The 63668-nt window shown below is 38.0% G+C and overlaps 1 long non-coding RNA gene across 2 annotated transcripts; it reads left to right on the plus strand.

Annotated features, from left to right (window-relative positions):
- The first annotated feature begins 13592 nt into the window (after window positions 1–13592).
- LOC105376179 (uncharacterized) lies at window positions 13593–60541 on the plus strand. 2 transcript variants are annotated; one of them, XR_001746575.1, is made up of 5 exons: window positions 13593–13681; window positions 14634–14714; window positions 25124–25204; window positions 59130–59243; window positions 60470–60541. It is a non-coding gene; the product is annotated as an uncharacterized LOC105376179 (long non-coding RNA). The 2 variants fall into 2 exon arrangements; XR_930178.2 differs by having other exon boundaries at window positions 59140–59243.
- The last annotated feature ends 3127 nt before the right edge of the window (window positions 60542–63668 follow it).

Consider the following 63668-nt stretch of genomic DNA (forward strand, 5'->3'; position numbering starts at 1 on the left):
ATAAAATAAAAACCAGTCTTAACTTTATAACCCTAAAATAACACTTTGATATATGTATGTCTATGCGTATTCTTCTATTACAGCTTCTTTGAGGTATAATTAAATATGATAAACTGTACATAAAGTGTATAATTTATAAGTTTTGATACATATACACACAAATGATACGTATATCACTGCAAGTAAGCATGTCTTTCACTTCTAAAACTTTCCTTTTGCCCCTTTATAATTCCTTCCTCCCATCCTAACATTGAGAAGCAGCCAGTGATTTCTGTCATGATAGATTGGCTTGAATTTTCTAGAATTTTATACAAAAGAAATTATATGTGCACTCTTTTTTGTCTGGCTTATTTCAATCAGCATAATTATTTTGAAATTCACCCATGTTGTGGCCTGTATCAATTTCATTGTATAGATTTATCACTTGTTTATCTATCTACTTGTTAATGGACATTTGGACGATTTGAGGTCTTTGGATGTTACAGATAAAGTTGCTATCGACATTTGTGTACATGTACTTTCATTTTCTTGGGTAAATATCTAGGAATGTAGTGGCTGGATCATATAGTAGGTGTATGTTTAACTTTTTAAAAAATTGACAAAATATCTTCCAAAGTGGTTATACCATTTTATATTCCTACCAGTGATTTGTCAGTTCCAATTCCTCCACATGCTTGCCAAAAGTTGATATGGTCAGTCTTTTAAATTTTAGTCCCTCTGAAAGGTGTGTAGTATCTATATTGTCATGGTTTTAATTTGCATTTCTTTAATGACTGCTGATGTTGAACATCTTTTAACATGTTTATTTACCATCAGTCTATCTTTTTTGGAGATGTGTTTGCTCAAATCTTTTGCCCATTTATTGTTATTAATTTCTTATTATTGAGTTTTGACAGCCCTTTGTGTGTTCTGGAAACAAGTTCTTTATCAGATATGTTATTTGCAAATATTTTCTGCCATTCTGCAGGATATCCTTGCATTCTCTTAACAATGCCTTTCGAAGTCAAGGCCTTAATTTTGAGGAAGCCCAATTTATTAATTCTTTCTTAAGTGGACCATGCTTATGATGTTGTATCATAGTTACTTTCACCCAACCCAAAGATTTTCCCATACAAATTTTACAGTGTTAGGTTTTACATTTATATCCATTTCAAGTTATTTTTTGCATGTGATTTGAGTTTTGAATTGATGCTGATTTTTTTTTTTTTTTAAATAGAGTCTTGCAATGTCACCCAGGCTGAGTGCAGTGGCAAAATGACGGCTCCCTGCAGCCTTGAACTCCCAGGCTCAAGCGATCCTCAGCATCAACCTTCCAAGTAGCTGGGACTACAGGCATGTGTCACCAAGCCTGGCTATTTTGTTTAAATTTTTGTAGGGGTAGAGTCTTGCTTGCTTTGTTGCCCAGGTTAGTCTCAAACTTCTGGGCTCAAGCGATCCTCCCACCTCAGGCTTTCAAAATGCTGGGATTACAGGCATGAGCAACTACAGCCAGTTGAAGTTGATTTTTTAAATATGGATTTCAAATTGTTCCAGCACCATTTGTTGAAAAGTCTGTGCTTTCTTTACTGGATTGTCTTTGTATCTTTGTCAAAAATCAACTGATGATGTACGTGTGGATTTATTACTGGACTCTTTATTCCGTTTCACCTATTTGTTGATCCTGATGCCCCACCACAGTGTCTTGACTACTGTAGGTTTGTACTAAGTTTTAAAGTCAGGCTATGTAAGTCCTTTAACTATGTTCTTCTTAAAAGCTTGTTTTGGTTATTCTAGGCCATTTGCACTTCCTTACAAATTACATAATTGGCTTGTCAAATTCTATAAGGATGTCTCCTGGAATTTTGATTGGGTTTGCGTTGAATCTATACATCAATTTGAAAAGAATTAACATCTTAATATTAAGTCTTCGGATCCATGAACACAGTATATCTTTCTATTGATTTACGTCTCTTTTTTAGTTTCTCTTAGCAATGTTTTTGTAGTTTTCAGCATGCAAGTCTTGCATATCTTTTATCAGATGTTTTAAGTGTTTCACACATTTTGCTGCTGTCGTAATGGAAATTAAAAAATTTCCATTTCTAATTATTTGTTGCTAGTATATACAAATGCAGTTGGGTGCTGAATATTGAACTTGATAAATTTACTTAGTAGTAGTCCCCTTCCCTTTCCCTCCTCTCCCCTCCCCTCCTCCTCTCCTCTCCTTTTTTCTCCTCTCTTCTTCCCATATTGGGATTTTCTACATAAACAATCATGTTGTCTTGGGATAAAGACAGTTTTACTTCTTCAGTTAGAACATCTTGTACCATGTTAATAGGCATGGTAAGAGTAGACATTCTAAGTTTATTCCTGATTTTAGGGGAAAAACTGTTATATTTTTCTTCGTTATAATTTACAAAAGTTGCTTATTCCTGGAAGTAACAATTAGGTCATGTTTTCAGCAATCAATATATGTGTTTAATATAATTTAGCTTTGAAACCAATTTTACCGTAATTAATAAGAGAGATGCTGGAATTTGTTCTCTTTCAGGATGTAGCAGAATGCATGTAAATATTTAAGGATAGGGAGGCAAGATAGTAACTACTTTCTGATAATAAACATGTCTTTTTTATTAAAAATGTAAATTATGTTTGAAGGGGCTAGCAGTAATATATTAATAAAGTAGTATTTGTAGTAGCTGAGGATCAGTTGAAATTGGGCAGAAGTACTGATTCTCATGGGATTAGCAAAAATTTTTGCTCCATAACATTCACATTCTACTGGACAAAAGACAATAAGACTGTCCAAATCTACAAAGCTGCTCTTTTCTAGGCTGCATACTTCAAATGCTGACCATGGTAGCAGACCCTGATTTGAGCCTAAGAAATCTTTGTCATGAGCCCGGATGGGGAAAACCTACTTCATAACATTTCTTTGTCCTTGGAGTTTTGCTGTCAGACCCAGCAGAGTTCAAACATTTACTGAAGAGTAAAACGATATTTTCTTCGTATGGTTTTCTCATCCTTGGTAACCATGGGGTTTGTCATCTATCAACAAGGATCGCTTGCACTGTCCTTGAAAGGCACTTTGGCCCAGAGGATAAAAAGCTCTTAAAAACACTGCCTAGAATTCATCATATATAATTGAAACTTCTGGTAGTTCCAAGAGGATTATTTAAAGCGCTGTCAGAGATCTCCAAGAAGCTAAAAAACACTGCATGTGACACAATGTCTGCACCAGCTAAAAAGGCTCAACTATTGGAAGGTCTCCTCTTGATTATGAGAATATTAACTGAGGGTGTGGCTATCTTGTATGCAAGAAATGAGTAAAATGAGTCAAGCTCTCCTCTCCCTATCGTCACCTTATACTTTGTCTTTCAACTCTTGGTCATCCTTCAGGTCTGTCTGCAACTCCTTCCTCAACAAGGGTTGGAAGATCCTCCTTTCTATTATATTAGCAACTAGTGCTTCCCTTAACACACAATTGCTGTCTGTATTAAAATTGCCTCTCCACTTGTTTGATTATCCCACTAAGCTAAAAAGTATTTGAGGTTCCTTACTCTATCCAACTGATTCATCATTCTGCCACTAGCAACCAGCCACTGTGCCTAGCCTATAGTTGGCACAGAATAGACACTTGTTGGATGAATGAAGCAGCAACAGTGCCTAGCCTATAATTGGCACAGAATAGACACTTGCTGGATAACATATGAATGGATAAGTGCATAGAGCAGTCCCTGAGTGGGTAGCAGTATTTTAATTCTCAAATAAAAGAAATAAGACAAAGTTCTCCTTGCTTATGGATTGATTTCATTGATGAAGGATGAGCGTTTGAAAAGTAAGTAAAGGAATAACTCCAGAGTTTAGAAAGACAGGAAGACAACCGTTGCTAAAGATCAGAAGAGGCTATCCTAGGAATTATGAAGGTTTGCAGTGAGGTGACCTATTTGTGACTGGGGGTCCAGAACATGACTTAAGCATGGCTTCTGTAATCTCAAGTATAGATATAGTTGTGATCTAATCAGCAGGTTGATGCATGGATGTGGGACACTATGCTAACGATGCCATCTGTTACAAAACTTTAGAATGTTCTGACAAAAAAGGGAAGGGAATGCTGCTTGTTCCCATTTGTAAGTAACCATTTATTCATACAATAGTGGTCACCTTGAAATGTTTCTTACCTTTCTCAACCATGCCATTGTAGTTTGGGGCATTATAAGTTAGAGAGCTGGTGCTCTTTTGGTATCTTTAAGTTTCCTGAAATGTTCTGTTCATGTGTCCAAATTACTTTTACCCTCATTTTTCTTTGGATTTTCTCAATTGGGTGGGCCCCAGTGTTAGACCTCAGCTAGAACTCAGCAACATGTACCCAAGGGTTGGGAAGAAAATAGTTACAACTGGCATATAGCAAATCTATCATTTGAAGTATTTATTTATTTATATTTTTGAAATAGCTGTATTACTCAACTCTCTTATTTTAGTATTTCAGTTGATGGTCTTAGATTTTTTTCAGATAGATATTTTTAATTATATGCAAGTAAGGATAAAGTCTCTCCTGTTTCTTAATATTATGATTTTTTGTTTTTTATTTCTAGTGGTCTCATTTAACTGTCTAAAACTACCAGAAGGATATTAAAATATTAGTTGTGATGCTGGCCATTTTTATCTCCTTCTTTATATTAATCAAAATATTCTTAGTGTTTTATATTTAAGTATTGTATTTCTGATTAATTTGGTTATAGATATTCCATATCAAATTAAAGTATATCTTTCTATTTCTAGGACATATACTTAAAATTTTATCAATTGCTTTAAAAAAATCTATTGAGGCAATCAGATGGCTTTCTCCTTTGACCCACTAATGTGATGAATTATAGATTTCCTAATATTGAGCCACAATTGCATTTATTCCTGGAATGAAGCCTATTTTATCATGGCGTATTAGTCCTTTAATATCCTGGCAGACTTGATTTTCTTATATTTTATTAATGATATATTTATAGTTATGATTGCCTAGGAGACTGAGAGTTGACCTCACAGCTGGTATGCCATGGCCATCTCTTTCTTCTGACCACTGAAGCTCAGGGCTGGGCTGGGGAGGCTGTTTGTCAATTTTTCCTTGGATTCTGGCCACTTTCTTCCGACAGATTGTGTTCCATTTTTGCTTTATTTTATTCTCATCTACTGTCAATGTAGCAGAATTTTCTTGAAACTTCACTCCCGGTTTCTTCTAATTCAGATTGCTCTTTTGTTTCCTTTCTTTTCTATTTTCCTTTAGATTTTACTCATCAGAAATTGGGAAAGGGTGGGGTAGGTAAAACCCATTTTATTAATCTAAAAGCCCCTGATCTTATTCATCAAGTCCAGGAGTGACAAGCCAAAAAAAAACATAGTATTTTCATTAAATTCACATTTAAGACTGTAGCATTTCTAAAATCAGGTATTAGCTTTCAAAATTTTCTTGATGGTATCCTCTGCCAGGGAGAAACAAGTATCACTGAACTTTTTCCCTAGGAGGTGAGAATAGCTCAATGGTTGGCCTAACATTGCAGCTGAGGAAGCTGGCATGGCTCTTGAGTGCTAAGTCTTGTGCCTGGAGTAGTGTTTTCTTTGGAGATGGGGTGTTGCTGTGTTGCTCAGGCTGGTCTTGAATTACTGGGCTCAAGCAATTCTCCTGCCACAGCCTCCCAAGTAGCTGGGATTATAGGTACATGCCATTGTGCCCAGCTTTGGAGTAGTATTTTTAATTTTAAGACTTGTTTGTGGGCTGGGGGCAATGGCTTATGCCTGTACTCACAGCACTTTGGGAGGCCAAGGCAGGTGGATCACCTGAAGTCAGGAGTTCGAGACCAGGCAGGCCCAACGTGGTGAAACCCCATCTCTACTAAAAAATATTAAAAAATTAGCCGGGTGTGGTGGTGGGTGCCTGTAATCCCAGCTACTCACAAGGCTGAGGCAGAAGAATTGCTTGAACCCGGGAGGCGGAGGTTGCAGTGAGCCGAGATCACGCCAGTGCACTCCAGCCTGGGCAAAAAGAGTAAGACTCTGTCTCAAAAAAAAAAAAAAAAAAAAAAAAAAAAGACTTTTTTGTAAGTGCAATAGAAGCCTTTTGTAACTCTGGTAATTGGAATAAGGCTCACATTTTTGTTTAAGATAAAGAGAATATACATTCTTCTCAGCACCACACCACACTTACTCCAAAACTGACCACATAGTTGGAAGTAAAGCACTCCTCAGCAAATGTAAAAGAACAGAAATTACAACAAACTGTCTCTCAGACCACAGTGCAATCAAACTAGAACTCAGGATTAAGAAACTCACTGAAAACTGCTCAACTACATGGAAACTGAACAACCTGCTCCTGAATGACTACTGGGTACATAATGAAATGAAGGCAGAAATAAAGACGTTCTTTGAAACCAACGACAACAAAGACACAACATACCAGAATCTCTGGGACACATTTAAAGCAGTGTGTAGAGGGAAATTTATAGCACTAAATGCCCACAAGAGAAAGCAGGAAAGATCTAAAATTGACACCCTAACATCACAATTAAAAGAACTAGAGAAGTAAGAGCAAACACATTCAAAAGCTAGCAGAAGACAAGAAATAACTAAGATCAGAGCAGAACTGAAGGAGATAGAGACACAAAAATCTCTTCAAAAAATCAATGAATCCAGGAGCTGGTTTTTTTGAAAAGATCAACAAAATTGATAGACCACTAGCAAGACTAATAAAGAAGAAAAGAGAGAAGAATCAAATAGACACAATAAAAAATGATAAAGGGGATATCACCACCGATCCCACAGAAATACAAACTACCATCAGAAAATACTATAAACACCTCTACGCAAATAAACTAGAAAATCTAGAAGAAATGGGTAAATTCCTCGATGCATACACCCTCCCAAGACTAAACCAGGAAGAAGTTGAATCTCTGAATAGACCAATAACAGGCTCTGAAATTGAGGTAATAATTAATAGCTTACCAACCAAAAAAAGTCCAGGACCAGACAGATTCACAGCCGAATTCTACCAGAGGTACAAGGAGGAACTGGTACCATTCCTTCTGAAACTATTCCAATCAATAGAAAAAGAGGGAATCCTCCCTAACTCATTTTATGAGGCCAGCATCATCCTGATACCAAAGCCTGGCACAGACACAACAAAAAAAGAGAATTTTAGACCAATATCCCTGATGAACATCAACACAAAAATCCTCAATAAAATACTGGCAAACTGAATCCAGCAGCACATCAAAAAGCTTATCCACCATGATCAAGTGGGCTTCATCCCTGGGATGCAAGGCTGGTTCAACATACGCAAATCAATAAAAGTAATCCCTCATATGAACAGAACCAAAGACAAAAACCACATGATTATCTCAATAGATGCAGAAAAGGCTTTCAACAAAATTCAACAGCCCTTCATGCTAAAAACTCTCAATAAACTAGGTATTGACGGGACGTGTCTCAAAATAATAAGAGCTATTTATGACAAACCCACAGCCAATATCATACTGAATGGGCAAAAACTGAAAGCATTCCCTTTGAAAACTGGCACAAGACAGGGATGCCCTCTCTCACCACTCCCATTCAACATAGTGTTGGAAGTTCTGGCCAGGGCAATCAGGCAGGAGAAGGAAATAAAGGGTATTCAATTAGGAAAAGAGGAAGTCAAGTTATCCCTGTTTGCAGATGACATGACTGTATATCTAGAAAACCCCATCGTCTCCGCCCAAAATCTCCTTAAGCTGATAAGCAACTTCAGCAAAGTCTCAGGATACAAAATCAATGTACAAAAATCACAAGCATTCTTATACACCAATAACAGACAAACAGAGAGCCAAATCATGAGTGAACTCCCATTCACAATTGTTTCAAAGAGAATAAAATAGCTAGGAATCCAACTTACAAGGGATGTGAAGGACCTCTTCAAGTAGAACTACAAACCACTGCTCAACAAAATAAAAGAGGATACAAACAAGTGGAAGAACATTCCATGCTCATGGATAGGAAGAATCAATATCGTGAAAATGGCCAAACTGCCCAAGGTAATTTATAGATTCAATGCCATCCCCATCAAGCTACCAGTGACTTTCTTCACAGAATTGGAAAAAGCTACTTTAAAGTTCATATGGAACCAAAAAAGAGCCCACATTGCCAAGTCAATCCTAAGCCAAAAGAACAAAGCTGGAGGCATCACACTACCTGACTTCAAACTATACTACAAGGCTACAGTAACCAAAACAGCATGGTACTGGTACCAAAACAGAGATATAGACCAATGGAACAGAACAGAGCCCTCAGAAATAATACCACACATCTACAACTATCTGATCTTTGACAAACCTGACAAAAACAAGAAATGGGGAAAGGATTCCCTATTTAACAAATGGTGCTGGGAAAACTGGCTAGCCATATGTAGAAAGCTGAAACTGAATCCCTTCCTTACACCTTATACAAAAATTAATTCAAGATGGATTAAAGACTTAAATATTAGACCTAAAACCATAGAAACCCTAGAAGAAAACCTAGACAATACCATTCAGGACATAGGCATGGGCAAGGACTTCATGTCTAAAACACCAAAAGCAATGGCAACAAAAGCCAAAATTGACAAATGGGATCTAATTAAACTAAAGAGCTTCTGCACAGCAAAAGAAAATACCATCAGAGTGGACAGGCAACCTACAGAATGAGAGAAATTTTTTGCAATCTTCCCATGTGACTAACATGCAGAATCTACAAAGAACTCAAACAGATGTACAAGAAAAAAACAAACAACCCCATCAACAAGTGGGCGAAGGATATGAACAGACACTTCTCAAAAGAAGACATTTATGCAGCCAACAGACACATGAAAAAATGTTCATCATCACTGGCCATCAGAGAAATGCAAATCAAAACTACAGTGAGATACCATCTCACACCAGTTAGAATGGCGATCATTAAAAAGTTAGGAAACCACAGGTGCTGGAGAGGATGTGGAGAAATAGGAACACTTTTACACTGTTGGTGGGACTGTAAACTAGTTCAACCACTGTGGAAGACAGTGTGGCGATTCATCAGGGATCTAGAACTAGAAATACCATTTGACCCAGCCATCCCATTACTGGGTATATACCCAAAGGATTATAAATCATGCTGTCATAAAGACACATGCACACGTATGTTTATTGCAGCACTATTCACAATAGCAAAGACCTGGAACTAACCCAAATGTCCAACAATGATAGGCTGGATTAAGAAAATGTGGCACATATACACCATGGAATACTATGCAGCCATAAAAAAGGATGAGTTTATGTCCTTTGTAGGGACATGGATGAAGCTGGAAACCATCATTCTCAGCAAACTATCGCAAGGACAAAAAACCAAACACTGCATGTTCTCACTCATAGGTGGGAATTGAACAATTAGAACGCTTGGACACAGGAAGGGGGACATCACACACCAGGGCCTGTTGTGAGGTGGGGGGCGGGGGGAGGGATAGCATTAGGAGATATACCTAATGTAAATGATGAGTTAATGGGTGCAACACACCAACATGGCACGTGTATACACATGTAAAAAACCTGCACGTTGTGCACATGTACCCTAGAACTTAAAGGATAATAAAATAAAAAAAAATAGAGTTCTATCTGGTTTTATATGCTGTAGTATTGTGCTTTACACAATACTTTCCGAACCCTGAGTAAACTTGCTATTAAGCCTTGAAATATCTGGAAGAGCATAAAAATACAATACTCATCAAGAACACAATTATACCAGTAGTCAGCTATAATCACCAAGGGTGTTCAACGCTATTGCTAAATAACACTTTACCATCTGCATGGTTCACCTGGGAAATGGCCCATACAGAGTCCACTTTGGACATCCCACATGTGGGGTCTGCACACTTCTCTGCAGGATCTCCCTTCTTTTTCCTTTTCTCTCTCCTAGCCTTCTGGCTCCTGCTTTCTTCAATTGGTGCTTCTTGTAGTCAAGGCCAGAGAGGCAAATCCTAGCATCCCTCCTGGGAATGGTATTGGGGACCTTTCTGGCCACGGCTTTGGGGTTCTTTAGGATAGATCATCAATTTGACAAATAAAGCTTTCTCTGCTTTCAATAATGTAAATGTACTGTTTATCAAAAGAAAGGTTTCTGTACCAGGAGTGAGTATCTGGAGGGATGAAGGATATAGAGACCCTTCCTGTCACATATTTCCGGATATGTGGGTCATTTTGACAGGGAACTTTACAGAGCATAGCAAGTCTGAATGGATAGATGTTTCACCCATGGGTCTCTGGAACCAGGGTGTTGAATTTGTTTCCCCATAGCCATTGGGTAACAGTCTAGACAGTAGTTTGAGGGCTTTTGTTTTTGTTGGTCCCTCTGTCCCTGGATGACCTTGGGCAAATGCATTTGCTTCTCCACCTGTAAAAGGAAGGTAATTGTGCTGTCTGCTCCATTCCAGAGCTGTTGGCAAGACGGATGTGAATGTGTCCATTAAGAGCTCTGAGCATCTTTGAGAAGGGTGGTTTGTAATTACAAGGTGTTACTATCACTGCTGCTGTTAGGTGCATGGAGATTGTGATAGCTGGAACTAAATCAGCTGCAGCTGCTTGTCTCTTACCTTCAGCCTTAATGCTTCCTATCTCTCACACAGCCTATAAGCAAATAAATACATATTTTTTCCCAAGTCACCCTGCCTTCAAATGAATCAGGGCTGACTCCTGCCTTACACCCTTGAACCTGGTTTCTTCGGTTGGGTGTGTAGTGCAGTGGATTGTTTTCATGGCCAGACAACCCCAGGCTTCACTGCTTTCCAGCAGAGTGACCTTGGACCTGTTACTTAACCTCTCTAAGGCTCAGTATCTTCACCGGTAATTTTGGGTTACTTACATCTATTGTATGAATTAAATGATATTAACTGTCCAAAACACTTGGCAAACAGAAGGTGCTCAATAAATGTTAGCATTTTGAAATTTCATTTTCTTTTATTCTCTCACTTTTTGGTCCTAGCACTAATGTGACATGTGCATTTCTATCTCAGCAACTTGCAGAGAGAAGATGGCATTGATGTTTTTTGTGCTTAGAATATATGGTATTATTTTGGAAAATTTTATTGTGAATTATTAAGTCTGCATTCTCAATGTCCTCAAAGTAATTTAAACAAAGCAAATGTATAAAAGTGTATTAGACAGGGTTCTCTAGAAGCACAGAACTAATAGGATAGATGTATATATGAAAGGGAGTTTATTAAGGAGAATTGACTCACACAATCACAAGGGAAAGTTTCACGATAGGCTGTCTGTAGGTTCAGGAGCAGGAAAGCCAGTAGTGGATCAGTCTGAGTCCCAAAACCTCAAAAACAGGGAGGCCAATGGTGCAGCCTTTGGTTTGTGGCCAAAGACCCGAGAGCCCTGGCAAACCACTGGTGTAAGTCCATGAGTTCAAAAGCTGAAGAATTTGGAGTCTGGTGTTCGAAGGCAGGAAGCATCCAGTGTGGTAGAAAGATGAAGGCTGGAAGACCCAGCAAGTCTAGTCCTTCCACGTTCTTCCTCTCTGCTTTATCCTAGCCATGCTGGCAGCTGATTAGATGGTGCCCACCCAGATTGAGGGTGGGTCTGCCTCCACTGACTCAAATGTTAACCTCCTTTGGCAACACCCCCACAGATATACCCAGGAACAATACTTTGCATCCTTCAATCCAATCAAGTTGACACTCAGTGTTAACCATCACAGCAAATACTCTGTGGCATTTATTTTCAATAGCTTGAGTGCCCTCACATGCTCTTAATAGAAAGCAAAAGCTGCGGAAGCTGGCCTGGCTGTTAGGAGGTGCTATTTAAAGCCTCAGTGGGACAAAAATGACAATTTTAAAATTGATTGTGGAGTGTGATGATGCCAAGTAGTAGCAGAAGCCCAGGAAACCTGTCACATGGCAAATGTGTTACCAAAAGCCTTGAGTCTACAGAGGTTTTAGAAGAGTTTTATTCACAGGGAGCTTTTGCCATATTAATCTCCAGATTTCACTTGTGCTGTGGATGGAACGTGCCACTGCAGAGGAATCTCAGGCTGCAAGCTGGGGATCTGGATAGGCGGGGTTTCCCCTGTGTAGAAATCTTTGCCAGGCTTCCAGCTGAGCTTAGCTACATGGCAGGTTTATGCCTGGGAATAAATGATTTCCTTGAGAAGTGGCTGTTTTTGCTGCACACAGTTGTTTTACAGCAGTTTGGAAGCCTGCTCTGCCTCTGACTAGCTTGTAGGGTAACATAGTCCCTGAATCTCAGTTTCACTGTAAAATGGGGATAGTGATACTGATCGTGTGGTACTTTAAAAAAAATTTGTGGCAAGGTATGTAAAGTTCCTACATTGGTGTTTGACCTATGGAAGGTATATGGATACATTTCTGCTGTTATCATTTTTGGTAAGATTAATACAAAAATAATCATTGTGGTAGGCAGAATAATGGCCCTCCAAAGATGTCAACATCCTAATCCCTGGAAACTGTGAATATGTTACTTTTCATGGCAAGAGGAACTTGGCGAATATCATTAAATTAAGAACATTTAAATTGGGAGATTATCCTGGATTATCTGGGTGGCCACAATCTTATCACAGGCCCCCTTAAAAGTGGAGAAACTTTTCCTGCTGTGGCCAGGGGAAAAGATGTGAGGACAGAGTAGAGTCAGAGACATGCTATATTGCTGGATTTGAAGATGGAAGGAGGGGGCCTAGAAGCCAAGGAATGTGGGTGGTCTCTAAAGGCTAGAAAAGGCAAGGAGATGATTCTCTCCTAGAGACTGTAGAAGGAACCAGCTCTACCAACCCCTTGATTTTAGTCCAGGGAGATCCATGTCAGACTTCTGAGACATAGAACTATAAGGGAATATATTTGTGTTGTTTTAAGCCACTAAGTTTGTGGTGATTTGTTATAGCAGCAATAGAAAACTAATACAGAATTAGAGACTGTCAAGAGTTTGTGCCATTGTAGAAAGGATGAGGCTCACAGTGCTCTGTATCTGGACAAGCTAGTAGGGTCTGTGCTCAATTCTAGTCCCTTTGAGCTCAGTAAGAGTCTTTGAAACCCTACCAGTTTCTCTTCTGGGCAAGAGATGTGGTTTGCTTCGTAAGAGCTGAAATGCTTTATTAGACTCAAAAGAATTTGAATCTAGTCTGAAAAAGTCACGTTACTGATATTTGAAAGTTTGGAATTACCATAATCACACAAATCTCTTGTTTCCACTGTGAATAAATAGCAATAGAGTTTTGCCTCATTTTAGGTTATCATTCTGTGGATTGAAAACAAAAAAACAGCCTAAAATTTGGAGTCAGTAGATGTGGCTCTGAGTCTCACTGTTCTGGAAAAATAAATCATATAATCTCCAATCTCGATTGTAGCATGGGGATGATAGCACCTGATTTATCTATCTGTTGTGTGAGTCAAAGGTAATGTGAGTGAAGATGCACTGAGAACTGGCCCTCTACACAAACGTCAGGTGTAATAATTATTATATTTATTATTAGTAGTATTATGTTGTCATAGAACCATGGAATGTTAGATCAAGGAAGGTCATTAGATGTCATTTAACCCACAAGCCTTGGTGAGGTTAAATAACTTAAAAATGTTCTCTTGGCTCTATAGTGTCCACTTTGAGACATGGCTTGAATAATCTTTGGGAAGGGGCCAGGCTGGGAGCTTGATCTCACTTAAATGGTACAGGCTGGGAGTGGGAAGGGATACAGTTGTAAGAATTAAGAGGCCAAAAGATCTGGTCATAGAATTGGCAATGAGTTGGGAGGGATTGGCAATGGGAAAGGATGGCCAGGTGGGGCTCAGTCATTTGGGGAAGTAAAGAGTAGAGTGGAATGAAGTGGCACCAGTTATGGAGAGGAGCCATTTGCTGAGTGGGTAATCAAAAATGGCCTTGTAGTTAGTGAAACTAGGAACATAACTTCGTGCTTCTGACTCAAGTCTTGTGTTCTGCTCAGTATATACAGCTGAATATTATCTTAAATTCAGTGCAAATTCCGTTTATATCTGAATATTAGTGCAAAGTTATTTAATTATCACTTGAAACTGCTTTATATGTGGCTTCTAATGATTCTTCACCTGGCTTTTTGAAGGGATAAAAGATGGACTTATTCTGAATTTTGTTCAAAGATTAAAGTATTGTGATCAGATTCCAATGAATGGCCTGCTTCATCAGGTCATTTATATGTGATAATTTCAAGTTCCCAGCACTTGAATCTGTAATCTATGGTCCTGAACAGTTCTGTCTTAATGTCCAGATATACCACAGATAGTAAGGCAAAAAACCCCCCATACAAACAAAAGTTCTTTACAGGGCAGTAGGAATTCTATATCATTTCTGGCTCTCACGGTCTCCTTAATGTACACATACTCACATAAATACATACACGCCTCACAGACCACATATGCACACACACACCATGTGTGTACACATTCGCATTTGCACACATATCACACATGCACACACTGTTGAAGAGAATTATGATATCACCGGTTTTGGGACCCTTCGTATATTTTGTTTTCAGGATAATACACTGAAGTTCAGTGTATTACTCTGAATTTTATCCCAATGTATAAATTTTATCACAATGTATGCTATATAGAAATGTGACCCATATGCAATTTGTTTTCCTAGATTGTATGAAATGGCCATTTGCAAAAGAATATAGTGCAAGATGGAAGAATGAAGTGACCACCTCTAGATTCTATTCTAACGGTAACAGTTCTTTGTAATTTTATAAGGATGTAGAATCCAGAGAGCTTTTATTTTCACTAACTCATTGTATCCCCAACAGTCCTGTATAAATGACACTCAAAAAGATGAAGGGAATTGACCAAGGTGTCAGAGTTCAGTCTAAAAGAAAGGACAGCTGGCTTCTTTTTTATAATCATGAAGCTGCTTTCCTCAGCTAGTTGCTGAAGAACCCAGCAATAAAGACAATTTAAGTGAGGCTTAACATTAATGTTTACATATAGATTATGTTAGGGTTTCCTAATCCTAGGTATTAAACATGTTTGCTATATAACAATGTAAAAAATAGGGAAAATAGGAGGAAATTACCATTAGAGATGATGATTATCAACATTTTTATGTATTTATTTGAAAATGTTTTCTTTTTTTTTTTTTTTAAAAGATATCATTATCAATTTTATTAACGGAGAGGGAGGGCAGTAGGGGAGAGAGGATGGAGGGGAGAGAAAAGAGAAGGAGGAGACAGAATGAAAGAGAATGAAGAGAAAGAAGAGGAGGAAACGACAAAGAGGAAGAGAGGCAGCAAGGCACAGGGAAATGAATGTGGAGTTTTGTGTTTTAATTAACTTCAAGAACACTGGATTGGGAATACTCATAATAATTTATTAATATCCATCATTTGGAAACTAGAAAGGAAAATGTTTTCTATGCATAGAATTTCTTTGTCATTTTGTTTATTTATTAGGTAACACTGAAGAATAACTTTTCTTATATTTTCAAAAACATTTTGTCATACATTTCCAATGTTAAATTATCTTTAACATCATATTTAATAGTTGTAAAATATTCCACCAAGTGGTTGTACCATAATTCACTTAGCAATCCTTGTTTTATTATTTAGATTGCTTCCAGTTTTTTGCATATCCACATTTCGATTCAGTTTTTCAGGATAGATGTCAAGAATTCGGATTATTCTTGGCTAATTGCAAATTGAGTATTTTTAACCAAATTGCTTGTTAAAGTGTTATACCAATCTATTTTTCATATTGTAGAAATGAAGCAAATTTAAAATGGAATATTGTTCTTAAAATACCTGTGGCACAGGAAATTTCTAACTGGTCACCTTTTCCCTACAGGACCCAATGTCTTGTTCAGCTCCCTTCTGCCTACTACAAATTCCATCTCTAACCTTAGACTGCTCATCCCACCCACAAATTTCCATTAATTTCTAGGGCATAAGAGTTGGTTTTACTTTACTATAAGCCCTTAAGACCTCATCTTTGTCAATCAAAATAGGTTATCAAGTATTTTTATAAAAAAAGTTAGTTCCCTCCTTAAGAGGGAGCCAGCTATTAAGATTAATTTTTTTCAACACCCTGTATCACTCACAAATGCCTTGAAAACATTTATTTATTTGTTTGTTTAGGCTGATGGATTTCAGGATCTTAATATGGATAAAATTTCTAGTTACAAAAGGTATTCTAAGACCAGGCATGGTGGTACATGCCTGTAATCCCAGAACTTTGGGAGGCTGAGGCAGGCAGATCACTTGAATTCAGGAGTTCAAGACCAGCCTAAGCAACATGGCAAAACCTCATGTTTCTATGGGGGTTGTAGAAACCCCATCTCTACAAAAACTACAAAAATTACCCAAGTGTGGTGGTGTGCACCTGCAGTCCTAGCTACTCAGGGAGGCTGAGGTGGGAAGATTGCTTGAACTTGGGAGGTTGAGGCAGTAGTGAGCTGTGGTCTTGCCACTGCATTCCTGCCTGGGCATCAGAGCAAGACCCTGCCTCAAAACAAATAAAAAACAACAACCCAAATTAGATATTCTAAGGAGAGAATCACCTGCAGGAAGTGGTGAGTTTTGTGCTACTGGAAATATCCAAGCAGAGGCTGGAGATCACTTGTCAGGACAATTGTAAATGGAATTCAAGCAACAGCTGACCATTGGCTAGAATAGATGACCTTGCAGATCCCTATGATATTGAGAGTCCATGAATTCATAATTTTATATCTTCTCTAAATATTAAATCACTTATTTATTGGTGTCCCTTTAATTACAGGCAGGTATAAATTGTTGGACTAATAGGTTGGATCTCATGTCATGTTGTTGCTTCACCTGCAGTTCCATGTGATCAGCTCTCTCTGGCAAGGTTCCTCTTGATGGAGTTCTTTCAGGTCATTTTTATGCCTCTGAGACATTTCAGCCCTTTTACTATTTTAGGAACACATTTCTAAATTATACAAGTCTTTCCTGACACAAGGGCTGTAACACCTTGCCAAGAGGAATTCTCCATGAATGGAATAAATGAAGAGAGATAGCCTGAGAAATACGTGTCAGTGCAGCTGTTCTGAGTTCCCTGAATTTATCTCAGTTTGAAGCTAAGGATTCCTGACGCTCAGGCCACATGATGCTTTTTGTTTTTGGAGTTAGTTATATCGGAAGAACACTGGCACTTCAAACAGCATGGGGTTGGAGAGGAGCTGGCATGATAGCCAGCCCACATCCATCACCAAATCACCTTCACTGGATGTTCACATCACCCACAACTTGGAATTCAGCATCACATTTCTGTTCAGAGTAGCTGAGGAACACAGTATCCTGATTTGATTATGTTATCAGGTTGATGCAAAAGTAATTGCGGTTTCTGCCATTACTTTTTTTTTTCCTTTTCTTCTTTTCTTTCTTTTAATTCTTATTTTTTTTTTAAGTTCTGGGGTACTTGTGCAGCATGTGCAGATTTTTTACATAGGTAAATGTGTGTCATGCTTGTTTGCTGCACCTATCAACCCATCACCTAGGTATTAAGCCCCGCATGCATTAACTCTTTTCCCTAATGCTCTGCCCGCCCCCCTGCCCTCCCCTGACAGACCCCAGTGAGTGTTGCTCCCCTCCCTGTGTCCATGGGTTCTCATTGTTCAGTTCCCACTTATAAATGAGAACATGTGGTGTTTGGTTTTCTGTTTCTGCATTACTTTGCTGAAGATAATGGCTTCCAGCTTCATCTAGGTCCCTGAATAGGACATTACATTTGAATGGCAAAAACTGCAGTTACTTTTGCACCAGCTTAATACTTTGCTCATAGGCAGTCGCCTATGGCTCTTTCATACAAGCCAAGAATAAAATATCACAAAGAACTCTGGGTGACAGAAATCCTGGGACCTAAAGTGTATCAAAATACTTCAAAATAAATATACCTTTTATCCTGACAATTTTTCTTCTAGGACTGTATCCTAAGGAAATAATGAGACAGATGTTCAAGCATGCCCAATTGTAATATTTCTCAATATCTCAAATCTGCAACTTTCTTCAATATCCTCAAATAAACTGTTTATGCGAAATGAGGTACATCCAGCCCATTAAGGATCATGTTGTAGAAAAAGATTTAGAGGCATAGAGGTATTTATGATACATTTCTCAGTAAAACAACCAGGCTACCAAGTAATTAATAATATTTTTTGTTAAAAACACATATGTATTTTTAAAGAGTGTATTTGATGTAGAAATAATAGTAATAGTTAATGTACATTGAGTGAATACTGTGTGTCAGGCACTACCCAAGTTGCTTTAAGTGTATTAAATAATTTAATTCTTTACAAAACTTGTGAGGTACTATTATTGCCCCTATTTTACAGATGAGGAAACAGGCACAGAAACCTTAGATAACTTGCTCAGGGTCACTAGGCAAAACAGTGATTCAATTGGGAAAAACTTGGCTCCAAAGTCTGAGCTGTTAACCACAACTACCACTGCTTAGACAGACTAAAAAGACAACCTCTGAAGCTGAATGTGATTTCCTATATGTATTGTTTACTATAAATTATATATACATATGTACACATATATTATCCACATATATGATACATATATGTAAATATTGATTATAGAAATGTGATTATATATGTGTTGTTAAGATTACAGGTAATATTTTTTCCTTTGAGCATTTATAAACAGGATAACCACACTTACAAAATAACATTACACAAAATACAGAATCTTGGAACCACAAGTAGTGGCTCTCAAATTTGGCTAACTAATTTGTCTGTACAAACAACATTAATTTAACTAGAAAAATAAATACAACATAGTTTTGCTGTGTGGATCCATCACTATTTGATATTCATGACTTAGCTTTGAGCCCATCAGCCCTCTGCTCCACAGAGAGAGCAGGAGAGCAGAACCAAAGCTTCTCATTTTCACTGTAGGTTTGGCCCTTAATTGGTCTCAGACCAGTGTTGACCTAGGCTGTTTGTATTGAGCAGTTGTCCTCCTTTCTTGTGTTGAAGGTCTCAGAATTGCAGAATGTTGAGGCCTGGAGCAGTATTTCTCAATTGAGGGTGACTTTGTTCCCCAGTGAACACTTGGTAATGTCTGGAGACATTTTTAGTTGTAACAAATGGGGCAGAGGTGCTCCTACTGGCATCGCGTGAGAGGCCAAGAATGCTGATCAACATCCTACAAGGCTCAGAACAAGGGGTTATCTGGCCCCAGTGTCTTAGTGTTGAGATTGAGAAGCCCTGCCCTATAGGGATGTCAGAGGTCATCTACTCCCATCACCTGTTTGGGAGGCGCTAAGATGACTCCCAGATGCTTTGACTTCCCCAAACTCACGGCTCTCTTCTTTCTGGCAGAATTCAGGAAGATGTATCTCTACACACACACATTCTGAGTTTTATGAGATGTGTGTAATGAAAAGGCCATGGGCACTGGGGTCAGACAGATCAGATAGCCCTATGCTAGGAACCTGGCCTGACCAATTACTACTCTGTGTGATGGTGGCAAATTATTTAACCTTTCCAAACTTCAATTCTCTCATCTGGAAGCTGGGGACAAGAATACTAACTTCCCAGGAGTTTGGTGAAGATTTTATGAAATGCTGTTTGTGAATATCTTGCAGAGTACCATTATGTAATGGGTGCTCCAAAATGTTTATTTCCTTTCCACTTTATCCTGAGGAAGAACATTTGTGATCAGGTTAAATAGTCACAATATAAAGAAAACATGAAGTGAGCCACTGGGCACAAATTAGGCTCTTACAAGTTGATATTGTGCAACATCAACTTTTACAGGTCTGGCTAATGCGGAATCAGTGCCTGGAAAATGACCAGCTTGCTGTGCAACTCATTGTTGGAGCGGGCATGGAAGTTGGCCTCACCTGCTTTTTCTAAGAGCAAATTCAGCACTGACTGTAGCAACTTGTTTTGGAATTACATTTGCCTCCTGCTTCCGCTCCTTCCACATCTCTATTAGCTAACTGGCTTAGACAAAACAGAACTGTGTGATTATTATAGTTACAATATTCATTAATACTTATGTGATGTTTTCTATGTGGCAGTTATTGTTCTAAATACTTTAAATATGCGAACATCTCATCTTTTAAAAAATACCATCTTTATTGAGGTATAATTGGTATACAGAAAACTGTACACATTTAAAGTGTACAATTTGATGAGGACATTATGCTAAGTGAAATAAACCGGTCACAAAGGACAAATACTAGGTGATTCCACTTATATGAGGTATCTAAAGTTGTCAACTCATAAAAGCAGAGAGTAGAATAGTGGTATCCAGGGGCTGAGCGAAGAGGGAAATGGGGAATTGATGTTCATTGGATGTAAAGTTTCACTTATACAAGATGAATAAGTTCTAGAGGTCTGCTGTACAACATTGTGCTCATAATTGTCTTATCTTTACATTAACCCTATGAAAGAGGCAGTAGTAGGCTGAATAATGGCCGCCAATGGTGTGCACATCTTAATCCCTGTAACTTGTTAAGAATATGTGATTTTATATGGCAAAAGGGACTTTGCAGAGATGATCAGATGGAGGACCTTGAGATGGAGAGATCATCCTAGATTACCTGGGTGAGCTCAATGTAAGCACATGGGTCCTTCCAAGCATAGGGCCTTTCCCTGCTGTGGTCACAGATATGCGAAGATAGAAGAGAGTCAGAAACATGCTCTACTGGCTTCAAAGATGAAGGGAGGCGGGCCATGAGCCAAGGAGTGCAAGTAGCCTCTAGAAGCTGAAAAAGGCAAGGGAACAGATTCACCCTTGGAGTCTTTAGAAGGATCTAACTCCAACTACATCTTGATTTTAGCCCAGTGAGACCAATTTTGGACTTTTGACCTCCAAAACTGTAATATAATAAATTTTAATAATAGAAAATCGAGGCTTGGTGAGATGAAGAAGCTTGGCAAGGTTTGCATGGTTAGAGCAGGTCTGAACTCACAGTGTGGAAGTGAGAATGGAGAGAAAGGGGTGGAAATGAAGAATCTCTTAGAAATAAAAGCAAATAAAAGGGCATTTGTGAATGATTGGAGACAGCATTGAAGGAAATATTTTTCATTTCATGTCATTAATTTATCTGAAAGACTATTCTAAATATAGCCTATTTAGTGTCCACACGGTTTTGATTTTTGTTCAGTCATTCAATGAGCATTTATTGAGTAGCTGCATTAAAAAATTCACTGTTGTAAGCATGGCAGGACTGTGTATATTACACGTACATTATATATTACTTGGTCTTGACTTTTAAGGAGCTTATAGTTTAGTGGAATTTATTCAAGGATCCTGGAAATATTGTTTCAAGCTTGGACAATTGAATGTCCTTTCCTAGAACTTTGGAACTTGAGCAAGTGGGACAGGACCAATGAGTGGCAGTCCTTTGAAGTTCTTCATAACCTAGAGCCTCTTCTATCTACAGGATGGACTAAAGTTCCTGCCTCTTTGCTTCCTGGAGCTTGGTTGGTTTCCATCTATTTCCAAACCTGGTTTTCCAGGCTTTTATTGATTCTGTGTGCCATTGAAATCCTTTGAAATCATTCCCCTTTCTTATATTAGTCAGAGTTGATTTCTTTGGCTTGCCTTCCTTATGTGCTCATATTTCAGCTTTCTTATCTTTGGTTTTTCCACATCCCAGGAGGGTGAGTCTCCTGCCTGTTCCATGGAGCAGGAGGCTGGGTCTACAGTGCAGTTTGGTTAGCTGCAGTGGTACCTGGGGAGCTCCCACCCCAGCTCAGAAGAGGCAGGGGTCCCACTTGTACCTGGCTCCTGCCTGCTAGGAGGAGCAGGAGACCTGGGTCTGCAGCCGGGGATTGGGTGGCTGCAGCTGCACCCAGGAAAGCAGGGATCCTGCCTGCTCCTGGCACCCCTAAGAGCACAGGGAGGCTCAGATATGCTGCCACAACTTGGGCAGCTGCAGCTCTACCAAGGAGGGTGGGGCTACTGTCTGCTCCATGAAGCGGGAAGGCCCCCCACCATCCCCATGGGGGTGCCACTCCTACTGCCTGGCCTCTCTCTGCTCCCAGCACCTGCCCCAGTCTTGGAGCAGGGCTGGGGCCAAGCCCAGGTGCTGTCACAGCTTGGCTGGATGTACACACGGCTCAGGGCAGTGCTGACATGCCTGCCCCCTGCTGCCTTGGCTCCCTCTGGAATTTGGGCAGCAACCAGCATGAGAGGGGAAACTGAAGGGGAGCTGAAGGTGACTGGGCACTGGCCTGCAGGTGCCCCTTGATGAAAGAAGCCTAGGCACCATGGATGGCTGCTAAAGGCTGACAGGTTCCTGGGTGGAAGAGGGAGGGTCCTCAGTAAGGCCCCACCTTCCGGCCAGGGAAGGCCTGAAGGTTGGGGGCTGGGCTGCCAGACCTGCCCACTGGAGTGGGGAATTGTGATGCCTTTTCCAGGCCTCCCATGGCTGCCCATGGACCAATTGACATGCACTACCTCCCCTCTGATGTCCATAAAAGCCCTGGGCTCAGTCAGAGCAGGGTAGAGGACAGAGAGAGGATGGGAAGACCAGCTGTAGAGAGGAGCTACCCTCTCTGCTGAGAGCTTCAGAGAACTTCAGGGATGTCAGGACTACCAGCTGCAGAGAGGAGCTACCCACTCCAGGGCCTCCCCTCTGCTAAGAGCTAGGCAGACATCAGGCTGATCAGCTACAGAGAGGAGTCTACCCTCTCCAGGGCCTCCTCTCTGCTGAGAGCTGAGCACTTGATGGGACGACCTGCCTACAGAGAGAAGACCCACTGCTGGTATCCTCTGAGTTGTTCTAACACTCAATAAAGCTCCTTTTCATCGTATTCACCCTCCACTTGTCTGTGTGCCTCATTCTTCCTGGATGCAGTACAAGAACTTATTCAAAGGTACCACTGGCCAGAGAGGTTTTGAGCCAGAAAATTGACACCCCAAAGATCCCGAAACAGTCATATAATAATGGATCAAAAAGACCCATTCACGTTGTTACTAGCTGAAACCCTTCTCTTTTTTGAATCAACAATGTACTAAAGTTCTCAGGATTTTCCCCTTCTGGGGCCCCCTCCTTCCCCTGAAGATGTTATGGCTCACACCCAATTCCCACTTTCCTTAGCATTTCTGTAATTTTTATAAAGAATGGGAAATACTGTTCTTTGCCTGTTTGTTAAACAAAGATTATGTTTCCCTGTTTTTTTCTGATCATTCATCTGTAATTTCAGAGGCTGAGAACAGGCTGACTTTAAGAGATTGTATGGACTTGCTCTTTTACATCAGAAGTGAGAAAGAAGAAGCTGGTTATGCAGTACTATTTTATTACTCCTCCTTAGGTGCTTGCATTTCTACTGCCTATGCTATTTCTACTTGGCTATATCAGAGAGTCCTCAGACTCTAAAACTATGATCTTCTTCTCTAACTCCCTTCCCCCAAACTAATCTGAAGCCAGCTCCTTCTTCAATCATCCTCTGAACCTGGCAATCATCCTTTTCATCTCTTTCTCTTTCAAACCCATCATCACCAGTTCTGCTCTTAAATAAATCTGAAATGTATCACATTTATCCATGTTTATTGCTACAACCCTAGCCCATGCTAATGGTATGTTTATCCTGGAATATAGACTCCTGAGAGATGTCTTTTTAGGAATCTTTTAGTAGCAAATACAGAAAACAGCTTAAACAATAAAAAACTTTTATCAGTTTATATAATTGAAAAGCCCAGAGTTGGGGTAGGATTCAGGCAAGACTTGATTGAGCATATCAACATGTCAACAAAATTCTGGTTTATTCTATTTCTCCTCTCAACCTTCTACTGTTTTATCTTGCTGCTGAAGCCGGCTCACAATGTCAAACAAGGGGGTTGTCAGGAGGTCTTAGAGCTTCATGCTTCTTTGTTCATGATCTTAGGGAAGACAGAACATCTCTCTCAGCAGTTTTTATAGAATGGTGACAAAGCTTCTTTTCCAGTGGTCTTTGTTAGAAAACACCCTCTCATATCCCATTTGCCCAATTTGGGTGATGTGTTTTTTGCTGTAGTCAGAGGGATGGATTTTGCTGACTGAAGTAACTAATTAAGGCTCATTCTTTGAGTTAAGGTAGGATAAATCTTATTTCAACCACATGGCCAGGAATGTCACAGGGGAAATTACCTGAAGGATTTTGAGGAAGTGTTAACTTAGAAGGAAGGTAAAAGGCAGCATGCATGAGATATCCACCACACTATATTTACTTTTGCCTTCATTCATTTTTTCTCCACAGTCTAGGTAGCGTAGTCTTTTAAAAAAGAAAATTGTGTTGTGCCACGTCTTTATTTAAAACTGCTCTTTGGCTTCACTTTCCTCTTTGGATAAAGATAAAATTTAAAAAGTCCTTATCATGCCTTACAAGTCCCACTGTGATCAGGCCTTGCCTATCCCTCCAGCCTCATCTGTTGCCACCATCTGCCCTTGGTAACCATCCACTCACAGCAGCTGGCTCTTGTTCATTGTCTTGGATTTTCACAGCTTTTACCTGTCTCAGCACCTTCAAATATACTGTGTCAGCTACCTGGAATGGTCTTACCTATACTCTTCACCTGGACAACTTCTATTTACCCAAGCTTCTCTGTTTTAGTCCTTTTTACTATTTAAAATAAGTTCTAATGAGGTTGTCTACTTAATGTTTGTCTTTCCAACTAGACTGTAAGCACCATGAATGAAAAGGCAGGGCTTACACTTTTTAAAAACCACAGTGTCCTTGGCATCTAGCATAGTCCTCGGGCCTTGTTTGATGAAGAGACCCACCATTTTCACTCTAACATCAAATAAAACCTCTTACCTGGTTTCAACAGCGGTTCCTCCATCTGCCTCTATTTGTTCATTTGTCACATGGGACATCATTACCCACCTTGCTCTTCAAAGATCCACCACTTTAAAGAGCGAAGGTGTCCTCATATATATTCTGGGAAAAAGACATTTATCTGTTGAAGACGTTATGAAATTAAATTAGCTAAAGTGTGTATAAATGCCTAGAGCACTTGGTATAGTCTGACAAATATTTGCTAACTTAAAATTGGAATCGGTATTTGGAGAACTTTGCACCAGGTATCTGTTCTAGTATTCACTAGTTTCCTGGAAAATAGCTGAGAGACCCTTGGAAAGTTATTTTGCCATTTATCTTTATAAATATTTTTTGAATCTCAGGACGTGTGGCATTTTCCCAGGCTATTCGGGGATAGGCAAGAAAGGGAATCTAGAATACCGAAGAGAGAACTCTGCAGAGCTGTGAGTCTTATTTGCACTTCATCCCAACTTGACATTAATGTACATATTTTACACTGAGATTGTTTTCTATTATTAAACTCTGAATCTCATTATATACCAACCTGCAAGGTCTTTGTGAAGGATTTTAGTCCTTTGCTCTTGTTTTCATTTTTCAGGTTGTACTTACGCTTGGCTGGATTTCTTTTTCAGATTTCCTTTGTTAAAGGCACTGTCATAAAAAAATCTTTTTACATGAATTATTGTTTCAAGAAGGGTTTTCTTAATGTATTTCTAAATATTCACTAAGGTTAGTGAATAGGAAAGGAGCTACTAATGTAGGTGGGCATGTTAACATTCATTGTCATTTTATTATTTTAAAACACTTTTTATTCTAAAAACAATGCATGTTCACTGTAGAGAATTTGGAAAATACAGACAAGGGGAAAAGGCATTTGTAATCTTATCACTCAAAGATACGGTTGACATTTTGATATTTTTGTCTTACAGACACATTCACACACACACATACGCACCATTTCAAATAACCAGAAGAGGGTAAAAATATTCAACAAGTTTTTTAATGTGTTCCACCCAACAATAAGTTATAATCACAATGAATTCTCTTATTAGTTTCTATACTTTCATCATTAGTTTTCTTGTATTTAGACCTATCATACAATATTTTTTACAATATTTTTGCCAATATTTATAACACTGATTTTGTTTTCATGCCTAATTGCATTGGCTTTCCAGGATGATGACAATTAATTGTGATAATATTAGCTCATCATGCACCTGGCTTTAATGGAAATGTGTTTAACTCTGTGTATGCTGTAAATTCTTATGCACACACACATATGAATTCATAGCATAACAGAGTTAAGCACATTTCCATTAAAGTCAGGAACATGATAGGCTAATAACTCATATGCACACACACATATGGATTCATAGCATAACAGAGTTAAACACATTTCCATTAAAGCCAGGAATGCTATGAATTGATAATGCATGTGTGTACATCTGTATTTTTGTCTTACATGAGAGTACAAGATTGGTTGGAGAAGTGAAATAAGTTACCATCAGTAAAGATTAGGAGACTGAATACACTTAGAACAAACAAATTGTTCCAGCTTTTTGGAGTTAAGAAAAGTTTAAAGGTGAAGGAAACCTAAAGGCTGACTCATTGCTGTCCTTTCTGAGACAGTAACAACTGGTAGAAACTCACCTCAATGCCATTTTTGGGAGAGGCAATTATGAGTTGGGAAGTAGCAGGGGAATAAGTCACGCAGAATCCCTTTTGCTGTCTTGGAGCAAGAACACTTGAAGGCAGCTCCAGGATCTGCACAGTTGCTAAATCAAGCAAAAGGTTGGCAGCACAGCAGGGCCTTTGTATCCAACAGAAGGCCCAGGGAGGAGGCTTAGGAGGACCAAACCATGTTACAGGCCCAGAGGCTGGGCTAAGTACCATTTGACCTAGCAATCCCATTACTGGGTATATACCCAAAGGATTTTAAATCATGCTGCTATAAAGACACATGCACATGTATGTTTATTGCGGCACTATTCACAACAACAAAGACTTGGAACCAAGCCAAATGTCCAACAATGATAGACTGGATTAAGAAAATGTGGCACATATACACCATGGAATACTATGCAGCCATAAAAAATGATGAGTTCATGTCCTTTGTAGGGACATGGATGAAGCTGGAAACCATCATTCTCAGCAAACTATCGCAAGGACAAAAAACCAAACACCGAATGTTCTCATTCATAGGTGGGAATTGAACAATGAGAACACATGGACACAGGAAGGGGAACATCACACACAGGGGGAGGGATAGCATTAGGAGATATACCTAATGTTAAATGACGTGTTGATGGGTGCAGCACACCAACATGGCACATGTATACATATGTAACTAACCTGCACGTTGTGCACATGTATCCTAAAACTTAAAGTATTAAAAAAAAAAAAAGCTCTCAAGAGAAAGCTGGCCTCTGTCACAACTGTGTAACGGAACATGAGAAGAAAATGACACATGAAGTTTCCTTGCTACAGCTGCCATCGGTTCTCTGAACTGTGATGTAAAGGCGCATAAAGAAGCATTCATGTTTACAACTGAAGAAATTCCAACAACAATCAGGTGGGCAGCAAGGGAAAACTTAGGCCTCTTCTAATTACAGAGTGAAAAGTAAAGAAAAATCAATATGGGATTCTTCAAAAATAGGATGGCAAAACAAAGACATTAAAAATGCAGAAGAAGGACAAACATTTTGATACAAATTTGCTGTAGGATTTACAAAGTATTTTGATAACATCTGTTTCTGGGATTAACTAAATACTTCGTGTTTCAGTGACTCTGTGATAAAAGATAAAAGACAATATAATGAAGCATTATATTAAGAATGAACAAAAGAGTATCTTGAAAGGCATGCAGAAATAAAGACCTGGATTAGAGTTTAATTAAATTAAAAATATAATTTCAGATTTAAAATCAGAATTAGAAGGACATAAAGCAGAAAAGATTTTAGGAAATTACATAATATATGCAGAAGACAGTTTTGAGATGCTTTCTTGGAATATAGAAAAAAGGCCATGAAATGTAAAGATGATAGGAAAATGTCAGATATGGCAGATATTAAAAATATAAATACATGCCATATAAAGAAATCAGGAGAAAAGGAAAATAAGTTGTGTTAAATAATTTTTACTCAATGGAAAACCCCCTGAATCTGCAGGTCAAAAGGGCTCAGTGTACCTACAGTGAAAATCCTGGTAAGATGAATAAATTTCATGGACAAAGGAAGAATCAATAGTGAGGACCATGCCACCTGGAGCTTCTTTCTTCACCACAGATCAATAGCGTTTGGACATGGCTGTGATGAGGCTAAGAGAGTAACATGGCGATACCAAATAGGAAACCAGCAGGTGTCAGGCTTTTTCTTGACATGACTTCCCACTAATGAGATGGGGTCACCCCAAAAATGATGGGCAGTAATATCAGCAAGAAGGATTCCCTCAGTCATACTGAGTACAAGGAATGGAGAATCAAATACAGAAAGGTGGTTGTGGCTTCTCAACAAAGAAGTGGTTACAGAAAGACAATTGCTGAGATTTCCCCTAGTCCCAGATCCTCTGTCAGGCTGAAAGACTGTGAAAGCTTTTTTCATTTTAGAATTTAAGAGGACTTTAATGGTGTTCAGGGCATCAGGGAAAGGACCTAGGAAGAAATTAACCAGATCATTTTGAGAGTAAATGAAAGTCCAGGTTAAAGTTATTTTCATTCAAAGATGAAAAATAAAGCCAAATAAAATAGAATGGCATCTGACATAGAAACTATAAAGTGATTCTGAAAGATAAAATAAGAAAAGTAGAAAGAGGCAGAAGAAAAGCATGTTTTTTGAGAATAATTTTCAGCAAGAAACAGAAGTGCTCCTACGCAGTGCTGTCAGTTAAAACACGAACTCTTGAAGAAATAGTTGATTGATGACATATTAGAACAAGGAACTGAATTAAAATAGAGCCAGCCCAGTCAAGCAAAGTAGAGAAAAAATGCCACAGCACGTCTTAAAATGTTGTTAGAGATGTGCAAATTAACCACAGTGAGATACCACTACATGCTCACTAGAATGGTTGTAATCCAAAAGATTAACAATATCAAGTGTCGGCAAGGATGTGGAGAAACTGAAACCTTCATACATGACTGGTGGGAATGAAAAATGGAGCAGCCACTCTGGGAAACAGTTTCAGTTTCATAAAACTTAAAAACTTATACTTTCCAGATGTCATAACAATTCTTCTCCTAGGTACCTACCCAAGAAAAGACTTGTTTGCAAATGTTCATAGTAGCATTATTTATAAGAGCCCCCAAACCTCTAAAATCCACTGTCTGTTAACTGGTGAATGAACAAACAAAATATACTATTTATACTATATTTTGTTTGTTCATTCACCAGTTAACAGACTATATAACAATCCTTATATATAGTAGATATAGTATATATATATATAGTGTGTGTGTGTATATATATATATATAATGAAATACTACTCAGCAATTGGAAGAAATAAGCTACAGACACATGCCACAACATGGATGAACTTGAAACATATTATGCTCTCTTGTCCCTTATTCGTATAATGTATCTGTTTGGAAAAACCCCAACCCTGGATTAACTCAACTATCTGCCTTTGCCTTGCCTGCATGCAGCTACCTTGTTCTGTGAGCAAAAATTCACAATCTGATCAAATTTTTGTCACTATGAATTTATGATTACCAGTTTCCTCGGCAACTCAAACTCTGTCCCTACACAACTGTTTCATATTTTCTTCTCCTTAGACATCTGATACCTCCTTTTCCCAATTATTCCTATATAGTACTCGAAGCAGATTAAGATACAGTACCTCTTACTTGACAGATAAAATAGATGCTTTCAGATAGGACTTCTGTGAACCTCCCTTCACCAAATTTGTTAACCTGCAATCTTGCTTTTCCTTTTATTTTTCATCTTTCTCACCTATTTGAAGAGTTGTCTCTCCTCTTACCTATTTTCCCACCTATTTTATCTACTAATAATTTATACTTTCTTGCTTCTGAATCTTCAACACATCCCTTTCTAATATAAACTTCCATAAATATTTAAATTGATAATGTCTTTCCCATCTTAAAAAAAATCTCAGTCTGACTTGCTTTTTTTTTTTCTGTACAGACACCTCTCTCCTACCATTCACAGCAAAGCTTCTTAAATAAATCTTAGTGATTATCTCCATTTCTTCTCTTCCTTTTTTTCCCTCAGTCTATTCTAAAATATCTTTTACCATGCTAGTGTAACTGTATGCATTAAGTTCACCAGTGGTCTTCCCGTAACTTATTCCCACAGTCATTTTTCCATCCTTATTTGCCCTCTCAGTAGCATTCAATGTTATTGACCATTCTCTGTTTCTTGAAAGTCTTTTCCCTTGGTTTCCATGACAGCACACTCTCTCGGGCTGCTTTACTCCTCTCTATTGATCCTTCCCAGTGTCTATGGTAGTTCTACCCTTTTAATCCAATCTAAATGTTGTAATAATTCAGTATGTTAAACTTGCTTCTTTCCTGTATATACTCTCTGAGTAATGTGACTCATTCTCACTGCTTCACTTAGCATCTATATTCTAACGATCCTTAAAAGTCTATTTCTAGCCTGCACCTTCTCCCAGGGTTCTTGACCTGTATTTGCAGCTGCCTATTGAATATCTGCAGCTGAAAGTCTCACTAATGCCTCAAACTCAATATATTTATAGTGTAATCCATCATATCTAATCCCCACTAACAAATCTGCACCAATATTAGTTGCCCACTTCTCATCAAATGGTATTACCATCTCCCTAGTTTAAGAAGCCAGAAACTTTAGAGTGATCTTTGATTTTTCCTCTCTCTTTCCTCCTCTCATCCAACCAGTGACCAAGAACCCTATATTTTATGCTCAAATTATCTCTTAAGTCCATTCACTTCTCTTTAATCCTACTGCCATTCACTAGTCCCCGTCACCATCATCTTTCATGTAGATTACTTAGATAGCATCTGAATTGGCTCACTATTGTCCCTTTCTATACCATTCTCCATTTATTGTTACAGATATATTTTTTAAAATATAAATATGATTATGTTACATCTGTGCTTAAAATTTTTCTATGGTTTCCTACTACTTCGAAGTGCCAAATTCTTAACATAGATCCCTATATTTTCTTTGGACTTTGCTTACTTCCCTACATTTCTAGCTACAGTCATTCATAGAATACATATTTATTAAGTGTCTGCACATACTTATCAGTGCTGGGAACTACAGTGAACAGATTTCTGCCTATGTGGTGCTTACACTCTACTGGAAGGAGACAGTATCAGTTCTTCAAGGAACTGCTTTCTTAATCATACACTAGTTGAGCCTTTGATTGAATGCACCTAAAATATCCAGAACTACTGTCTCAGAACTACCAATCAAATTATGATTACTTGCTCAGTGTCTTCATTTCTTATCAGGCTGTTAACTCTGTGGGGGAAAGGATTTGTTCTTGCTCACTGTATTTTATAGCACTTAGCACAGTATATGGTAAAGTTACAGTAAATATTTATGGAATGACTAGCTGGGATAAATGTCTATTTTAACCACAATTATTTATTTATTTATTTATTTATTTAATTATGTTTTAAGTTCTGGGGTACACTTGCAGAACGTGCAGGTTTGTTACATATGTATACATGTGCCATGATGGTTTGCTACACCCATCAACCTGTTATCTACATTAGGTATTTCTCCTAATGCTATCCCTCCCCTACCCCCGCATTTCCCGACAGGCCATGGTATGTGATATTCCCCTCCCTGTGTCCATGTGTTCTCATTGTTCAACTCTCGCTTATGAGTGAGAACGTGCGATGTGTGGTTTTCTGTTCTTGTGTTAGTTTGCTGAGAATGATGGTTTCGAGCTTCATCCAGGTCCCTGCAAAGGACATGAACTCATCCTTTTTTATGGCTGCATAGTAATCCATGGTGTATATGTGCCACATTTTCTTTACCCAGTCTATCACTGATGGGCATTTGGGTTGGTTCCAAGTCTTTGCTATTGTGAATAGTGCTGCAATAAACATACGTGTGCATGTGTCTTTATAGTAGAATGATATATAATCCTTTGGGTATATACCCAGTAATGGGATTGGTGGGTCAAATGGTATTTCTAGTTCTAGATCCTTGAGGAATTGCCACACTGTTTTCCACAATGGTTGAACAAATTTACACTCCCAACAACCGTGTAAAAGCTTTCCTATTTCCTCACATCCTCTCTAGCATCTGTTGTTTCCTGACTTTTTAATAATCACCATTCTAACTGGCATGTGATAGTATCTCATTGTGGTTTTGATTTGCATTTCTCTAATGACCAGTGATGATGAGCTTTTTTTCATATGTTTGTTGGCTGCATAAATGTCTTCTTTTGAGAAATGTCTGTTCATATCCTTTGCCCACTTTTTGATGGGGTTGTTTTTTTCTTGTAAATCTGTTTAACTTCTTTGCAGATTCTGGATATTAGCCATTAGTCAGATGGATAGATTGCAAACATTTCCCCCCCATTATTTAACCCCATTCTGTAGGTTGCCTGTTCAGTCTGATGATAGTTTCTTTTGCTGTGCAGAGGTCTTTATTTTAATTAGATCGCATTTGTCTATTCTGGCTTTTGTTGGTATTGCTTTTGGGGATTTAGTCATGAAGCCTTTGCCCGTGCCTATGTCCTGAATGGTATTGCCTAGGTTTTCTACTAGGGTTTTTATGGTTTTAGGTCTTACGTTTAAGTCTTTAACCCATCTTGAGTTAATTTTTGTATGTAGTGTAAGGAAGGGATCCAGTTTCAGCTTTCCGCATATGGCTAGCCAGTTTTCCCAACACCATTTATTAAGTAGGGAATCCTTTCCCCATTGCTTGTTTTTGTCAGGTTTGTCAAAGATCAGATGATTGTAGATGTGTGGTATTATTTCTGAGGTCTCTGTTCTGTTCCATTGGTCTATATATCTGTTTTGGTACCAGTACCCTGATGTTTTGGTTACTGTACCCTTGTAATACAGTTTGAAGTCAGGTAGGGTGATGTCTCCAGCTTTGTTCTTTTTGCTTAGGATTGTCTTTGCTATGCAGGTTCTTTTTTGGTTCCGTATGAACTTCAAAGCCATTTTTTCCAATTCCATGAAGAAAGTCAATGATAGGTTGATGGGGATAGCATTGAGTCTATAAATTACTTTGGGCAGTATGGTCATTTTCACAATATTGATTCTTTCTATCCATGAGCATGGAATGTTTTTTCATTTATTTATGTCCCCTCTTATTTCCTTGAACAGTGGTTTGTAGTTCTCCTTGAAGAGGTCCTTCACATCCCTTGTAAGTTGTATTCCTAGGTATTTTATTCCCTTTGTAGCAATTGTGAATGGGAGATCACTCATGATTTGGCTCTCTGTCTATTATTGGTTTATAGGAATTGTTGTGATTTTTGCACATTGATTTTGTATCCTGAGACTTTGTTGAAATTGATTATCAGTTTAATGAGATTTGGGCTGAGATGAAGGGGTTTTCTAAATATACAATCATGTCATCAGCATACAGGGACAATTTGACTTCCTCTTTTCCTATTTGAATATGCCTTATTTCTTTCTCTTGCCTGATTGCCCTGGCCAGAACTTCCAATACTATGTTGAATAGGAGTGGTGAGAGAAGGCATCCTCATCTTGTGCCGGTTTTCAAAGGGAATGTTTCCAGTTTTTTTCCCATTCAGTATGATATTGGCTGTGGGTTTGTCATAAATAGCTCTTATTATTTTGAGATTTGTTCCATCAATACCTATTTTATTGAGAGTTTTTAGCATGGAGGGCTGTTGAATTTTGTCAAATGCTTTTTCTGCATCTCTTGAGATAATCATGTGGTTTTTGTCATTGGTTCTGTTTATGTGATAGATTACTTTCATTGATTTTCATATGTTGAACCAGCCTTGCATCCCAGGGATGAAGCAGACTTGATTGTGGTAGATGAGCTTTTTGATGTGCTGCTGGATTTGGTTTGCCAGTATTTTATTGAGGATTTTTGCATCACTTTTCATCAGGGATATTGGCCTGAAATTTTCTTTTTTTGGTGTGTCTGTGCCAGGTTTTAGTATCAGGATGATGCTGGCCTCATAAAATGAGTTAGGCCCTCTTTTTCTTTCTTTTTTTTTCTTTTTTTTTTTAGATGGAGACTCGCTTTGTCACCCAGGCTGGAGTGCAGTGGCACAATCTTGGCTCACTGCAAGCTCCGCCTCCCAGGTTCATGCCATTCTCCTGCCTCAGCCTCTTGAGTAGCTGGGACTATAGGCGCCCACCACCACGCCCGGCTAATTTTTTGTATTTTTAGTAGAGACGTGGTTTCATCATGTTAGCCAGGATGGTCTCAATCTCTTGACCTCATCATCCACCTGCCTCAGCCTCCCGAAGTGCTGGGATTACAGGCAGGAGCCACTGCGCCCAGCCAAGGCTATTCCATTGTTTGGAATAGTTTCAGAAGGAATGGTACCAGCTCCTCTTTGTGCCACTGATAGAATTCTGCTGTGAATTTGTCTGGTCTTGGACTTTTTTTGGTTGGTAGGCTATTAATTACTGCCTCAATTTCAGACTTTGTCATTGGTCTATTCAGGGATTTGACTTCTTCCTGGTTTAGTCTTGGTAAGGTGTATGTGTCCAGAAATTTATCCATTTCTTCTAGATTTTCTAGTTTATTTGCGTAGTGGTTTTTATAGTATTCTCTGACGGTAGTTTGTATTTCTGTGGGATTGGTGCTGCTATCCACTTTATCATTTTTTAGGCATCTATTTGATTTTTATCTCTTTTCTTCTTTATTAGTTTTGCTAGCAGTCTATCTGTTTTGTTGATCTTTTCAAAAAACCAGTTCCTGAGTTCATTGATTTTTTGAAGGGCTTTTCATGTCTCTATCTCCTTCAGTTCTGCTCTGATCTTAGTTATTTCCTGTCTTCTGCTAGCTCTTCAATTTGTTTGCTATTGCTTCTCGAGTTATTTTAATTGTGATGTTAGGGTGTCGATTTTAGATCTTTCCTGCTTTCTCTTGTGGGCATTTAGCGCTATAAATTTCCTTCTACACACTGCTTTAAATGTGTCCCACAGATTCTGGTACATTGTGTCTTTGTTCTCATTGGTTTCAAAGGACATCTTTATTTCTGCCTTATTTTGTTATTTACCCAGTAGTCCTTCAGGAGCAGGTTGTTCAGTTTCCATGTAGTTGTGCAGTTTTGAGGGAGTTTCTTAATCCAGAGTTCTAATTTGATTGCATTGTGATCTGAGAGACTATTGGTTATGATTTCTGTTCTTTTGCATTTGCTGAGTAGTGTTTTATTTCCAATTATGGGTCAATTTTAGAATAAGTGCGATGTGGTGCTAAGAAGAATGTATATTCTCTTGATTTGGGGTAGAGAGTTCTGTAGATGTCTATTAGGTCTGCTTGATCCAGAGCTGAGTTCAAGTCCTCGATATCTTTGTTAATTTTTTGTCTCATTGATCTGTCTAGTGTTGACAGTGGGGTGTCAAAGTCTCCACTATTATTGTATGGGAGTCTAAGTCTCTTTGTAGTTCTCTAAGAATTTGCCTTATGAATCTGGGTGCTCATGTATTGGGTGCATATATATTTAGAACAGTTAGCTCTTCTTGTTGCATTGATCCCTTTACCATAATGTAATGCCCTTCTTTGTGTCTCTTGATCTTTGTTGTTTTAAGTCTGTTTTATCAGAGACTAGGATTGCAACCCCTGCTTTTCTGCTTTCCATTTTCTTGGTACATATTCCTCCATCCCTTTATTTTCAGCCTATATGTGTCTTTGCATGTGACATGAGTCTCCTGAATACAGCACACTAATGGGTCTTGACTGTTTATCCAATTTGCCAGTCTGAGTCTTTTAATTGAAGCATTTAGCCCATTTACATTTAAGGTTAATATTGTTATGTGTGAATTTGATCCTGTCATTGTGATGCTAGCTGGTTATTTTGTCCGTTAGTTGATGCAGTTTCTTCATATTTTCAATGATCTTTACAATTTGGCATGTTTTTGCAGTGACTGGTACCAGTCATTCCTTTTCATGTTTAGTGCTTCCTTCAGTAGCTCTTGTAAGGCAGGCCTGGTGGTGACAAAATCTCTCAGCTTTTGCTTTTCAGTAAAGGATTTTATTTCTCCTTTCCTTATAAAGCTTAGTTTGGCTGGATATGAAATTCTGGGTTGAAAATTCTTCTCTTTAAGAATGTTGAATATTGGCCCCCACTCTCTTCTGGCTTGTAGGGTTTCTGCCAAGAGATCCGCTGTTAGTCTGATGGGTTTCCTTTTGTGGGTAACCCGACCTTTCTCTCTGGCTGCCCTTAACATTTTTTCCTTTATTTCAACCTTGGTGAATCTGAAGAATATGTGTCTTGGGGTTGCTCTTCTTGAGGAATATCTTTGTGGTGTTCTCTGTGTTTCCTGAATTTGAATGTTGGTCTGCCTTGCTAGGTTGGGGAAGTTCTCCTGGATAATATCCTGAAGAGTGTTTTCCAATTTGGTTCCATTTTCCCCGTCACTTTCAGGTACACCAATCAAATCTATATTTGTTTTTCTCACATAGTCCCATATTTCTTGGAGGCTTTGTTAATTTCTTTTCACTCTTTTTTCTCTATTCTTGTCTTCTTGCTTTATTTCATTGAGTTGATTTTCAAGCTCTGATATCCTTTCTTCCACTTGATTGATTTGGCTATTGATACTTGTCTATGCTTCACGAAGTTCTTGTGCTGTGTTTTTCAGCTCCATCAGGTCATTTATGTTCTTTTTTAAACTGGTTGTTCTAATTAGCAATTCACCTAACCTTTTCTCAAGGTTCTTAGCTTCCTTGCCTTAGGTTAGAACATGCTCCTTTAGTTCAGAGGAGTTTGTTATTACCCACCTTCTGAAGCCTACTTCTGTCAATTCGTCAAACTCATTCTCTGTCCAGTTTTCTTCCCTTGCTGGCGAGGAGTTGTGATCCTTTGGAGGAGAAGAGGCATTCTGGTTTTTGGAGTTTTCAGCCTTTTTTTCTGGTTTCTCCCCATCTTTGTGGACTTATCTACCTTTGGTCTTTGATGTTGGTGACCTTCGGGCCTCTGAGTAGACATCCTTTTTGTTGATGTTGCTATTATTCCTTTCTGTTTGTTAGTTTTCCTTGTAACAGTCAGGCCCCTTTTCTGCAGGTCTGCTGGAGTCTACTGGAGGTCAACTCCAGATGCTGTTTGCCTGGGTATCACCAGCAGAGGCTTCAGAACAGCAAAGATTGCTGCCTTGTCCTTCCTCTGGAAGCTTGGTCCCAGAGGGGAACCTGCCAGATGAGGGGAACCTGCCAGATGTTAGAGCTCTCCAGATGAGGTGTCTGTCAGCCAGTACTGGGACATGTCTCCCAGTTAAGATACACGGGGGTCAGGGAACCACTTTAGGAGGCAGCCTGTCCCTTATCAGAGCTCAAATGCTATGCTGGCAGATTTGCTGCTCTCTTAAGAGCTGCCTGGCAGCGATATTTAAGTCTGCGGAAGCTGCACCCACAGCCACCCTTTCCCCCAGGTGCTCTGTCCCAGGGAGATGGGGGTTTTATCTATAAGTCCCTGACTGGGGCTGCTGTCTTTTTTTCAGAGATGCCCTGCCCAGAGAGGAGGAAATCTAGAGATGCAGTCTGGCTGCAGCAGCCTTGCTGAGCTGAGGTGGGCTCTGCCCAGTCTGAACTTCCTGGCGGCTTTGTTTACACTGTGAGGGTAAAAATGCCTAGTCAAGCTTCAGCAATGGCAGATGTCCCTCCCCCTACCAAGCTTGAGCATCCCAGGTCGACCTCAGACTGCTGCGCTTGCAGCAAGAGTTTCAAGCCAGTGGATCTTAGCTTGCTGGGCTCTGTGGGGGTGGGACCTGCTGAGCCAGGCACCAGAGGGAATCTCCTGGTCTGCTGGTTGTGAAGACCATGGGAAAAGTGCAGTATCTGGGCTGGAGTGCACTCTTCTTCCTGGTACAGTCTCTAAGGGCTTCCCTCGGCTAGGAAAGGGAAATCCTCCAACCCCTTGTGCTTCCTGGGTAAGATGACGCCTCACCCTACTTTGGCTCATCCTCCATGGGCTGCACCCATTGTCCAACCAGTCCCAATGAGAAGAACTGGGTACCTCAGTTGGAAATGCAGAAATCACCCACCTTCTGCATTGATCTCACTGGGAGCTGCAGACCAGAGCTGTTCCTATTTGGCCATCTTGCCAGCAAGTCCCTACCACAATTATTTTTAATGGTGGAAATACTGCTGATGATCTTCATTATTTTATTTGAAAAAAATTTAAATCAGTATAATTAAACTACTATTTTATATAAAGAAAAAAATAAACAATACATAATTCAAAAGTCATGGATCTGAATCCAAGTGGTTTTTGCCTATATAATCTTGAGGGAGTGGAAGGAAATTTGTTTGAATTACTTTGTTTTATTCAAACTAGCAAAGCATAAGCTAAATAATCTGCTTAGAATTGAGTAGCAAATTTTTGATGGGTTATTAGGTGACTGAATCAGATACAAAAATTTAGTTATATTTTTACAATTAAATGGTGGAAACTTGCATTTAAACTTTTAAAGAGACTGTAAGGTCATGCTAGTTTGGCTTCTTAACAATTTGGTGCTTATTAAATATTTAGCAAGGCTAGTGAACAGGTTAATGTTATTGTAGGAGTGGTTTCTAGACTTTTCTACAAAGTTGAGTTCAAGGTGATCCTGTATGACCATGGTCCCCCAAAGAATCAAGATTATAAATATGCATAACATAAAGGACTTGCCACGTAAGGACCATAGAAGGCATACCGGAAATGCACTACAGGGCAATAGTTTTGGGTATTGCTAATATCATCATTATTCAAAGGTGAATTAGTTTTTAATTTAAACATGAAATTCCATTATCAAGTTTCTGCAAGTCCTAAAAAACAATTTATTCATTTGCCTCCTCTGTACATTTTTTATACAGTATTTAATCTCTGATTTCCTTAAAGATTGCTGACATTGTTGAAAACTGGATCACTTAATCAGTGGATGGCATAAAATGAAAAAAAAATCACTCTTCGTGCTGCACGTCATTTTGCAATTACACAACTCTCCAGTCTCTTTTAGGGCAAATGTGAAAACCAAAGGGAGGAGAATTATCAAGCATATATTATGAATTTGAAAGAAGTCCTTTGATTTACTTCAATGCAAAGTACCCTTTGGGTTACTCTTTGCATAAGCTATACTGAGCTCTGCTCACATCATGTTGGTAACAATATATTTTAGTATATCATCTTTGACTTTAGTGTTGCTTTTTCTTTTTGGTTTGTGTTATTTTGAATCCTCTTCTGTTATAGAATAGTATTTATAGGACGGACTGTCATTATATATTATATATATTTACATACGCACTCACATAGACATACATTTTTAAAATTAGCATCACTGCTTTATCACAATGCCATACCTGGGTACATTAGATTCTTCTTATAGTGTAGCATCAAGAAAAATTATGGAGTCAAAAGAGCTGTTTTCGTATTCTAATCTGCCACTTATTAGCCATAATTGGGTATATCAACCTGCTCTTCGTTTTTAGATCCCAGAAAGGGGATTTCATCATTGTCTAAATGTACATAGAACAAAGTCAAGGAAATAAAAAAAACCTGTTTGTTGAAAAACATGATATCTAGGCAGACTGCTTCTCATCTGATGATGAAGACAACAACAGCAACAGCAACAACCACAGCAACATCTGCCACAGCAACATGAGGCCAACAGAAAAATTGCATCAGAGCCAGGAAAAGGAAATAGCCTGACTCAGAGGCTGAGGCTAAAAATTATGTGTGTGTATATATATATATATATATATATATATATATATATATATATATAAATGGATATATATAAATATATATATGGAGAGAGTATATATTTATAAAAATATTTATATTTTATCATGTATATATTTATTACAATATTTATATTTTATTTATTATAGTATATATTTATAAATATATTTAAACAAAAAATTTATAAAACATATGTACATATTTTAGAAAACTATTTGTTGATAAGAGGTATAGGTCTTTTGAAAAAGGAAAGAATAGTATGAGGAAAGAATAGAGAAAAGGAAACAGAAATCATAGAGACGAAAGCAGAAATGTTTCCTGAAAGGAGTTTATAAAAAATGAAAAAGAGAATTAAAAATTAAAAAGAAAACCATACCTGGATAGTTACTGGCAAAATTTACTCAGTTGAAAGGGATATAATCTCATTGCATATGATGTTTACCTGCAAAGGAATAAAAATCTTCCTGACTCAGAATTCTCCTTAGAAAGGATAAATGCTGAAGAACAATGGGACACTGATTTCGAATCTATAAGGAAACTTTTGAGACCTTACCAATTTAATGCCTATTTAAATTAGAGTTTATGTGTAAAGGCAAGAGAAATACATATCATGTATGTAAGGTATGAACAAAAGTTATTTGAAAAGAAATTAGAGGAAAGATACTTTATTTCAGTGAAGAGTTTGCAAATGAGGGCAACAGGAGCCTTTGGTGAAATCCAGCAGACTTTGTTGAAAAATAAAGCTGTGTTCCAGAGAATAAAGGGAGGGTTTGTCTTTTATTGGGAAAGTTTCTATTCAGGTTCACTTATGTAAATGAAGTGTTCAAATTTGCTTACTCTGATTAGTTGGTGTTTGTTGAACTGTGGTCGATGCTTGCTGGGTTATGATTGGCCAATGTAGGTCACAGCCTATTGGTTAGCTCAGGTAGCATAAACACAGGTAGCTATGAAAGTTCCAAAGTTAAGAAGATGTGCCGGTTCTTTTGGAACTCAGAGTAGGTGTGTGACCTCTAGTAAGCAAATGACTGTTTGGGTCTAATTTGAATTTAGGCCCAGTTAGTCAGTTAGGATTAATCTTGAGGGACTGGATCTTTCAAAGTTCAGAAAGGCATGGAGAAATACGTACATATATTGGATGTTTTACTCCATTATTCCAAAAATAAATAAAACATGGTATAAATGAATTTGTGGGGTTTTTTTAAACCAGTGAAACAGAATTAAGTCAAACATTTATAGTAAAATGAGTTTTTAAATCAAATGAGGGTTTCAAAATTTTTTCTCGGTGAGAAAATATGTGATCTTATGGCTGCATAGTATTCCATGGTGTATGTGGACACAGGAAGGGGAGCATCACACACTGGGGCCTGTTGTGGGTGGGGGGAAGGAGGAGGGATAGCATTAGGAGATATACCTAATGTAAATGACGAGTTAATGGGCGCAGCAAACCAACACGGCATATGTATACATATGTAACAAACCTGCACGTTGTGCACATGTACCCTAGAACTTAAAGTATAATAAAAAAGGAAATAAAATAAATAAGAAAATAAATAAATAAATAAAATAATAAATAAAATAATAAAATAAATAAGAAAATAAAAAAGAAATAAAATAAAATAAAAAAGAAAATATGTGATCTTAAAATTTTATTAGCAATAATTTTGACCTAACATGTTATGTAAGGTAGGGATATATGTAGTGAAAAGGGTTCCATGTAGTTTTATACACACACACACACGCACGCACGCACGCACACACTGCTTTTATGTGCTCAACTGCTGAATGCAGACATGATAGCTTGCGTATGTGCACCAGGTGCCCCACACCATTATGCCATTAGTTTAAAGCTTGTATCTCTTTTGATGGGCGGAAGCTTACATTCTGATTTGCTATACTATACCCATTGATAAATGTTTTAAATGTTTTGAATATCATCCAGGTTAAATGCATGAATGGATAAATATATTATTAGAGTTGATCTCTTCTTTTATCCTTACACATGTATTCTTCTAGATATCACCTTCACATTTAAGAATCTTTGAGCAGGTGTATAACTTATCAACACACAATAAAATTATTCCCCTCCTTCCTTCACATAAGTCACAATATTCCATTTCCATGCAGCTGCTTATCAAGTCTGAGGACTACAATGATGTTGCATTTGTGTTTTTTGTTTTGTTTTTACAATATCGAGATTTCTGTGTTCTCTACTTACACTCTACATAGTAGTATATAATCATCTAAGGCGATGACTGTTATTTCTGAATATTTTAAAACTTGCTGTTTTGTGGACACCACGGTGTACCAGGTTATTTTTATTGGGTCTCCATAGTAAGTGGATACACACTTCAGTTTCTTATTTTCTCCCTCCCTCTTTAGAGACACATTGAATATTAAGATTAGAAGAGCCCTTAGACATTGTCTTGTCATTTAAAAATTGGCTAGTACAAAATTAGTACAATGATTTGGCTTAAAATAAAGTTTAATTGAGGCAAAACTTCAACTTGTGTCCAGATCCCCTGCTCCATTCTCAGGACCTTTTAACCAGGTTAGCTCATTTTTGGACAAACATATGCTTCCATGATTTACTAATATGCATTGCATTTTTAGCCAAAAGCTTATCATTTTGGTGTTTTAGACTGTGGTCCAGAAATATAAATTACATTCTTTGACACCATCTGCATAGCCAGCCTTTCACCTCCCATAGCCTTCTTTCTCTTTGAAACTCCCAACTGTTAGTTGGAAGAAGCAATGACAACACCACCTGTGCCCTCACAGCTTCCTAATCAAGAATCTCCAGTCCCAAATGATGTTTCCTGGAAACTACTTTATTGTCTAATTAATTAATAATTAATATTTATTGAGGAGCTATTGTGTGCCAAGAACTGAGCTAGTTAGTTCTTGTCCAGTTGAATAGTAACGAGTCTGGTAATAAACATAGTGAATATTTCTATTGCAATATACAAACAAATGTTGCCTTTCTCCCCACTAAGGGTAGCTCTGTCTTCCTTTGCCCATGCAATTCCAGAGATACACCTAAGATATCTCGAAATAAAATTTCCATTTTATTTTTTCAAAGCTTCTCTTTTTTCTTTTAAAGGTGAGCACTATGTGTTCATTTATACACATTGGGAAATTTAGATAAACAAAAAGAAAAGTATTTTATATTTACATGCTTTAATAAGATCTGGAAGGAGGTATTCTGAATCAAACCTCTCTGTGACATAGGACTTGAGGTGGGTAGAGGTGGAGACTGGAAAAGACATTTTTTTTGTTCATTTCTATGTGGCTTAAATTTTTTTATGATTTTTAATATATATATAAAATAGCTGTTATAATTAAAGAAAAGATCTAAATGTAAAACATGAAACAAAAAATCTTCAAGAATAAATGTTGGGTATTTTCCTAACCTTAGGCTGGGCAAAGGTTTTCTAAATCTATATGCAGAAGCAGAATCATAAATAAAAAGATTTTCACAGCCATTTGCTTAAAAATCTAAGGTTTATGGATATTTATAAAATCACTACAAAGTGCATACAAATAAGTTGGGATTATTTGCAACATATCTGACACATAAGGCATTATTATTTTTATCCTATAATAATCAATATAAAAAAGACAACGTTCCAATGTACCATACTATAATGGGACATTTCATACACACTAAAAATTGTAAATGGAGATGTTTATTAAAGCACGCTCAATTTTACTTGTAATTAAAAAGCTTCATTTGAAACAACTATTACATACTATATTTTTACCAGTGAATTTGCAAAGACAAAAGAAAAACCCATTTTGGTGAGCACAAATAAAATGAAGTATAATGTTATGTATAAAAATTACTCATATGAAAAATATTATCATATTTTGTAACTGAAGTTTTCTTATAGAATTTTTAAAAAAGAAATTATGATTACATCAAAATTTATGTTCAATAATGGATATTATATTGTTATATATTATAACAAAAAATGAAAATAGCAGGTAATCCTAATATAAATTACGGTATGTTCATACTATAGAATAATACTATGCAGTCTTTAGAAATGATATTGGAGAAGAGTATTTAATGAGATGGAGAAATGGTCACAATATATTGTTAGAAGAAAAAAAAGGTTATACATTACAACATAAAGTTTGACTCCAGTTTATAACTCCTCCTCTGTCCCTACAGGCACAAACAGAGGGGTCTTCTCTTCTGTTTTGAAACTTACCTGTAAAAGAGTCTTGATGAGATACAAAAGCAAAAAGGCAGCAGAACATATTTTTGGTTTGGGGGCCATAGTTGATATTAAATTACTTTTCTGTGTGTTTTTTTCTGAATGGTAAGTTTTCTATGATGACTATGTATTATTCTAAACTTAGAATCAAATCAATTATTTAAAGATATTAGGTAAATAGTAGTGGTTATAACTATTAATATTACTGAAAACTTTTAAAGTAAGTTGAAAATTGGATTACCAAAGATAATCCACAAAGTATATAATGAGGACTTTAATGACTTTATACAGCTTTTTATTTTTTTTTTATTTTTTGAGACAGTCTCACTCTGTCGCCAAGGCTGGAGTGCAGTGGCATGATCTCGGCTCACTGCAGCCTCTGCCTCCTGGGTTCAAGCGATTCTCCTGCCTCAGTCTCCCGAGTAGCTGGGACATGCACCACCATGCCCAACCAATTTTTGTATTTTTTAGTAGAGATGGGGTTTCACCATGTTAGCCAGGCTGGTCTCGCTTGAACTCCTGACCTCAGGTGATCCACCTGCCTCGGCCTCCCAAAGTGCTGGGATTACAGGTGTGAGACAGTGCTCCTGGCCTTTATATAGTTTTATATTGTCTCAAAGTGCGTTTCCACACAATTTTTCAAAATAACTCCTCTTATAGTTTGAAATGGAAAACTGGTATTTCCTCTATGTAAAATGCTGTGCAAGTACTACCTCTAATCCCTTTTCCAATGTGATTGCTTCTATGGAACTCCTATACAGAAACTGACAAAAACAGGAGACAAGGAAATACTGAGTAGAAGAGGGCAGTTCCCTGGCAAAGGCCCCACCCTCAAGCCTGGAAACCTGTGGCCCTACATGAGAACAGATATTCCTGTTTTTGAGCCCAAAAGTTGACTTTTGGCCTGCCACACCCCCCATCCTGTGTCCATGTAAACCCCAAAGTCCCAGCTCCACGAGGAAATGAACAGAAGAGCAGAAGAATGGCAGAACGGCAGGGCAGAGAGAAGAGAAGGAGAATATGAACCCCGAGAGGAGTTTGGCTGTGGAGGAGATAGGCCACTGGATGGCCGAACTCCAGGGGAAGGTTGTCTTCTCATTCCATCCCCCTTCCAGCTGCCCATCCATCCCACTGAGAGTCACCTCCACCATTCAGTAAAACCCCTGCATTCATCCTTCAAGTCCGTATGCCACCTTATTCTTCCTCGATGCCAGACAAGGACCTGGGTACCAAGAGGGCACTGAGTTGGTTAACACTTAAGCCATCCACGGATGGCAAAGCTAAAGGAGTGCACTGTAATACATACTCACTTGTGCTTTGGGAGTCACAGGCTCCCACCCGTGGACACTGCTGTGGGGCTACAGCCCAGGGGCACTCACCTCAGCTCCTGCACCTGCCCATCTGTGTGCTCCCGCTCCCATGAGGGGTTTGAGTGCACGCCGTGGCCGAACAGATGAGCCACAACCCTGTTGGACGTCCTGAGGCGGGGTGGGGGGGTGTGCAAGGGAACTCTCCTGTTTCAAAATTATGGAACTGCTGCTGGTATGGAAGTTATTTTCCCTATTTTACTGATGGAGAAATGGAAGTTTAGACAGCAGGTTCTTGTGCAAATTTACATCACTAACAAATTCAAGTACATGGTTGAATCCAGGTCTTCTGTATAACTTTCTTAATGCTCCTTATCTGCCCCAAACTGCCCATCTTCATGGGTAATCTAGAGTTACCATTTTTTTTTCACTTCTGTGATATGTGAGAAGAAAAAGGATTAAAATTTACTTATATTTTATTGTTAGGATTTTACCAGCTTGAGAATATGGCTTGCAGTCTATCAGTGTTTTCTCTGTCTTGCTTTGACCCTGCTGAGAGACAATTTTGAAGGATGTTGTTATGTGTTGAGTTGTGTCTCCCCACCAAGAGATGTTGGAACCCTAACTTTCAGCACCTGAGAATGTGAATAATTTGGAGATAGGGTCATTGCAGATTTAATTAGTTAAGTTAAAATAAAGTCATTAGGATGGATCCTGATGAAATATGACTAATGTCCTTATAAAAAGGAGAAATTTGGACACAGACATACACACATACAAGGAAAATCAAGCTGATGCACCTGCAAGCTAAGGAACACCAAAGGTTGCCAGCAAACTCCTGCAACAGATCTTTCCCTAGTGCCTTCAGAGGGTTGTGCTGACATGTTGATCTTAGACTTCCTCATCTTGCCTCCAGAACTGAGACAATAACTTTTTGTTGTTTGAAGCCACCAGTTTGTGGTACTTTATTATGACAGCCTCCCAAAACTAGTACAGATGCTAAATTGGAAGACATATTTCTGATGTTCAGTAAATTGGCCTTTAGTAGAAATACGCCTTTAAAGTTTAGCAAATTTAATTCTCTAAATCAGATGTTAAAATATACAATGCTTAAAAAAGGCAATCTTGCTCAGTACGTGTACACAGAAATTTATGAATCGTGAAAATTTCATGGTCACTGTAAGAATGAAATAAAATATAAATTCTTATGTTTTTTCTTCTTCTGTATTTTAAAGGATCTATTGGGCTCCCAATCATCATTTCACTTAAAGTTTAGATTTTCTGAGGTTTCAGATCTCCAATTTGGGAATGGGGGAAGGAGTCATCTGTGTTTTGAAGCTTATCAATCAAATTAATTCTGATTTGGGAATTTAGAAATCAAGAAAGAAAGAAAATGAAGTGGAATGATATGGTGTATTATCCAAGGTTTAGTGTAGAAAACAGAAATCACTGTAGGTATTTCAAGCAATTAATATAGGTAATTGGGTGTTTTCTAAACCTTTGGAAAAGATAGGGGTATACAAGTTCAAGGAAGGCCATCACTAGCTCTCAGGTTCACTTTCAGGAAATCAGAAAGTTGCAGGAACCTCACAGAGTTCCTGCAGCACCAAGTTAGGAAGTTCATGTAGAAGTCCTTTCAAATCCTGCATATGTCCATCCACTGCTGCTGGGGGAACAATGACGTAGCAGTTCCTTCTGTCTTACCTTCTAATCATGCACAAGATTAGAAGCTTCTCATTGCCATTCTCTAACCAGAACTCTGCTGTAAGGATTCTGGGAAATGTAGTTCCCAGGCTGTCATCCCTTGAGACACAAGTGAGAACGTAAAGGGATTTTGGAGCTAAATTGCAAATGAATAATCTGCACAGTAAGCAATATTAGATATGGGATCTTTTTTCTGTCTTGGTTCAATCTTTGAGTTTTCCTAAAGTGCAGTTTCCATAATTATCAATTTTGAATATTTCTATTGTAAGTTTAAACCATAAGGTCTCAATTTGCCTTTAAATCAGCACTGATCTTGTCAAATGAGAAAAAATGTTTATTTCTTGAAGAAAGCAAGGGCCTCAGATTTTGGAGTAGCTGCATTAATACTTAGTGTATATATTAATCTGATCAGCTATTTAAACATCAATCAAGATGATGGTCTTCTACTAAGTTGATAGAAATATTTATTGAGGTTACTTGCTCTATACGTTAGAAGAGGCGAGAGTTTACAAGAGTTTACTAGTACGTTGTTCATTGCCCTATGCTAACAGCTCTCCCTAAAATGAAATCCTCAAGGCTAAAACATATGTCATAGTTGCAATTTTTCTGGCAACGTCTGTGAAGACATCCTTGCCATGGTGTTACAGTCAGTGTAAAAGACCTGAGTCAGAAAAATTGAGAGTCCCAGAGTAGAGAAATAAAGAGAGGAAGACAAATGGGAAGATGGCATACTACGAATTTTATTTTATTTTATTTAGGCAGAATCTCTCTCTACTGCCCAGGCTGGATTGCCATGGTGCAATCTCGGCTCACTGCAACCTGCACCTCCCGGTTCAAGCAATTTTCCTTCCTCAGCCTCCTGAGTAGCTGGCACTACAGGCATGTGCCACCACGCTTCACTAATTTTTGTATTTTTAGTAGAGAAGGGGTTTCTTGGCCTCCAGTAATCTGCCCGCCTCGGCCTCCCAAAATGCTGGTATTACAGGTATGAGCTACCATGCCCAGACTGAATTGTATTTATTTGTTGTTTCTTTCTGCCCATACATGTAAGTCACATAATCTCTTTTTTAAATTATACTTTAAGTTTTAGGGTACATGTGCACAAAGTGCAGGTTTGTTACATATATATACATGTGCCATGTTGGTGTGCTGCACCCATTAACTCGTCATTTAACATTAGGTATGTCTCCTAATGCTATCCCTCCCCCCTCCCCCCACCCCACAACAGGCCCCAGTGTGTGACGTTCCCCTTCCTGTGTCCATGTGTTCTCATTGTTCAATTCCCACCTATGAGTGAGAACATGCCGTGTTTGGTTTTTTGTCCTTGCGATAATTTGCTGAGAATGACGGTTTCCAGCTTCATCCATGTCCCTACAAAGGACATGAACTCATCATTTTTTATGGCTGCATAGTATTCCATGGTGTATATGTGCCACATTTTCTTAATCCAGTCTATCATTGTTGGATATTTGGGTTGGTTCCAAGTCTTCGGTATTGTGAATAGTGCTGCAATAAACATACGTGTGCATGTGTCTTTATAGCAGCATGTTTTATAATCCTTTGGGTATATACCCAGTAATGGGATGGCTGGGTCAAATGGTATTTCTAGTTCTAGATCCCTGAGGAATCGCCACATTGACTTCCCCAATGGTTGAACTAGTTTACAGTCCCACCAACAGTGTAAAATTGTTCCTATTTCTCCACAGCCTTTCCAGCACCTGTTGTTTCCATGTCACATAATCTTGAGGTGTTTTGTCTATTTTATTTACTTTTGTGTTCTCAAGTTTAGAACCAAGCATTTAAAAGCTACTTAAATATCTGCTGGAAAAAAAAAATGGGGCCTGAGAATTAGCATTTTAAAAATACTTAGGTGATTCTGATGCAGGTGGTCCTAGAAATACACTTTGGCAAATAAACACTGGTCAAAGTTATAGAATAGTTTAAAAGAAATAAAGTTATACTATTTGTAAGGACAAGTAATTAATTTATAAGAACAGTGATTTTTTACCTGTATGGTCTCAGAGGTGGATATGATTTCTTAAGACATAAAAAATTGATCATAAAAGAAGAGACTGATAAATTCAATTAAATTAAAATAAAGGTTTTTTATTCACTACAAAACACCATAAGTAGGATGAAAAGACAAGTCATAAACTAAGAAAAGTAATTTGCAGCACATGTAACTGACCAAGGACCAGTATCTTTAATATATAAATTACACCAACGAATCAGTAAGAGAAAGACAGGCAATCTGATATAAAAATTTCTGAGACTTCGACAAGCATTTCACAAAATAAATTCAAATGGCTAGTAAATATATGATAATGTGCTCAATTTTATTGATAATCATTGAAATGTAAATTAAAATTGCAATGATATAACGTTCACATTCACTAAATTCACAAAATTTAAAAGATAAATCTACCAATATTAACTGTTGAAGTGAGTATAGATCAATGGAAAACTATACCTTGCTGAGGGAACTATAAATTGATACAGCCATTTTGGAAATACTTTAGTACTTGCAAACTTGAATATGCTCCAGGTCCCAGAATTTCTCTTTCTAGGTATATTCTAGAGATACGCTTGTTTATAAACACCACAAATGTGCAAAAATGTTCCTAGCAGTGTTTTTTGTAATGGAAAAATACTGGTCACAGCCCAAATGTCCATTATCATGAGACTAGATAAATAAAATGGAATAATATACAGTAGTGAAGATGAACAAATCACAGCTATACAGTTATAGCATGAATAAATCTTAAAAATACTGAATGAAGAAAGCAGATTACAAAATCTGGTTTTCATACAGTACAATGTCATTTTTAAAAAAAGTTTGAAAAAAGCAAAGCTTAATTTAGTGTTTAGGAATACATACATATGGAATAACACTATAAGAAAAGTAGAGGAATGATAAACACAAAATTTCAGGATAGTGGTTAGTTCTGGTTGGGATGGGGAAAGAAGCAGATGAGAGAATAAGAAAGGGGCATTGAGGTGAGTACAAGGATGCTGGGAATATTCTAGTTCTTAGGCTAGGTTGTAGAATCATAGGATATTTATTTTTCATTGTTATGCTTTATAATGTATGTACATAGACTTTCTTTTGTCCGTGTGCAGTATTATATAATTAAAAAATCCAATAACCAGGATGATTTATAACTAAGGAAATTTGTAGTTTGTGGCTACTAGATTGTAAATTCTTCGAGGGCAGCTATTTGGTAAAAACAAAATATTCAACAATAATTGGACTCAACAATGAATGAAGAATGTTGTGATATGTGTACACTGATACTTCTAGGAGTGCTTTAAAAATGTACTTAGAAGAGATTGAAGATTGATATCATATGTAGTCCCCCTGTCACTTTGTCTTAATATGCTTGGGATGGCATTTTTTTCCTCACGTAATACAGGGAAATCATCTGACTTCAGGAGAAATCTCAAATTAATGGGATTTGAATGAATATACTTTTATTAATCTGTACAAAATTGATGACCATTTTGTGTACAAACTCAGCATTTGGCCTATGCAGATGTAATTGTTTTCCTGGAAAGAGCTGATAGGAAAAATTAGAAGATTTGATTTTCTGAAAATTTTCTTTTGGAGCCCCACCCACTTGCTCTAAATATGAAGTCAAAACTTTCCTCTATGTACTAAATATGGTAAAAGGATAAGCTGAAATGTAGAAACAAGATAAATCTATGGAATGAAGTGTAGTTTTCTAGAGAATGATCTTTCTACAGATTATTTGGGCCCTTTATCCCAAAGAGATTCTTCTGTACCCCAAACAATAGGACTGGGATAAAATAGCCTTGAACTGCATGCATACAGATTTGAATTCTGCCTACCACACTTAGAAGAATCTGACAGGGAGACACATTCATATCATATTTTAGGAGTTTTTGAGGTCACAAATATTTAACAGTTAGTCTGAGGCCAGTATTGGTCCTGTGGATAGACTGGTCAGTGGATTTGACAGTGAGACAGGTTGGACATCCAAACCAGAAGAACCTAGAACAAGTGAAGTCTCAGATTTTGTGGCCAGTGTGTTAAGGATGGGCATTTAGAGGACCCAAATTGTGGTCAGTGAGGTTTTTATCCTGGGACAATATTGCCAAATGTGAGGTCACGTAGACCCTTAGTGAATCATGATGTGATTTTGCTGCTGCAGTTGAGAAGGTAAGTAACAAATGAGATAAGGTATTATCAGGTTAATACCTTATATACAAAAGCAAACAGCTGCCTTTTTAGAGGGTGGAGAGCTCATGGCATTAACAGAGGGGACAGGAAGGCTGAGCTCAGGGTGGTGTAACACAGCGTGCACATATACAGAGGCCACTAAAGCCCAAGCCATGGCTGCTGCAATATTGGGGTAGCAAATCTGTATTACACAAAGATATTTTTAAAAGGATATTGTTATAATTATCCCAGCCTTGGGACAGAGTATAAAGGGAAGAGGTCATAAAAAGCTAAAGATGTTTAGGATTGCAATGAGATTAAGGTTTAGGTAAAGAAAGTAGAGAAAATATTCTATTCCTCAGCAAATGCATCTTTTTGTTTTTGTGTTCTGGATTTTGCCTTCACTAAGCAATAGAAAATAGTTGAATTAATATGAAGAAAGCCCCTGCTTTAGTTGACTCTCTCTTAGGAGGGAATATGGTGTTGAGAAAAGGGATCTTATTTATGCTTGCTGGGTTGCTGCTGAGACTTGACACATTTACCTTGGACCAGCTCTTGAAGTTGGTGAACCAATGCCAACCAACCTTTGTTCAAGAAGGGGCAGCAACATTGGATGCACCACCAGTGACATCTGTTCCCATGAAGGATTCTTGGATATAGAGAGTGTGGAGCTCTGAGACTTGTAGAGGGGGTTAGTGGAGATGGGTCCTTGAAGGCACTATTGCTTCTATTGACTGTTGACTTCCAATACTTAGGCTTTTGCTTCAAGATCTTGTGTATTTTAGGTATTCAATAAATGTGACGGTTAATACTGAGTGTGAACTTGATTGGATTGAAGGATGCAAAGTATTAATCCTGGGTGTGTCTGTGAGGGTGTTGCCAAAGGAGATTAACATTTGGGTAACACCCTCCGTGGGCTGGGAAAGGCAGACACATCTTTAATCTGGGTGGGCATCATCTAATCAGCTGCCAGAGAGGCTAGAATATAAAGCATGCAGAAACATGTGAAAATATGAGACTGGCCTAGCCTCCCAGGCTACATCTTTCTCCTGTGCTGGATGCTTCCTGTTCCCCAAACATTGGACTCCAAGTTCTTCAGTTTTGGAACTCGGACTGGCTCTCCTTGCTCCTCAGCTTGCAGACGACCTGTTGTGGGACCTTTTGATCATGTGAGTTAATACTTAATAAAATCCCCTTTATATATGTATATATCTATCCTATTAGTTCTATCCCTCTAGAGAACTCTGACTAATACCATAGGCTCAGATGGGTGGATTTAAAAGGCTTGTTAGAAAATACTCCGTATTCTCTAGGTAACTCAGTAGTCAGCAGAATGATTCTGTAAGTATCAAACACTAGGAAGGATAGTGTGATGGCCTCTGAGGCAGTCACTGAGGTCTCTAAATTAGTTTGGGAGCAGAAGGCAAAGATAAAGAAAAATAATTAGATCTATAAGCAAATTTAAGACTCTCATTATAAAGTATTAACCTGATAATAGCTTATAATGAGAGGTTATAAGGTATTATCTTATTTGTACTTTCTTTAAACAGAAAGTGATAGAAGATTGATTTTAGATTTGGTATAAAATTTTATCTTAAATCCAAGATTTGTAATTGCTAGAATGTAAGTTGTCATGTGAGGAAATTTCAATATTCCAGTCCTGGGGAAAATGATTGTTTTTTTCCTAGAGTTAATCTTTTTCACTTGAAAACTGCAATTTTTTGCACAGTTCTTGGTCCTTAGGATACAATGATGGTTTAATAATCTCATCTGACTTGGTTACAGCGTCTCTACAGTGGCCCCAACAATACGCTGAATAGACTTAGTTGTGCTGACTGCACAGTAGAGAAATGATTAATAGCCAAACAGCCAAATCTGCCCAAAGTGATTGCACCATACCTCATCTCAGTTTCTCACATTTTTTCATTAAAATGGTAGATTGATTTTTCTGCTTTCACGGCTTCTTCAGTGTAACGTGGTGCATTTCTTGCCTGGCAGTTGTAAAGCTGAGCTCTTGTTATTCTGTGTGCATGTGCACATGTGAGTATGGTTGCATATGTGCTATAGTGCAAAAGTTCTGGACTGGGTGGTAGGAAATCTACGTTTATTTTTACTTCCTGTACTCATGGTCTAGGTGACTTAGTGAAAACCACTGCCTCTTTGAACTCTTAAATTTTGCAATAGCAGTGTTTCTTTTATTTTTTATTTTTTTTATTCTTGCCATCCTTAAAACGTATATGAGAGCAATACTCACTCAGCATTGCTGGGTAAGCCAGTGAGACGCCATGGTGTAATGGTGAGGATCAGCGGTACTCTCTGCTTTTCAGGTAGTGTTTCCACAGTTGCCTGAATATGGCTATTGTGAGCTTCAAGTGAGAATGTATCTGCACCAGAAAATCAACCTCCTCCAATGAAATAACAACTTCTCTTCTAACAATGATAAATCTTGATGCCTTTTTAACATAAGATAAAAACATGGTAAGAGAGCTGGGTGGGGTGGCTCATGCCTGTAATCCCAGCACTTTGGGAAGCTGAGGCAGGCGGATTACTGGAAGTCAGGAGTTTGAGAGCAGCCTGGCCAGCATAGTGAAACACTGCCTCTACTAAAAATACAAAAATTAGCTAGGTGTGGTGGTGTGCGCCTGTAATCCCAGCTACTTGGGAGGCTGAGGCATCAGAATCGCTTGAACCTGGGAGGCAGAGTTTGCAGTGAGCCGAAATCGTGCCACTGCACTCCAGCCTGGGTGACAGAACGAGACTATATCTCAAAAAACAAAAACAAACAAGTAAAAACAAAAACAAAACCAAAAAACATGGTAATACATCTGACATTAATCTTTAGTCACTACTTTACTCATTTGAGAATTAGGAAGAGATCAGTTAAACATCTTAAAGGTAAGGGTAAAAGTATATACATGGCTTTGGTCCTTTCTTTACACTTTTTCTGTCTTCTCCACAAAATAATTGGCGTCCACAGTGGGCCTCAGTGACTGACATTGGGAGCTTTCAGATGACTTCTCCATTAGCTCTCTGTATGACATTAGATGCATTCAAGTACATAGTAGATATTTTTATGTTGTTAGAGCTTCCCAATTTTATATTAGAATAGATGTTCTAGCTTCTAAATGAGTTGCCTTGAAGTACAGGAGTTTAGAGGTCACAGAAAGCCTATCTTCATTTAAGGAACATATTACATTTCAGGTATTTTAACTAATGGTACCCATTACTAAACCCTGATGTAGTGGATTAATAGAATACCAGACCTGAAGGCCAAGAATCTTTTTTTAAATTTTTTTTTTAAGTTTCAATAGGTTTTTGGGGAACAGATGGTGTTTGGTTACATGATGAGTTCTTTAGTAGTGATTTCTAAGATTTTGGTGCCCCCATCACCCGAACAGTGTACACTGTACTCAATGCAGTCTTTTATCCCTCTCCCTCTTCCATCCTTTCCCCAGAGTCCCCAAATTCCACTGTATCATTCTTATGGAAGGCCAAGATTCTTAAGGGAAATTGATACCTTCATGAAGGAAAGTCTGATGTTTTCTGTCTCATAGAGTTCCCTAACTATGCAGCCACAAATAGAAAGGAGATCCTTGTGTATATGGCAGGAAGAGAATTCCCAGTTTTCATCATAACTAAAAAAATTCTGTGACTCGTGAGTTCAGCCAGAAAGGTGAGGTGACTTTTCTGTCTCTCCATAAGTCAGTCCCCAATAAACTCTCTCCATACCTGCTGTATTAGTCAGGGTTCTCCAGAGGGACAGAACTAATAGGATACATGTATATATGAAAGGGAGTTTATTAAGGGGAATTGACACACGCGATCACAAGGTGAAGTCCCACGATAGGCCGTCTGCAAGTTGAGGAGCAAGGAAGCCAGTAGTGGATCAGTCCAAGTCCCAAAACCTCAAAAGTAGAGAAGCTGACAGTGCAGCCTTCAGTCTCGGGCTGAGGGCCCGAGAGCCTCTGGCAAACCACTGGTGTAAGTCCAAGAGTCCAAAAGCCGAAGAACATGGAGCCTGATATTTGAAGGCAGGAAGCATTCAGCATGGGAGAAAGATGAAGGCCAGAAGACTTGGCACCTCTGCTCATTCCACCTTCTTCTGCCTGCTTTTTCTAGCTGCACTGGCAGCTGAGGGGATGGTGCCCACCCAGATTAAGGGTGGGTCTGCCTTTCCCAGCCCACTGACTCAAAAGGTCATCTCCTTTGACAGCGTCCTCAGAGACACACCCAGGAACAATACTTTGCATCCTTTAATCCAATCAAGTTGACACTCAATATTAATCATTATATCTGCTTAAACTAGTGTTTGCTGTGCTTTGCTATCTCAATTCAATATGTGCAAAAAGGTGCTCTATTTTTTTCCAGCCAAACCTAACTTTTTCTCCAGTGCACCATAACTCAATATATAGCACCAGCTACCCAAACCTTGAAAACCCAGGTGTTTCTGGTGTTTGTTATTTCACTTCTTCTCCCTCTATCTTCAATCATTCAAATATTTTTGCTTGTATATCTTCTTTGTCTCTCCAATTTATTAACATTCCTCTATTTTCAGCACCACTTTCTTGGTTCAGGCCAGTGGTCTTCAGAGTGTGGCATGTGCATTCGGGGATGTGTATAAGACAATCTTTTGGGATGTAAAATAAAATACTGGATTTCTGTTTCTATCTATTTTATTTTGTTTCATTTATTTATTTTTTGTTAGTTTTATTAATACAATAATACACATTTATATTTTATACATATATAAATGTGCATAAAATAAGAGCATATTGCTCAAGATTATTTTAATGATATGAGTGCATGATCAAAACATTTAGGCAACAGTAGGTTAGGTCTTCATCATTTCTTACCTATACTGCTGCAATGGTTTGCTCTCTGAAAATGTTGATATGTTTTACTCTCCTCTAATCCCATCCACTGATAATAGGTGTTTATTACTAAAATGTAAATCTGATCATGTTTCTCTCTTGCTTTAAAACCTCAGTGGTTCCCACTTTTCTCAGAATAAACCCTAGATATTAATGACCCTCAAATTCCTTCAAATGTCCTTTGCTTTCCCCCTCCACCTTTGTTTCTAGCTGTTCACTCCTTTGCCCTCTAAGTTCCAGACATACTGAGCTACTTGTTTGTCAAATGTACCATTCTCTCCTCTCCTCTGTTTTGGGGTTTTGGATGTGCTCATCCCTTTGTTTGGAAAGCGCTTGGTTTCCAGTTCAGTCCCACCTCTCCTGAGATTGACTTCAGATCTCAATGTAGATGTCACTTTCTCTAGGAGCTTTCCCAACCACCTGTATTGTGCTTCCTAGCACAATATAATATGTTTATTATAATTGTATGCTTATTTATCTCTCTCCTTGACTAAAGAGTAAACATCTTTTCCCACTGTTTTATCCCTGGGGCATAGTACAGTGCCCGGTACATATAGCTCAAATATTTGTTGAACAAATGGATAAAGTAATTAATATTGTCACTGTATTAGTCAGAACTACAGTCTTGATGACCCATCTAATCTCCAAGATGTATTCTGAATGTCCATATATTCAACATTTGTTTTACGCCAAACATGGAGATTTCTATTTAAGAGTATTATCTGCCACTGTAACCAACCTCTGTTTTATGGGGAATCTCTCCCATCCTCCAAGGACAAAAGCTTGCATTGCTGCTAAGAGGAACTATTTTTATGTTTCCAATTTGCCATAAAAAGAAGAATGCACATTATAGTTGTCTATTATTTCTTTTTCTAAAAGGTAGCAAATTTTTGCACTTCTAGGACAAAAAGGCATTGCTAAGGCTTTTTGCTTGTAGCATGGAAAGCAGTAAAAACCTGGCAGAGAGGAAGTATGATTCAGTTTCCTAGCAGTGGTTATTACTCAGAGTTAAGGACATTTCATCATTATTACTGCATTTATAATATGGTGCTTGAAGGTTGGTGCTCCACTAATAAAGGAAAATACCAGGTGCAAATAAAGTCAGTAAAAAGAATATGTTCACTGTGAGTAAGTTAATTATCAAATAACAACTTATCTAATAGAATATCTTGGAGATCTCAATGCAAGGACCATTTTGAAGTTCACACCAGGAAAGGAGACCACATTATGAGAGAGAAAATAAGCAAACACTATATCTGGTCATATTTTGATTTTAGGTTATTTATATTCTGTCAGGCTCTTAAAATTATTTAAGGTATCTTACAAAAAACCACATATAATAGTAATAAGATAAAATAAATTGAAAATAGACATGAAAAATGAGGCAAAAAAGAAAAATAAAGTTACAAAATTATGAGGGAGTCTGGAATTAGCTTAGTACCAGAAAAGGCAAAATTCCTGGAAGACAACCTAGGCAGTACCATCCTGGACATAGGAATAGGCAAAGATTTCGTGACAAAGACACCAAAAACAATTGCAACAAAAGTAAACATTGACAAATGGTACCTAATTAAACTAAAGAGCTTCTGCACAGCAAAAGAAACTATCAACAGAGTAAACAGACAACCTACAGAATGGGAGAAAATGTTTGCAAACTCTGCATCTGACAAAGGTCTAATATCCAGTATGTACAAGGAACTTAAATTTACAATTGAAAAACAATCCCATTAAAAAGTGGGCAAAGGACATAAACAGACACTTTTCAAAAGAAGACATATATGCAGCCAACACGCATATAAAAAAAAGGCTCAACATCACTTGTCATAAGAGAAATGGAAATCAAAACCATAATGAGATACCATCTCACACCAGTAGTAATGGCTATTAGTAAAAAGTCAGAAAATAACAGATGCTGAAGATGTTGCAGAGAAAAGAGAACACTTATACACTGTTGATGGGAGTGTAAATTTGTTCAGCCGTGTGGAAAGCAGTATGGCGATTCTTGAAGCGCTGAAAACAGAACTACTATTCAACCCAGCAATCTCATAACTGGGTGTATGCCCAGAGGAGTAGAAACCATTCTATCATAAAGACACAGGCATGTGAATGTTCATTGCAGCACTATTTAAAATAGCAAAGACATGGTATCAACCTGAATGCCCATCAATGACAGATTGGATATAGAAAATATGGTACATATACACCGTGGAATACTAGGCAACCATAAAAAGAACAGGGTCATGTCTTTTGCAGGAACATGGATGGGGTTGGAGATTACTATTAGCAAACTAACGGAGGAAAAGGAAACCAAATTCTCACTTATAAAAGTGGGAACAAAATGATGAAAACTCATGAACATAAGAAGGGGAACAACAGACACTGGGAGGTGTGGAGGGTGGGAGGAGGGAGAGGAGCAGAAAACCTTCACATGTACCCCTGAACCTAAAATAAAACGTTATTTTAAAAAGACGTCTTATGCACTTGTCAGGAGAGGGATGAAAGTTGGATTGAACCTTCCTGTATGCCAGAATTCCAGGGAAATATGATTCACAATGCAATTCATAACGTTGGTAATATAATGAGACATTCCTCTCATGGATATTTATAGATAGATCATTTTGAAATCTAGATGATGGCATCAACAATATTCATTTAGAAATTGCGATAAAGTACACATAACATATAACAGTTGTCATTTTAACTATTTTAAAATGTACAATTCAGTGGTATTAAGTACTTTCACATTATTGTGCAACCATCAGCACCCACGATCTATTTCCAGAACTTTTTCATTAGATGAAAACCCCACACCCATGGAATAGTCACTCCCCTGGCAACCACAATTTGTTTTTTTGTCTAAACAACATTTTTACAGTAAACACAACAAATAATTTCATAACCCTATGTATTACAATGCCACAGTTAGCAGTGGATGACATCATGCCATTTCTGTGTTTGTGTTCAAGTCTTTTATAATTCTGACTGTCTAGAAAAACTGATTTGGCAGAAGAAGAGAGGGTGGATGGCCTCCTTCACCTTGGAAACCACCAGGATCAACACCTGGGGAGAACTGTTTTATCTACATGATTGTGTTGGAAAAATTTCTACAGAGAGATATTTACCAGAGAACTATGGGTGTTAGTTTGGAGACTCAGAAAGACTTGGATCAAGTCAGTTGATGAGTGACTTATAGCTAAGAATTACTGAACTATCTTAGAACTTATCACAACCCTAAGCATTAACTAAATTCTTGCTGTTGGTGAGGCTAATCTAGGTGAGGACCAGAAGGAAGCCACATTGTTTATCCTGAAAGAAAAAGAAACAAGTGTGAAGATTTCGAGAGCTGGAGGTGAAACAAGTATCACTCAGCCTACAGAGGTAAATTCTAGATAAGCAAGGTTTTGAAGGGATTAGTGGGGATAGATGGGATTGGGGATTTTAAATTCAGCATGGGACTCAGTTTGTAACTGGGCTCTGTGATTTTTTTGCTTCCAATGTGCCAAGAAGAAAGATTAGTTGATTTTTCCCTGTCCCAATATTTTATTAGAATTCAGAATAAATGAGTAAGAGTGGACATTTGATTCTGAACACGTAACACAAATCAAGATGTGGAGGCTTTGTATTTTGGGTTCTGCTCAGAATTATTTTTTTCTCAGCCATGATTTCCAGTCATTTGATGAGCTCTATTTATTTGGTGTTTTCAGTTTTTTTTTTAAATCTGTGACTTCCCTTCCATTCTCAGTTTTATTGTCCTAATTGAAGCCCTTATCACCTTTTGTCTGAATGACTACTGTAGCTTTTCAGTTGATCTTCCACTTCTCAAGCTCCTGACAATCTCTGTTTAAATGGTTCAAACTTTTGCCAGAATAAATATCCTAAAAAACTGTTTTGATCGCTCTGCTATTATCACTTTTCTCTTCACGGGCCTTCAATATAAGAAATAAGTATATGTTAATGGCACCATCAAAATAAGCAGAGAAGAAAGGATCATTCAAAAAGTTGTGCTTAGACATGAGTTATTTACTTAGGGAAAATTCCCATGTAAATCTTCTGCTATATATTATAATAAACTGTGGGTGTATTAATGACATAATAAAGGTACCCAAAGAAAACATGGGTGAATGTTTTTTTCAGAATGAAGTTTAGGTAAAAGGCTTTCTAATGGGAGAAATAAGGAAAATGACAGATTGATTTGACAACACTAAAATTTAAATTCTCTAGGTCAAAAATACCATAAACAAAAAAGTATACACAAAGCTGGCTAAAATGCCTAATTCGTATGAGAGGTCCTGGCCTTTTTATTCTCTAGCTCCAACCACAATAACCTAGTGGCAATTACGAGAAACAACCAGACCCTTCCTTGCATGTGCTGCTCCCTCTGCCTGGAATGTTCTTCCTACACATCCTCCCATGTCTGGCCCTTCCTCGTGCTTTAGGTCTCAGGTCAAACATTTTTTTCTTACGAAGGTTTTCTCTGTTAACCCTCTCTAAAGTAGCCAGCCCTCACTGTCCTCCCATTTATGACTTTCACTCTGTCACATTACTTGTTTTGTGTTCTGTCACTAACTGATTGATCTTATTTATTTGTTTTATCTGTTCCCTAGAATGCAAACCTCATGAATGTATATGTCTTGTTCAGCAGCACCTACACTTGTTTTTGACAAGTGATACTAAATGAGTATTTGTCAAATAGGTGAGTGAAGGAATGAATATGTATATGTGTAAATAAAAAACTGAAATAACATATAGCAAAATGCAATAACAGGGTTATTTATAGGAGGAATTTTGTCGATAATTCCTTTTTTCTGTCTTTTCCAAATTTTCTAAAATGAATACCTATTAATTACATTGATTGTTAGAATAATAAATAAATGGTATTTGATGGAAGCCACATCTTAATAAATGATAGCATCTATAATGTCAATTTGTTAATCTCAATTAGTTTGACAAAAGATAATAAACTATGCATACTATAAAGAACAAATTTCCTAGAAATGAGAGTGTCAACTTGCATCGTCTTAAAGTATTCACACATCTAACACATCCAGTTAGCTTAACTGAATAATGTAGAAATTGGGCCAAAAACCATCAACTAAATTGGATCCCCTTTTAAGATTCTAAAATAAAACTTGTCAAATGCGGAGAAAAATAATTTTAAAAAGTCAAGTACTACTTCTTAGTTTCAATAAATAGTTGCCAGGGGTTAGTCTCCTTGAATCTACCAGACATTAATAAGGACAGTTGAGGAAAAGACCTGACACAAAACAGTTTGAACATATCAGTGAAACTATCTGCATAACTATCTAAAATAGAGACAGTATGATGCTGGAAAGGTCTGTTAGAGTCTTGTACCCATTCTGAAAAGTTATCTGTCATATATAAACCTTGTTTAACTGACCAATTCAACATGGAAAAAAAAGCATCAGTTTTTTTCCCCCAGGATTGCAAATTTGTTTGTTGGTCATAATTAAGATTTGGCCAGATCTTTTTTTTTTTTTTTTCTAGACAGGATCTCACTCTGTTGCCCAGGCTGGAGTGCAGCAGTACAATCCTGGCTCACTGCAACCTCCACCTCCCAGGTTCAAGCGATTCTCCTGCCTCAGCCTCCTGAGTAGCTGGGATTACAGGCATGTGCCACCATGCCTGGCTAATTTTTGTATTTTTAGTAGAGATGGGGTTTCACCATGTTGGCCAGGCTGGTTTTGAACTCCTGATCTCAAGTGATCCACCTGCCTTGGCTTCCCAAAGTGCTGGGATTACAGGTGTGAGCCACCATGCCTGGTCTTTGGTCAGGTCTTGTATATAAAGTGATGATACCTTAAACGACCTCAAATAGTCAAGTTGTTAGGAGTGAAAGTGAAATAAGATGTAGTAGCCCTGTGTTTTATTCATTCACTTACTCATAAAATCAGCACTGAATGTGAATCAGACACTGTTGGGTACTGGGATGCAATGGTGAACAACACATATGATGCCTATCCTTGAGGAGCTTACCTTCTAGGAAGGAACACTTAAACAGTTGGATGAACAAACAAAAGAGGTACTGATTCTGATAAGTGCTAAGGAAGAAATTTTCCATAAATAATGATAGGGTAAGAAACAATAAACAGAGAGAGGGATAAGGGAGGGCTTCTTCAAGGAGGTGATATTTAGACCACGACCTAAGAGGATGAGAAGGAGCCAGCTATGTGGAGAGCTAGTATTAAGTATTAAGGTGTCCCAGGACCAGTGCAGAGAGAGATGTCTGGGAAATGTCAGAATCCTGTGTGACAAAGCAAAACAAGCAGAGGAAATGTGAGATGAGGTTGGAAAGGCACGCAGAGGCCAAGTGCCACAGGACATTGTCATATTTAATTTTAAATACCATGGAAAGACACTACAGTGTTTTAATCAGGAGAGAGTGACAGGAGTTACAATACCATGGGACGCCAATAAAGGTTTTAATGGGGAGATGGCAGAATTCAATTTTAAACGATCATTTTTGCTATTACTTGGAGATTGAATTTTAAGGGGACAGAAGTAACAGCAGGAAGACTAGTCGGGAGATGACTGTAGTCATCCAGATGAAAGACTAGGGTTGGACCACAGTTTTGGCAGTGCAGGTGGAAAGAAGTGAACATATCCATGCTATATTCGGAAGTATTGCCCGTATGGAATGCTGTGGGACTAGATACAGGAATTTAGAAAACAATCAGGTTGAGTCCCAGGCACTGTCCTCACCATCTGGATGCAAAATATAGGATGCGGAGACCAGCAGAGCTTCTAATTATGGTACTTTAAAATTGATACGGTTTTAAAAATATTCAAGCAAAGATACCAAGTAAGCAGTTGGCAGTGAGGCTTAAGCTTGGAGGAGAGATCTGGAATGGAGATTCAAAATGAGGAGATTATAGTGTTAGGGTCTTTAAAGCTGTGGGAATAGGTGAGGCGAAGGAAGAAAATGTGGAATTAGATGACATTATTGTATCTATGTAATAATTTCCTAATTTTGATGATTGTATTGTTTCTATGTAGGAGAATGTTTTCATTGGAAAAAATACACAGTAACATAGTTAATGGTGAGGGGGCATTTTGTTGGCTATTTACATTCAAATATTTCAGATAAAAAATTTTTGTACTATACTTGCAACTTTTCTGAGGGTTTGAGATTGTTTAAAAATAAAAAAGTTAAATAATTTTTTTTTAAGAAAGGCCCGAGAATGAGTTTTAAGATTTATGGAAAAATACGAACAGCCAGCAAAGGAGACTGAGTGGGAGGGACCTACAAGAGTGCAGTGTTAGAGAAGCTGAGAAAGAAGAGGACTGTGTCTCAATAGGGAGGCAATGGCACAGCTATGAATAAGAGTAAGATGTGAACAAAAGATATTTATTAGATTTGGTAACAATGAAAATCATTGGTGATTTTTTTTATAAGAGTGAGTTTGCTAGACCTGTGGATATAGAAACCCCATTGAACCATTTGAATCAATTTCTTAGTCAAATGATCATATAAAATGTTGAAAGTTTCAGTAATGTTTTGTCGCAGACACTGTAAGTCCTCAACAAGGTCCCTTTGGATTCGTTTACCTTTTCCTTGTACACAGGCTCCAGGTGCTCCAGGTGTACTTTCATTCCCAGCAGCCAGTCCCTGTATTCATTTGCTGTGGGGCTGCACGAAGGCTGCTGGAGTCTAATTTGTCTGCCCAGCTGGAGAGAAGGATGTACTTTCAGGGTTCATGAGGGGCAGCCTTAACCAAAATTAAGCCAGGTGGGAATACAAATATTCCAGCTTTGTTGTTTTATGCTACCACAACTACATGGTCA

The sequence above is a fragment of the Homo sapiens genome, chromosome 9, assembly GCF_000001405.40.
Source record: "Homo sapiens chromosome 9, GRCh38.p14 Primary Assembly".
Lineage (NCBI taxonomy): Eukaryota > Metazoa > Chordata > Mammalia > Primates > Hominidae > Homo > Homo sapiens.